General features: G+C 48.1%; 1 protein-coding gene across 1 annotated transcript; it reads right to left on the bottom strand.

The window, feature by feature from the left end:
* Positions 1-35,286: 35,286 nt before the first annotated feature.
* LOC144611950 (thiol S-methyltransferase TMT1A-like) lies at positions 35,287-62,250 on the bottom strand. Its single transcript, XM_078431304.1, has 2 exons — positions 61,702-62,250; positions 35,287-38,578 (listed from the first exon to the last, which is right to left on the bottom strand). Exons 1-2 carry the CDS (start codon positions 62,200-62,202, stop codon positions 38,342-38,344), a joined length of 738 nt encoding a protein of 245 aa, XP_078287430.1. The 5' UTR covers positions 62,203-62,250; the 3' UTR covers positions 35,287-38,341.
* Between the last annotated feature and the right edge of the window lie 9,839 nt (positions 62,251-72,089).

The raw sequence follows: 72,089 nt of genomic DNA, 5'->3' as shown, positions 1-72,089 counted from the left end.
CGGGTTCCATCCCGACTACGGTCGTTGTCTGTACGGAGTTTGCACGTTCTCCCCGTGACCTGCGTGGGTTTTCTCCAAGGACGTGCGGGTTTCCAGGTTAATTGGCTTCTGTAAATTGTTCCTGGTGTGTGCAGGATCCAACTAGTGTACGGCCGATCACTGGTCGGCATGGACTCAGCTTGTTTCCACGCCGTAGCTTTTAGGTTAGAGATACAGCATGGAAATAGGCCCTTCGGCCTACCGAGTCCACGCCAACCAGTTGTCTCTTTGACCCACTGAGTCTGCACCAACCAATATAACTAAACTAAACTAAGCTAAGCTCAACTAAGCTAAACTAAGCTAAGCTGAACTAAACGTTGCTCTTCCAACTGTGGGGCAGAGTTTCCATTGATTTATGATGTTATTCTGGTGGCATATGTAACGCCAGTTTCTGGGCCTGCTTTCACTTGCTAGGGTTGTTTGGATACATGCTTCCACTTCTCTGTCTTCATAGAGTCAAAGAGTGATTGAGCCATAAAGCAAGGAAACAGGCCCTTTGGCCCAATGCGTCCATGCCAACCAAGTGTCTACCTAAGGTTCTCACATTTGCTCACGTTTGGCCCATGCCTCTCAATAATGTTACCCATCCATATGCCTGTCCAAATGTCTTTCTCTGGAGAACATGGATAGGTCGAGACCCTTCATCAGACTCAAGGAATTCTGAGTGTGGCCATTGTTCACTGCATTTCCGCTCCATTTGCCTTTGTGTGTCACGCACCATTGACTCATTGAGCCTGAAGAAGGGTCCCGACACAAAACCCCTAACATGAAATTAGTTCAAATGTACAAACAAGGGCCCCAACCACGAAGAAGGTTCGTGACCCGAGCCGTCACCTATCCATGTTCTCCACAGATGCTGCCTGACCCGCTGAGTTACTCCAGCACTCTGTGAAACGTCACCTATCCATGTTCTCCACAGATGCTGCCTGACCCGCTGAGTTACTCCAGCACTCTGTGAAACGTCACCTATCCATGTTCTCCACAGATGCTGCCTGACCCGCTGAGTTACTCCAGCACTCTGTGAAACGTCACCTATCCATCTCTCTCTTTGCTAAACCAGCAGCTGCAGTTCCGTCGTAATAAATCCATCTTGTCACATATTGCCAAATAATACAAACTTGTCATTCTTAGCTTTTACCCAACAGTAGGTATTATCTTTTGTTTTTTTCCTTTTCCATGACTCTGCACGGCTTCAAATCTGTAACGTGTTGATTTTCTTACCTTTCTATTGAAATATCTTTGACCTGAAAAGTTAACTCAGTTCATGTCTCCACAGATGTTTCCTGACCCCTTGACCAAATGTTGAGTAATTGCTTGGTTATTCCAGCTTGCCGTTACTTTTACTGGTTCAATCAATGGATCAATGGTGTGGGGAGGAACTGCAGGCGCTGGTTTAAACCGAAGACAGACGCCAAAAGCTGGAGTAACTCAGCGGGTCAGGCAGCGTCTCTGGAGAGAAGGAATGGGTGACATTTCGGGTCGAGACCCTTCTTCAGACTGGTTAGGGGAAAGGGAAACGAGAGATATAGACGATGCCTTTCCCCTGACTAGTCTGAAGCAGGGTCTCGATCCGAAACATCATCCATTCCTTCTCTCCAGAGATGCTGCCTGTCCCGAATGGTTCAATGGCTCTTTATTATCACGTGTACCACAGTGACATTCTCATTTTGCAGACAGATCAGTAATATTATTGCCATACATAACTACAATCCCCGATTAAGTACGTAATGCACAGAAACGGCCCATTGAGTCCGTTTACAAGAGTCGCCATTTTGGGGCCATTTCCCAGTCCCAGCTACAGTTGGCCACAAAGGCCCATTGCTGCTGCCGTCACCTCCATTCCAGGCGTCCCGTGAACCGTCGTCCCTCTCCTCGCCCGGCCCTCTCCAGCCCTCGTTCCCCGGGAGAGGGGCGCCTCCTGCAGCCCACCTCGAGGGCGCGGAAGGTCAGGCCTCAGGTTAGAAACATAGACAATAGGTGCAGGAGGAGGCCATTCGGCCCTTCGATCCAGCACCGCCATTCAATGTGATCATGGCTGATCATTCTCAATCAGTACCCCGTTCCTACTTTCTCGCCATACCCCTTGATTCCGTTAGCCCCAAGAGCTAAACGTACCTCTCTCTTGAAAACATCCAGTGAATTGGCCTGGGGCAGAAAATTCCACAGATTCACAACTCTCTGGGTGAGGAGGTTTTTCCTCATCTCAGTCCTAAGTGGCCTTCACTGTTCTACTTCCCGGCACATTGTCCAGCGTCCGCTGTCATCGCCGACTCCCTCCACCCTCCACCCTCCTCTCCGCGTGCCGGTCCTCGGGGGGCCAGCAGAGGGCAGGCTCGGTTGCTTCCCTCCCGGTTCCACAGCGGGCAGGGCAGGCCAGGCCAGGCCAGGCCCGCGGTTTGGTTTGTGTTGGCGACTCGCCCGTCCATTCTGCCAACAACCTGCCCACTGATAGCCCGCTGGGTGGGACTGGAACACGATAAAGGGAAGGGTTACATTCTTCATCAGCTGTGGGGTTAATCAGATGTATCATTGTTTAAAGAAAAGCTCTCTAGAGTCTCAGATTAAATAAATTAAATTACCTTTTTTTGAAAATTGAAGTTAAATCTTGAATAACTTTGTGAACAGTTCTGTTAGACTCATAGAGTGATACAGCATGGAAACAGGCCCAACTCGCCCACACCGCCCAACACTAGTCCCACCTGCCTGCGTTTGCCCCATCTCCCTCCAAACCTGTCCTATCCATGTACCTGTCTGATTGTCCCTTAAACGTTGGGATAGTCCCAGCCTCAGCTACCTCCTCTGGCAGCTTGTTCCATACATCCACCACCCTTTATGTGGAAATGTTACCTCTCGGATTCCTATTAAATCTTTTCCCCTTCACCTTAAACCTGTGTCCTCTGGTCCTCAATTCTCCCACTCTGGGCAAGAGACACTGTGCATCTACCCGATCTATTCCTCTCAGGATTTTATACACCTCTATAAGAGTTCTGTTACAAAGCATTTTAAGGGCCGAATGGCCTACTCCTGCACCTATTTTTTCTATGTTTATTTGCCTTCAAGAGGAGCCCTGTCTGCAATAATGACGTTTCTTCAAACGGTTCAAAAAGTAAACAAGGAACGTATCTGTGATGAAATGACTATTTCACAATTTAACACAATTAACTTGTTTTTCGCCCAATTCCTGGCACCTGAGTCTATTTATCTCTGCATCTCGACTGACTGCTGTGATCTGTGAACTAAACGCCAACAAAAAGGCATCATTCATGAAACTGTTTGGTAGAGCCAAATACAAACACAACACTGAATGACTGAGAGATCTAGGCTGATGATACCGTCTCAAGCACAAAGCCGCTACTGTTAAAAATTGTCAAGGTTCAAGAGTCAAGAGTGGTTTATTGTCAAATGTCCCAAAGTGGAACCATGACATTTTTACTCGCAGCAGCACAACAGATGTGTAAACATAGTACACTGTAAAAAACGGCATAATAATCAACAGCAAAAGTTCGAAGGTATCACAAAATGCTGGAGTAACTCAGCAGGACAGGCAGCATCTAGGAGAGAGGGAATGGGTGACGTTTCGGGTCGAGACCCTTCTTCAGACTCTTTAGGCACGGAAGGAGAATTGTTGGGAAAAGCGGCAGAGAGACTGTCGGAGCCGGTAGTCCGGGTTGGGTCCGAACTGGGAGGTCGGGAACCGGAGCTGGAAACCCCGAGGCAGAAGATGGAGGCGCAGGCAAGTCCCGAGAAAGCAGACGTGGCTGTGGTAGCGAGTCTGGGTCAAAACGTGGTCGTAGAGCAGGAGGGCAGGAGAAATCACAGAGGGGGAGCAGCGAGAGAGGATGTTGCTAAACTCTCGTCGAAGAGAGGAGGAGATCTTCTTCAAAGTGGACATACCTTGAGGAGAAATCGCAGTGGAGCAACAGGTAGTGTAGGAAAATAACTGCAGATGCTGGTACAAATCGAAGGTGATACAAACCTTCGATTTGTACCAGCATCTGCAGTTATTTTCCTAAACAACAAAAGTTCAGTATATATATATATATATATATATATATATACAAGACCAAGTGGACCCGTTGGGCCCAAACCTCTCCTGTATTGGTGCAGCGCCCTCTCCCCCCTCCCTCCTCCCCCTCCCTCCTCCCCCCTCCCTCCCTCCTCCCCCCTCCCTCCTCCCCCCTCCCTCCCCCCCCCACCCCTCCCCCTCCTCCCTCCCTATCCCTCCCACCCCCTCCCCCCTTCCCCTCCCCCCCCACTCCATCCCCCTCAACCCATCTTATCCTCCCCCCCTCTCTCCCTAGGAGATAGATTTAAACTTTAAAATGTGAATAACTTTAAAAATATAACACTGATTTCAATGAAACTTCTTCCATTAGCACCAAAGGGACGACGGTGAGTAAGGTGGGCCTAAAATGGTCGCACTACCGTGTACCGTTTTGGCTGTAGTTCAGGAACAAACAAACAAACAAACAAGAGTTTTAGTATGTAGATGTATCATGAGGCTACTAAACGCTGCAACCTCCAAATAAGCTCCAAACAATATATAATAAACAAACAATAATAGTGCAAAGAAAAATAATGCCCCCAAGTCTATGTGGTTCGGAGTTTATTTGAGGTTGTGGTGTTTAACAGCCTGATGGCTGCAGGGAAGATGCCGTTCCTGAACCCGGACGTTACAGTTTTCAGGCTCCTGTACCTTCTTCCCGATGGCAGGGGTGAGATGAGAGCGTGGCCAGGGTGGTGTGGGTCTCTGATGATGCTGGCTGCCTTTCTGAGGCAGTGACTCCTGTAGATGCCTTCGATGGTGGGGAGGTCAGTACCCGTGATGTGATGGACCGGGCAGTGTTCACCACTCTCTGTCATCTCCTCCACACCTGGGCGTTTGAGTTGCTGAACCAGGCCGTGATGCAACGTCTTGAACTAAATAAGCGATTTTTTAAATCATACTGCGCGCTGCGGTGTGATGAAAGATCTTAAACTTGACAATACCGACTGCCTTGCCCTTTCTTCTGTTTGTGTTATTTTTAGTTTGTGTTGAAAGAATGTTTTAGTGTTCCTTGGTGTGTTTTATGTGGGGAGGGGGGGAGGGGGGGGGGAAACTTTTTTTCAATTTCTTACCTCGATGGAGATGTGATTTTTCTCCGTGTCGTATCTCCATCCGCACTGCGGCCTAACATCGAGGAGTTGGCGGCCTTTCCTGGAGCTTCATGCCGCGGGCACAGCGCGGACTTTAACATCACAGAGCTGTGATCCCTTTGCCGGGGATCGACTGTGGAGAGCTCCAACCGCGGGGCCTGTGGACTCTAACACCGTGAAGCCTGCGGTCTCTGGTGAGAAGAGGCCGACTCGGGAGCTCCACGCCGACTCGAGAGTTTCAACCGCCCCGACGCGGGAGTTTCGATCATCCCGACGCAAGGGCTCGGATATCGGACAGTCGGCAGCGGCGACTGTGGACGGTTCAACAGCCCCGACCGCGGGAGAACAAAGAGGAAGAGGATTGAACTTTATTACCTTCCATCACAGTGAGGAATGTGGAATCCACTGTGGTGGGTGTTCATGTTAAATTTTATTTTATGTGGCTGTGTGTCTTGTTGCTTTTCACTTAGTATGGCTGTATGGTCACTCAAATTTCACTGCACCTTAATTGGTACATGTGACAATAAACTGATCTTGAAACCCTTGAAACAGTTTAACAATACCTGCAGTTCTGGCCGCCCCCATTACAGGAGGGTGTGGAGGCTTTGGTGAGGGGGCATAGGAGGTTTACCAGAACGCTGCCTGGATTAGAGCGTATTAGCTGCAAAGTACAAACATATTTAGCAACATGTTCGGTCTTCATTGGGGAACTGAATGTATGTATGAGGATAAAGGATTAGTTGTCCAAATGGTACTACTTCCAAAAGCAGTCTTTTCGTTATAAGCGTTATCATTACCCATAACGAATCTACCTCACTGCAATGCTATCCATATGAAATATTTATTTCATGTCTTTTGAATGTTAGCTTTAATTTTTTTTTTAAGTTCTCAATCTGTCATGGTCACCTTGAAAGAGCATGGATGTATTTCAAAGCATTGTTACACAGTATTAAACAAAATAAGACGTCAAATTGAATGCGTGTCTTTCTTTAATTAGTCAGTGTGGGTCAAGGACCAGATGATGAGGAAAACTCCACATTTAGTATTGATCATCTTTATAGTATTGATCATCTTTCTTCAGAATGAAGAAGTCTTTCAGTCTGAATAAGGGTCTCGATCCGAAACGTCACCCATTCCTTCTATCCAGAGACGCTGCCTGTCCCGCTGAGTTACTTTTGTGACTTAACTTCGGTTTAAACCAGCATCTGCAGTTCCTTCCCACAACATCTGTATCTGCATCTCGTGCCGAAAACCAGTGAACTAGAGGGGATAGATTTAATAGGAACCTGAGGGGCAACCTTTTCCACTCAGAGGGCGGTGGGTATATGGAACGAGCTGTCAGAGGAGGTAGTTGAGGCTGGGTCTATAACAGTATTTAAAAGATCTTTGGACCGGGGAGTGGATGTGGAGAGGATGTTTCCACCAGTGGAGAGTCTCGGACCAGTGGCCATAGCCTCACAATAAAAGGTTGTTTAGAATGGAGATGGGGAGGAGTTTCTTTGGCCAGAGGGCGGTGAATCTGTGGGATTCATTGCCACAGATGGTTGTGGAGGCCAAGTCAGTGGGTATTTTTAAAGCGGAGATCAATAGGTTCTCGATTAGCAAGGGCGTCAAAAGTTACAGGGAGAAGGCAGGAGAATGAGGTTGGGAGGGGAAAATAGATCAGCCATTAGTGAATGGTGGAGTAGACTCAATGGGCCGAATGGCCTAATTATGCTCCCATGTCTTATGGTGAAATGGGACCAGCTTAGATGGGGCATCTTGGTCAGCACAGAAGAATTGGGCCGAAGGGCCTGTTTCCATGTCTATGGCACTAACTACCTCAGACTTCACATTTAACATTTGGCACAGCGGTAGAGTTGCTGCCTCACAGCGCCAGAGACCAGGGTTCGATCCTGACTACGGATGCTGTCTGTACGGAGTTTGTACGTTCTTCCCGTGACCTGCGTGGGTTTTTTCCGGGTGCTTCGGTTTCCTCTCACGGTCTAAAGACGTTCAGGTTTGTAGGTTAATTGGCTTGGTAAAATTGTATATTGTCCCTAGTGTGTGTAGGATAGTGTTAGTGTGCGGGGATCGCTGGTCGGCGCGGACTCGGTGGGCCGATGGGCCTGTTTCTCTAAACTAAACTAAAGTAAGGATTCAAGATCTTCTTTAATTTAGTTTAGTTTAGAGATACAATGCGGAAACAGGCCCTTCGGCCCACCGAGTCCGCATCAACCAGCGATCCCCGCACACTAACACTACCTTTGGTTTCCTCCCACACTCCAAAGGCGTACAGGTTTGTAGGTTAATTGGCTTGGCGTATGTGTAAATTGTCCCTAGTGTGTGTAGGATTGTGTTCTCTCCTTTCGTATGTCAACTACAACAGTCAAAAGTGGCGATTGGTGCTTCAGAGTACCGCAGTTGACGCCTTGCTGCAACTTTTGCCAGTTCCGTAGAACTACCCAGGATGGACGACAAGAACGTAAAGCAGCTCCCACCCCAGGATAGTGTTAGTGTGCGGGGATCGCTGGTCGGCGCGGACCCAGTGGGCCGAAGGGCCTGTTTCCGCACTGTATCTCTATACTAAACTAAACTAAGCTAAACATTCCTTGGCTTCAAATGAGGGCTGGGTCTCCAATCTCCAAATCAAAGTGGCCTTTTTACGGGTACAATGTTCAGGAAGCCCAAACACAAAATGTTCCCTCTGTGGCTTTCAAGGAATGGGACCTTTCCTCTTCTTCTTCTTCTTCTTCTTCACTGAAACAGGAACTCATGTTGCCTGAAGAACACTGCAAGAGAACCATAATCTTAAATTATATGTGGAATTATACAGAAATATGATAAAAAGGAATAAGCAGGTTGATGGACAGCCACTAGAGGGCGTAGCTTTAAGGCGAGAGGGGCAAAGTTTATTGGAGACTAGCACAAGTGTGCCCGTTGGGCCCGTCCTCGTAGGGTTTCCATTGTAACCGGGAGGGGAGTGGGGGGGAGGGAAGGGGGAGGGAGGGGGGATGGGGAGGGGGAAAGGGGGGGAGGGTGAGGGGAGGGAGGGGGTAGGGGGGAGGGGGAGGGAGGGGAGGGGGGAGGGGAGGGGAGGGGGGAGGGAGAGGGGAGCGAGGGGGGTGGGGGGGGGAAGGGGGATGGAGGGGGAAGGAGGGGGGAAGGGGGAGGGAGGGGGAAGGAGGGGGGAAGGGGGGAGGGAGGGGGACCTCCCCTTTTCCCAGTACCCCTCTTTCCCCGTTGGGCCCATCCTCGTAGGGTTTCCATTGTATCCGGGAGGAGGGGAGGGAGGGAGGAGGGAGGTGTGGAGGGAGGAGGGGAGGGGGAGGGGAGGGGGGAAGGGGGGGAGGGGGGAGGGAGAGGGAAGGGAGGGGGGTAGGGGGGAGGGAGGGGGGAGGGGAGGGGGGAAGGGGGAGGGAGGGGGGAAGGGGGAGGGAGGGGGACCTCCCCTTTTCCCAGTACCCCTCTTTCCCCATTGGGACCGTCCTCGTAGGGTTTCCATTGTAACCTGGAGGGGAGTGAGGGGAAGGGAACGGAGGAGGGAGGTGTGGAGGGGGGGAGGGTAGGGGGAGGGGGGGAGGGGAGGGGGGAAGGGGGGAGGGGGGAGGGGGGAGGGAGGGGGTAGGGGGGAGGGGGAGGGAGGGGGGAAGGGGGGGAGGGAGGGGGACCACCCGTTTTCCCAGTACCCCTCTTTCCCCGTTGGGCCCGTCCTCGTAGGGTTTCCATTGTAACCGGGAGGCGGGGAGGGCGGGGGGAGGGAGGGAGGAGGGAGGTGTGGAGGGAGGAGGGGAGGAAAGGGGGGGAGGGGAGGGGGGGAGGGGAGGGGGGAAGGGGGGGAGGTGGAGGGAGGGGGGGAGGGAGGGGGAAGGGGGAGGAAGGGGGACCTCCCCTTTTCCCAGTACCCCTCTTTCCCCGTTGGGCCCGTCCTCGTAGGGTTTCCATTGTAACCGGGAGGCGGGGATGGAGGGGGGAGGGAGGGGGGAAGGGGGGGAGGGAGGAGGACCTCCCCTTTTCCCAGTACCCCTCTTTCCCCGTTGGGCCCGTCCCCGAGGGGTGAGGGAGGTGGGGAGGGATGGGGAGGGAGTTGGGGAGTTGGGGAGGAGGGGGGGGAGGGAGTGGGGATGGAGTGGGGAGGAAGGGGTTGAGGGGGGAAGGGGGGAAGGGGGACCTCCCCTTTCTTTTTTCGTAACACTTGCCCCGGTGGCCCACGAGCATAGGGGCCCCATGCTGATCTGTGTATGTTAAGTGACTTGCAATAAAAAACATAACTTTAAAAAACAATCAGCTGCTTTTCGCAACAATGTAGCACCCATCTCACACAAGCATTGTGACGTCACAAGCTGAAGACCTTGGAAAAAAAGGTTAAAAATAAAAAGATGTAAATTTGTAAAGAGTAGACACCCAATAGCAGCTGCTTGTCCATTGTGACATCACAAGCTGAATACTGCGGGGGGGGGGGGGGGGGGGGGGGAAGGGGGGTCAGCTCGAGCTCATCTCACAGGGGCATTGTGACATCACATGCTGAAGAATCTGCACCACAGCGCCCCCCTTCAATAAATCCGCTTTAAACCTCTGTAACTTAAAAAATATGCAACCAAATTAAATGAAAATATCACGGCCGAGCGAGCGCGAGATTGTCGATTAAGGCGGTGCAAAAATTGTTGCGCGACGGTTCACCGTTTTGCCGTAATCACTGTTACGTATATAGAAACAGATTTATTCACAAGATCTGAGTTTTAGTAGTATACTAGAACAAGTGTGCCCGTTCAAAGCGGGCCCGTTGGGCCCGTCCCCACACCCCCCATTCTCTCCTCCCCCAGCCCCACTCTTACTCTCCAAGTGTGCCCGTTGGGCCCGTCCTCCTGATCTGTGTATGTCAAGTGACCACTATAACCTTCTTTTTTTTTTTTTCCTAATCAGATGTGCAGCACTTTGGTCAACATGGGTTGTTTTTAAATGTGCTATACAAATATAATTGACTTGACTTGACTTGACTTGACTTGCAATAACAAAACAATCAGTGCTTTTCTGGAAGCTTTTCGAAACAATGTAGCCGTCACAAGCTGAAAACTAAATCCTTTTCTGGAAACTTTTCGAAACAAATGTAGCCGTCACAAGCCACAAGCTGAAAACTAAATCTGCACCGCAGCGCCCCCCTGAAAAAGGGGGGGCAGCGCTTTAAAACCTCTGTAACTTAAAAAACACGCGACCAAATTAAATGAAAATATCACGGCCGAGCGAGCGCGAGATTGGCGATTGAGGCGGTGCGAAAACCGTCGTGCTACGGTCCGCCGTTTTGCTGCAATCGCTGTTACGTATAAATATACGATATGTTCAGGTCAAACCCAAAAAAAATATATATATATATTCACAAGATCTGAGTTTTAGTATTATACTAGAAAAGAGGGCCCGTTGGGCCCGTCCCCACACCCCCCATTCTCTCCTCCCCCAGCCCCACTCTTACTCTCCAAGTGTGCCCGTTGGGCCCGTCTTCCTGATCTGTGTATGTCAAGTGACCACTATAGCCTTCTTTTTTTTTTTTTTCCTAATCAGATGTGCAGCACTTTGGTCAACGTGGGTTGTTTTTAAATGTGCTATACAAATAAAACTGACTTGACTTGACGTGACTTGACTTGCAATAACAAAAAAGACTACTTGGAAGCTTTTCGAAACAATGTAGCCGTCACAATCTGAAAACTAAATCCTTTTCTGGAAACTTTCGAAACAAATGTAGCCGTCACAAGCCACAAGCTGAAAACTAAATCTGCACCGCAGCGCCCCCCTGAAAAAGGGGGGGGCAGCGCTTTAAAACCTCTGTAACTTAAAAAACACGCGACCAAATTAAATGAAAATATCACGGCCGAGCGAGCGCGAGATTGGCGATTGAGGCGGTGCGAAAACCGTCGTGCTACGGTCTGCCGTTTTGCTGCAATCGCTGTTACGTATAAATATACGGTATATTCAGGTCAAACCCAAAAAATATATATAAACAAGATCTGAGTTTTAATAGTAGATAGATAGATAGATAGATAGATAGATAGATAGATAGATAGATAGATAGATAGATAGATAGATAGATAGATAGATAGATAGATAGATAGATAGATAGATAGATAGATAGATAGATAGATAGATAGATAGATGTGTGGGGCAGGTTATTTACACAGAGTTGTGGTGGGGCCTGGAACGCACTGCCAGGGGTGGTGTTGGAGGCAGAAGATTTTTGATGTAGGGGGGGGAATGTCCATTTAGGGCTTTATACGTGAATAGGAGGAGCTTGAAGTTGATTCTGTACCGTACAGGGAGCCAGTGGAGAGAGGCCAGAATCGGGGTGATGTGGTCCCTTTTACGGGTACCCGTCAGGAGTCTCGCTGCGGCGTTTTGGACCAGTTGCAGGCGGGACAGAGATGATTGGCTGATCCCAGTGTATAGGGAGTTGCAGTAGTCTAGGCGGGAGGAAATGAAAGCGTGAATTATTTTTTCAGTGTCGTCGAATTGGAGGAAAGGTTTGATTTTAGCTATGGTACGAAGTTGGAAGAAGCTGGCTTTTACCACAGTGTTGACTTGCTTGTCAAACTTTAATGCAGAGTCAAATATCACGCCAAGGTTTTTGACATGCAGTTTGAATAGGGAGGATAGGCTTCCAAGACTGCCTGTTATCGATTTGATGGAGTCGGGGGGGGCCGAATAGGATGACCTCAGACTTGCTCTCGTTTAATTGGAGGAAGTTCTGTGCCATCCAACATTTTATGTCCTCAAGGCAGTGTAAGAGGCTGTTTAAATTTGACTGGTTGTTGGGTTTCAGGGGGAGGTAAAGTTGAGTGTCATCGGCATAGCAGTGGAAAGAAATGCCGTGCCTTTGAATGATTTGGCCAAGGGGGAGCATGTATAGAGAGAAGAGAATGGGGCCTAGGATGGAGCCTTGTAGAACTCCGCAGGAGAGTCTAGCTGGAGAAGAGGAATAACTGCCTATGTTGATGGCAAAACTCCTATCTTTGAGGTAGGAAACGAACCAGCTCAGGGCAGTGCCATCAATGCCAACCGCGTACCGGAGACGGTCAATAAGGATGGTGTGGTCCACTGTATCGAACGCTGCGCTGAGGTCGAGAAGGAGCAGGATTGCACAGTCGCCGGTGTCGATGGCGAGAAGCAGGTCGTTGTGTACCTTCAACAAGGCAGACTCTGTGCTGAGAGGGACAGAGTGGGCCCACGAGTTAAAATACAAAATTGGGGCAAGGCCGACTTTGAAGGTCTGAGACAGGAACTCGCTCAAGTTGATTGGAGCAGGTTGTTTGAAGGGAAAAGGAACGTCAGGAGAGTGGGTGTTTTTAAAAGCGTGCTAACAAGAGTTCACACCGCGCACGTCCCTGTTAGGGTGAAGGGCAAGGCAGGCAGATGTAAGGAAGCCTGGGTGAGGAGGGGAATTCAGGCTTTGGACAAGAGTAAGAAGGAGGAAAAACTTTTTCAGTCAGAGAGTTGTGAATCTGTGGAATTCTCTGCCTCAGAAGGCAGTGGAGGCCAATTCTCTGAATGCATTCAAGAGAGAGCTAGATAGAGCTCTTAAGGATAGCGGAGTCAGGGGGTATGGGGAGAAGGCAGGAACGGGGTACTGATTGAGAATGATCAGCCATGATCACATTGAACGGTGGTGCTGGCTCGAAGGGCCGAATGGCCTACTCCTGCACCTATTGTCTATTGTCTATTGTCTATTGTCTATTGAGGCATGCGACAGGTAGAGGCAGCTGGGACCAAGTGGAGGAGTTTCAGGAGCAAGCTAAAAAGGAACATCAGAAGTGCAAAAAGGGGATAGGAGGTAGTTCTGGCGTTAAGGACAACCGCGTGAGATTATATAAGTACATAAAGGGAAAAAAGGGTAACCATGAAGACAGTGGGACCCATCAGGATTCAAAGTGGTCAACTCTACGTGGAGCCACAGTAGATGGACAAGGTTCTCAATGAGTATTTGTTTTTACCGAGGAGAAAGGCAGTAGGATGGAGGAGTCACTGGAACTTGGGGCAGTCACTGGAAGTGCCTTGAGAGCAGTCAGGGTTACTGTCGAAGAAGTACTGAAGGTACTGTCGTGTATGAAGGCAGACAAATCTCCAGGGCCTGATCAGATATATCCGAGGACATCGTGGGAAACTAGAGAGGAAATTGCGGGAGCCCTGGTTGAGATTTACGCGTCGTCCTTAAATACAGGGGAGGTGCCGGAAGACTGGAGGGGGGCAAATGTTGTGCCTCTTTTCAAGAAGGACTGCAGGGAGAATGCTGGGAACTATAGGCCGGTGAGCTTAACATGTGTAGTTGGTAAGTTACGGGAGAGTATTCTGAGAGAGAGGATATACAGGCATTTGGATGGGCAAGGGCTGATTAGGGACGGTCAGCATGGGTTTGTACATGGGAGGTCGTGTCTCACAAATCTGATTGAGTTCTTTGAAGATGTGACCAAAAAGGTTGATGAGGGCAGAGCTGTAGATGTTTAGTACATGGACTTCAGTAAGGCATTCGACAAGGTTCCACATGGTAGGCTGCTCTGGAAGGTTAGATCGCATGGGATCCAAGGAGAGATAGTTGAATGGATAGCAAATTGGCACCATGGAAGGAAGCAGAGGGTGATGGTGGAAGGTTGCTTCTCAGACTGGAGGCCTGTGACTAGTGGTGTGCCTCAGGGTTTGGTGCTGGGCCCGTTACTGCTTGTCATCTACATCAATGGTTTGGAGAGAATGGTTAGCAAGTTTGCAGATGATACAAAAGTGGGTGGTATTGTTGTTGGGAGGTCATGTTGCAGTTGTATAAGACGTTGGTGGGGCCGTATTTAGAGTATTGTGCTCAGTTCTGGGCACCATGTTATAGGAAAAATATTGTGAAGCTGGAAAGGGTACAGAGAAGATTTACGAGGATGTTGCCAGGACTAGAGGGTGTGAGCTACAGGGAGAGGTTGAGCAGGTTGGGTCTCTATTCCTTGGAGCGCAGGAGGATGAGGAGTGATCTTATAGAGGTCCAAGCCGTAGCTATGAGCACTCGTATGGGCCTGCTTGTTTCTAGGGTACGTTGAACAATCCCTGTTCCAGGCATACACTGGCTCCATCCCCGAACTCTACCTCCGCTACATTGACCACTGCATCCTGCACCCATGCAGAACTCACTGATCTCATCAACTTCACCGCCAATTTTCATCGTGCACTCAATTTTGCTTGGACCATCTCCGATATCTCCCTGCCGTTTCTAGATCTCACCGTCTCCATCACAAGGGAATAGACTATTGACTGGCGTCTATTACAAGCCCACTGACTCCCACAACTATCTCAACTTTTCTTCTTCCCACCCTGCTTCCTGCAAAGGCTCTATCCCCTACTCCCAATTCCTCCGTCTACGCCGCATCTGCGCCCAGGATGAGGTGTTTCATACTAGGACATCCGAGATGTCCTCATTCTTTAGGGGTTTCCCATCTCCCATCAGAGACGAGGCCCTCACTCATGTCTCTTCAGTACCCCACACCTCCCCGAGTCGCAACAGAGACTGAGTCCCCCTAGTCCTCACCTTCCACCCCATCAGCCGGTGCGTACAACACATAATCCTCCGACATTTCCGCCACCTCCAACTGGATCCCACCACTGGCCTCATTTTCCCATCTCCACCCCTTCCGCAGAGACCATTCCCTCCGCAACTCCCTGGTTAACTCTTCCCATCCCACCCAAACCATCCCCTCCCCAGGTACCTTCCCCAGCAACCGCAGAAGATGCAACACCTGTCCCTGTACCTCCCCCCTCGACTCTGTCCAGGGACCCCATCAGCCCTTTCAGTTGAGGCAGAGGTTCATCTGCACCTCCTCCAACCCTATCTACTGTATCCGTTGTTCAAGCTGTGGACTCTTATACATCGGCGAGACCAAACACAGACTGGGCGATCGTTTCACTGAACACCTTCGCTCAGTCCGCCTGAACCTACCTGCTCTCCCGGTTGCCAAACACTTTGACTCCCCCTCCCATTCCCACACAGACCCTTCTGTCTTGGGCCTCCACCATTGTTAGAGTGAGGCTAAACGCAAATGGGAGGAACAGCATCTCATATTTCACTTGGGCAGCTCACACCCCAGCGGTATGAATATTGGTTTCTCTAACTCCAAGTAGCCCCGGCATTCCCTTTCTCTCCATCCCTCCCCCACCCAAGTCGCACCAGCTTCTCGTTCTCACCCAGCAAACAGCTAACAGTGGCCTGTTTCCTTTATCATCGTAACTTTTTGGCATATCTTTCATTCGTTGTTCTTTATCTCCCCACATCACCATCTATATCTCTCGTTTCCCGTATCCCTAACCAGTCTGAAGAAGGGTCTCGACCCGAAACGTCACCCATTCCTTTTTCTCCAGAGATGCTGCCTGACCCGCTGAGTTACTCCAGCACTCTGTGAAACGTCACCTATCCATGTTCTCCACAGATGCTGCCTGACCCGCTGAGTTACTCCAGCTCTTTGTATCTATCAACCAGCATCTGCCGATCCTTTTTATTACATTTTTTGGACAACCTGTTTGCTACATGACTAATATGATGACCAACACACATCAATTCGTTTTCTGCGGAATAATTATGATCAGTTATAATATAACTTCAATGGGTTGTGAAATGTCCCATTCACAAGTTTGACACAAAATGCTGGAGTAACTCAGCGGGACAGGCAGCATCTCTGGAGAGAAGGAATGGGTGACGTTTCCGGTCGAGACCCTTCTTCAGACTGATGTCAGAGGAGGGGGCGGGACAAAGATAGGATGTAGTCGGAGACAGGAACTATGGTGGGAGAATTGGGAATGGGGAGGGGATAGAGAGGGGAAGCAGGGACCAAAGATACTAGAGGAGCAAGATGGACCACTCCGTCGAAATCGCCTATACTGGTGTAGTACGCAAAGGGGCGGAACGTCCGCCATTTTAGTAAGCAAAACCCTCCGTTCGCTCTGCCTCTCGCAGTGTAATCAGTGTTGTGGGGGAACAGTATGTGTGATGATACCATTAAAATGCAGAATATATCTCATCTATCAATGCACAGATTGTTGTTATTTTTCTTTTTAAATGTTTCTGCAAGTTTCTGCCGACTAAAATGGCGCCGTGACGTACTACGGTTTTTAGGGTCGACTGGTCTATCTTGCTCTGCTCTCATCAGTTTTCATTTCGCGCCACTAGGTGGTGGCATTGTTAAGTTTTAAGGAGAGAACTTCAATCATGAGAGAAGTTGCTTTCAATATTCATGGCTGGCGAACCAAAGAAAAAATTGGGATTTTTCATTCCTAAGAGTTTTTCACACCAAAGAGTTAAATAATCCCTCGAAGCTAAAGTTTAAGAGTTAAAGTTGCAAAAAATGTGTTGTTGCAAACAGTTTGTAGTGTGGCCATTTTTGTTCACAAAACTGCAAAACAACATACAGGCAATGTCGTGGGAAGGATGGTCATGATACAGCATTTGAGGACTATGGTTAGGCCTGAGCTACAGGGGGAGGTTGAGCAGGCTGGGTCTCTATTCCTTGGAGCGCAGGAGGATGAGGTGTGATCTTATAGAGGTGTACAAAATCATGAGGGGAGTAGATCTTTTATCCCGAGTAAGGGAATCAAGAACCAGAGTACATAGGCTTAAGGTGAGGGGGGAAAGATTTAATTGGAACCTGAGGAGCAACCTTTTTACGCAAAGGGTGGTGGGTGTATGGAACCAGCTTCCAGAGGAGGCAGTTGAATAGGGTTGCCAACTGTCGCATATTAGCCGGGACATCCCGTATTTTGGGATAAATTGGCTTGCCCTTGTCCCGTATTAGGCCCGGGGAGCACTGTAGGCCCGGACGCTATAGGCCCCGACGCTGTAGGTCCAGACAGTGTAGGCCTGGGCGCTGTAGGCCCCGACACTATAGGTCCGGACAGTGTAGGCCCGGACAGTGTAGGCCCGGACAGTGTAGGCCCCGACACTGTAGGCCCCGACACTGTAGGCCCCGACACTGTAGGTCCGGATACTGTAGGTCCGGACAGTGTAGGCCGTGACACTGTAGGCCCCGACACTGTAGGCCCGGACACTGTAGGTCCGGACAGTGTAGGCCCCGACACTGTAGGCCCCGACACTGTAGGCCCGGACACTGTAGGCCCGGACACTGTAGGCCCTGACACTGTAGGCCCTGACACTGTAGGCCCCGACACTGTAGGTCCCGACACTGTAGGCCCCGACACTGTAAGTCTGGACACTGTAGGTCCGGACACTGCAGGCCCGGACTCTGTAGGTCAGCGGTCGTAGGACAGTTTAGGTCCCGACACTCTAGGTTTCTAACAGTCTAGGTCCGGAGGCCCGGGCGCCGCCTGACGGAGGTTGCGTAGCAACCCGCCTCCCGGCCCGGGCGGCCGCTATTGGTGGAGCGGGAGCATGTGGCCGCTGGCTGGGCGGGGTCACGTGGGGCGCGGGGCGGTGACGTCACCTTGTCCCGTATTTGGGAGTGAGATATTTGGCACCTCTACAGTTGAGGCAGGCACTATCTCAACGTTTAAGAAACATTTGGACAGGTACATTGTTAGGATAGGTTTGGAGGGATATGGGCCAAACGCGGGCAGGTGGGACTAGTGTAGATGGGACATGTTGGGTGGTGTGGGCAAGTTGGGCTGAAGGGCCTGATTCTATGCTGTATCACTGTGACTCCACAACTCTGTGTCACATTAGGCGTATTGTGTTTAGTTCTCATCTCCCCATTACAGGAAGGAGGTGTGGCATCATGTGTGGCCCAGACACTGTTCACCCAATCTATCTGCACATTGAAATCCCTCATATCCACAGTAACATCGCATTTCTTGCACGCCTTTTCTATCTCCTGATGTAATTTTGCCTTACTTCCTGGCAGCTTTTGGGCACCTAATATTCTCAGTAACTCCCATCAGGATCTTTTCACCCTTGCTGTTTCAGCTCCATCCACACGGTGGCGCAGCGGTAGAGTTGCTGCCTCACAGCGCCGGAGACCCGGGTTCCATCCCGACCACGGGTGCCGTCTGTACGGAGTTTGCACGTTCTCCCCGTGACCTGCGTGGGTTTTCTCCGGGTGCTCCGTATTCCTCTCACGCTCCAAAGGTGGACAGGTTTGTTGGCTTTGGTTTAATTGTAAATTGTCCCTGGTGTGTGTAGGATAGTGTTAGTGTGCGGGGATCGCTGGTCGGCGCGGACTCGGTGGGCCGAAGGGCCTGTTTCAGCACTGTATCTCTAAACTAAATTAAAGCAAGGATTCTACGTCTTCTTTAGTTTAGTTTAGTTTAGAGATACAGCGCGGAAACAGGCTCTTCTGGCCACCGAGTCCGCGCCGACCAGCGATCCCCGCACACTAACACTATCCTACACCCACCAGGGACAATTTACAAATACACCAAGCCAATTAACCTACAAACCTGCACGTCTTTGGAGTGTGGGAGGGAACCGAAGATCTTGGAGGAAACCCACGCAGGTCACGGGGAGAACGTGCAAACTCCGTACAGACAGCACCCGCAGTCGGGACTGAACCTGGGTCTCCGGCGCTGCAAGGCAGCAACTCTACCGCTGCGCCACCGTGATCCCCTCTGATCCCTTGTTGTTTTTTGCTTAGGGTTGGATATCATTCCTTATTAGCAGAGCCACCTTACCCCCTCTGCCCACCTGCCTGTCTTTGACATGTGTAAGGGGTTTCTGCGCCGAGCTTTCGCCCGACCTAAGGTCCCCGTGTCTTGCTCTGATCCCTTGACCAGGCCGTGCACACTGGTTCCCCGTGAGTGGTTCGACCCACTCACCCCTTACGGTTCTAGACACTGGGCTTAGATGCAGGAGCTCTTATAGTGCAGAAAATTCAACCAGACCAGATTTGAAGACCAGGGTTTAAATGAAAAGGCTTTTATTCAGCACTTGGGACTATTGTCCATGAATACTTATACAGTTCTATAATACATGTCTATAAAACACATACCAAATCACACGAATACTTATAACTATGAATCATAAAACACACACAGTTCTATAAGACATATACACGATTGTAAGATGGGGAACGTACGACACATCGCAAAATTGACCAACACATATTTTAATACACACCCAACGTTTATTCACAACCACCCTCCCCTCTACACTAAACTATGTCCAGGATATGTAGGAGAAGGCCCAGAGGAGGTTTACAAGAACGATCCCAGGAATGAGTGGGTTAACATATGATGAGCGTTTGTCAGCACTGGGCCTGTACTCGCTGGGGTTTAGAAGGATGAGGGGGGACCTCATTGAAACTTACCGAATGGTTAAAAAGCTTGGATATAGTGGATGTGGAGAGGATGTTTCAACTGGTGGGAGAGTCTAGGACCAGAGGGCACAGCCTCAGAATTAAAGGACGTTCCTTTAAGAAGGAGATGAGGAGGAATTTCTTCAGTCAGAGGGTGGTGAATCTGGGGAATTCTTTGCCACAGATGGCTGTGGAGGCCAAGTCAATGGATATTTTTAAGGCAGAGATAGATAGATTCTTGATTCGTACGGGTGTCAGGGGTTATGGGGAGAAGGCAGGAGAATGGGGTTAGGAGGGAGAAATAGATCAGCCATGATTGAATGGTGGAGTAGACTTGCTGGGCTTGTATTCACTGGAGTTTAGAAGGATGAGAGGGGATCTTATAGAAAGATATAAAATTATAAAAGGACTGGACAAGCTCGATGCAGGAAAAATGTTTCCAATGTTGGGGGAGTCCAGAACCAGGGGCCACAGTCTTAGAATAAAGGGGAGGCCATTTAAAACTGAGGTGAGAAGAAATTTTTTCACCCAGAGAGTTGTGAATTTGTGGAATTCTCTGCCACAGAGGGCAGTGGAGGCCAAATCACTGGATGGATTTAAGAGAGAGTTAGATAGAGCTCTAGGGGGCTAGTGGAATCAAGGGATATGGGGAGAAGGCAGGCACGGGGTACTGATTGTGGATGATCAGCCATGATCACAATGAATGGCGGTGCTGGCCTGAATGGCCCCCTCCTGCACCTATTTTCTATGTTTCTGTGAATGGCCTAATTCTGTTCCTATCACTTGTGACCTTATGACCTGCTGCCTTGCTTTGCTTTTCTACCAACTCACTCAAATTACTCTCGCTCTCTCGCCATTCTCCCTAAATGGGATACAATCTTACCACAATATTTTGTTGAGGTCCCAATACTTAAACCCGGACAATGTGAATTGGTGAGCAATGCAGCCGATGCAGCCCCATTTTGCGTTTGGGAGAGACAAGGTGGCGCAGCGGTAGAGCTGCTGCCTCACAGCGCCCGAGACCTGTGTTCAATCCTGACTACGGGTGCTGTCTGTGTGGAGTTTGTACGTTCTCACCGTGACCCCCGTGGGTTTTCTCTGGGTGCTCCGGTTTCCTCCCACACTCCAAAGACGTGCGGGTTTGTCGGAAAATTGGCATCTGTAAGTTGTCGCTAGAGTGTGGGACAGTGTTAGTGTACGGGTTTGTGTAGATTTTGTGGGCCAAAGGGCCTGTTTCCGTGCTGTATCTAAACTAAACTACACTGTCATATGTTGAAAGACTGGAGCGACTAGGTTTGTATACACTGGAATTTAGAAGGATGAGAGGGGATCTTATCGAAACGTATAAGATTATTAAGGGGTTGGACATGTTAGAGGCAGGAAATATGTTCCCAATGTTGGGGGAGTCCAGAACCAGGGGCCACAGTTTAAGAATAAGGGGTAGGCCATTTAGAACAGAGATGAGGAAAAACTTTTTTAGTCAGAGAGTTGTGAATCTGTGGAATTCTCTGCCTCAGAGGGCAGTGGAGGCCAATTCTCTGAATACATTCAAGAGAGAGCTAGATAGAGCTTAAATGCGCGTAGTATAAAAAATAAAGTGGATGAGCTTGAGGCTCAGTTAGTCATGGGCAAGTATGATGTTGTAGGGATCACTGAGACATGGCTACAAGAGGACCAGGGCTGGGAACTGAATATTCAGGGGTACACAACGTATAGAAAAGACAGACAGATGGGCAGAGGGGGTGGGATTGCTCTGCTGGTAAGGAATGATATTCATTCCCTTGCAAGGGGTGACATGGAATCAGGAGATGTTGAATCAGTATGGATAGAAATGAGGAATTGTAAGGGTAAAAAGACCCTAATGGGAGTTATCTATAGGCCCCCAAACAGTAGCCTCGACATAGGGTGCAAGTTGAATCAGGAGATAAAATTGGCGTGTCACAAATGTAATGCTACGGTGGTTATGGGAGATTTCAACATGCAGGTAGACTGGGAAAATCAGGTTGGAAATGGACCCCAGGAAAGAGAGTTTGTAGAGTGCCTTCGAGATGGATTCTTAGAACAGCTTGTACTGGAGCCTACCAGGGAGAAGGCAATTCTGGATTTAGTGTTGTGTAATGATCCTGATCTGATAAGGGGACTCGAGGTAAAAGAGCCATTAGGAGGCAGTGATCACAACATGATAAGTTTTACTCTGCAAATGGAAAGGCAGAAGGGAAAATCGGAAGTGTCAGTATTACAAGTCAAGTCAAGTCAAATTTATTTGTCACATACACATACAAGAATTACAGTTACAGCATATAAATAAAGTTAATAAGTTACTGTTAGTGTCGACAAAAATTTAGTCTCTGGGGTTATAAAAGTTGACAGTCCTGATGGCCTGTGGGAAGAAACTCCGTCTCATCCTCTCCGTTTTCACAGCGTGACAGCGGAGGCGTTTGCCTGATCGTAGCATCTGGAACAGTCCGTTGCTGGGGTGGCAGGGGTCCCTCATGATCTTGCTTGCTCTGGATCTGCACCTCCTGATGTATAGGTCCTGCAGGGGGACGAGTGTAGTTCCCATGGTGCGTTCTGCCGAACGCACTACTCTCTGCAGGGCCATCCTGTCCTGGGCAGAGCTGTTCCCAAACCAGACTATAATGTTGCCGGACAGGATGCTCTCTACAGCCCCAGAGTAGAAGCAATGAAGGATCCTCAGAGACACTCTGAATTTCCTCAGTTGTCTAAGGTGGTAAAGGCGCTGCTTTGCCTTACCCACCAGTGCGGCAATGTGCGTTGCCCACATCAGATCCTCTGCGATGCGGACTCCCAAGTATTTAAAACTGCTCACCCTATCCACAGTAGACCCATCTATCTCCAGTGGCGTGTACGTCCCTGGATGTTTAGCCCTTCTGAAGTCCACAATCAGCTCCTTTGTTTTAGTGACATTCAAGACGAGGCTATTGTCCTGACACCAGAGTGCCAGATCAGCCACCTCCTCCAGGTAGGCCTTCTCATCGTTGCTGGAGATCCGGCCCACCACCACAGTGTCATCAGCAAACTTGATGATGGAGTTTGAGCTGAACCTGGCCCCACAGTCATGTGTGTACAGGGAGTACAGTAGGGGGCTAAGGACGCAGTTCAGGGTGAGGGAGCTAGATGTGTGTTCCCCCATCCTGACCACTTGGGGCCTGGCGGTGAGAAAGTCCAGGACCCAGGCACACAGAGGGGTGCTAAGCCCCAGTTCCAGCAGCTTCTCAACCAGTCTGCTGGGGACTATTGTATTGAAAGCTGAACTAAAGTCAATGAACAGCATCCTCACATAGCCCCCCTGGCTGTCCAGATGAGAGAGAGCGGTGTGTAGAACCTGGGAGACCGCATCATCCGTGGACCTGTTCGGACGGTATGCGAACTGTAGTGGGTCCATGTTGCGAGGAAGGAGGGCACAGATGTGCTTCTTGACTAGCCTCTCAAAGCATTTCATGACAACCGAGGTGAGGGCCACCGGTCGGTAGTCATTTAAACACGCTGGAGAGGCATTCTTTGGCACCGGTACAATGATGGATCTTTTGAAGCATGCAGGGACCACGGACTTTGCCAAGGAGAGGTTGAATATTGTGGTGAGCACTGGAGCAAGCTGAGTAGCACAAGCACAGTATAGCAAAGGGGATTACAGAGGCATGAGGCAGGAGCTGGCCAAAATTGACTGGAAGGAGGCCCTAGCAGGGAAGACGGTAGATCAGCAATGGCAGGTATTCCTGGGAATAATGCAGAGGTTGCAGGATCAATTTATCCCAAAGAGGCAGAAAGACTCGAAGGGGAGTAAGAGACACCTGTGGCTGACGAGGGAAGTCAAGGACAGCATAAAAATTAAGGAGAGGAAGTATAACATAGCAAAGAAGAGTGGGAAGACAGAGGATTGGGACTCTTTTAAAGAGCAACAAAAGTTAACTAAAAAGGCAATACGGGGAGAAAAGATGAGGTACAAGGGTAAACTAGCCAATAATATAAAGGAGGATAGCAAAAGTTTTTTTAGGTACGTGAAGAGGAAAAAATAGTCAAGGCAAATGTGGGTTCCTTGAAGACAGAAGCAGGGGAATTTATTATGGGGAACAAATAAAAAGGCAGACGAGTTAAACCGTTACTTTGGATCTGTCTTCACTGAGGAAGATACACACAATCTCCCAAATGTTCTAGGGGCCGGAGAACCTAGGGTGATGGAGGAACTGAAGGAAATCCACATTAGGCAGGAAATGGTTTTGGGTAGACTGATGGGACTGAAGGCTGATAAATCCCCAGGGCCTGATGGTCTGCATCCCAGGGTACTGAAGGAGGTGGCTCTAGAAATAGTGGAAGCATTGGAGATCATTTTTCAATGTTCTATAGATTCAGGATCAGTTCCTGTGGATTGGAGGATAGCAAATGTTATCCCACTTTTTAAGAAAGGAGGGAGAGAGAAAAAGGGTAATTATAGACCAGTTAGTCTGACATCAGTGGTGGGGAAGATGCTGGAGTCAATTATAAAAGACGAAATTGCTGAGCATTTGGATAGCGGTAACAGGATCATTCCGAGTCAGCATGGATTTACGAAGGGGAAATCGTGCTTGACAAATCTACTGGAATTTTTTGAGGATGTAACTAGGAAAATTGACAGGGGAGAGTCAGTGGATGTGGTGTACCTCGACTTTCAGAAAGCCTTCGACAAGGTCCCACATAGGAGATTAGTGGGCAAAATTAGAGCACTTGGTATTGGGGGTAGGGTACTGACATGGATAGAAAATTGGTTGACAGACAGAAAGCAAAGAGTGGGGATAAATGGGTCCCTTTCGGAATGGCAGGCAGTGACCAGTGGGGTACCGCAAGGTTCGGTGCTGGGACCCCAGCTATTTACGATATACATTAATGACTTAGATGAAGGGATTAAAAGTACCATTAGCAAATTTGCAGATGATACTAAGCTGGGGGGTAGTGTGAATTGTGAGGAAGATGCAATAAGGCTGCAGGGTGACTTGGACAGGTTGTGTGAGTGGGCGGATACATGGCAGATGCAGTTTAATGTAAATAAGTGTGAGGTTATTCACTTTGGAAGTAAGAATAGAAAGGCAGATTATTATCTGAATGGTGTCAAGTTAGGAAGAGGGGATGTTCAACGAGATCTGGGTGTCCTAGTGCATCAGTCACTGAAAGGAAGCATGCAGGTACAGCAGGCAGTGAAGAAAGCCAATGGAATGTTGGCCTTCATAACAAGAGGAGTTGAGTATAGGAGCAAAGAGGTCCTTCTACAGTTGTACCGGGCCCTGGTGAGACCGCACCTGGAGTACTGTGTGCAGTTTTGGTCTCCAAATTTGAGGAAGGATATTCTTGCTATTGAGGGCGTGCAGCGTAGGTTCACTAGGTTAATTCCCGGAATGGCGGGACTGTCGTATGTTGAAAGGCTGGAGCAATTAGGCTTGTATACACTGGAATTTAGAAGGATGAGGGGGGATCTTATTGAAACATATAAGATAATTAGGGGATTGGACACATTAGAGGCAGGAAACATGTTCCCAATGTTGGGGGAGTCCAGAACAAGGGGCCACAGTTTAAGAATAAGGGGTTGGCCATTTAGAACGGAGATGAGGAAGAACTTTTTCAGTCAGAGAGTGGTGAAGGTGTGGAATTCTCTGCCTCAGAAGGCAGTGGAGGCCAGTTCGTTGGATGCTTTCAAGAGAGAGCTGGATAGAGCTCTTAAGGATAGCGGAGTGAGGGGGTATGGGGAGAAGGCAGGAACGGGGTACTGATTGAGAGTGATCAGCCATGATCGCATTGAATGGCGGTGCTGGCTCGAAGGGCTGAATGGCCTCCTCCTGCACCTATTGTCTATTGTCTATTGACTATTGTCATTTAAGGATAGCGGAGTCAGGGGGTATGGGGAGAAAGCAGGAACGGGGTACTGATTGAGAATGATCAGCCATGATCGCATTGAATGGCGGTGCTGGCTCGAAGGGCCGAATGGCCTCCTCCTGCACCTATTGTCTATTGTCTATTGTCTAAACTAGGGCATGAATTTCCAATGCCATTGCTTCTCTGAAGATTAGTCACCAGAGGGCTTTTAGTTTTGTTTAGTCTTAGAGATACAGCGTGGAAACAGGCCTTTCAGCAAAACGAGTCCGCACCGACTAATGTCCACACGTACACTAGTTCTATCCTACACACTCAGGACAATTTTTACAGAAGCCAAGTTAACCTGCAAACTTGCACGTCTTTGGAATGTGGGAGAAAACCCACGCAGGTCACGGGGGGAACGTACAAACTCCATACAGACAGCACCCGTAGTCAGGATGGAACCCGGGTCTCTGGCGCTGTGAGGCAGCAACTCTACCGCTGCACCATCTAAACTTCAATAAGCGTTTTTTTAATTGAAGCATCTGTCTCTTCTAGGATATCTGACATAGGTTTAAGATTCAATCGGAATCTGAGGGGTAACTTTTTCACACCGAGGATGTTGGGTGTATGGAACAACCTGCCGGAGGAGGTAGTTGAGGCTGGGATTATCCCAACATTTAAGAAACAGTTAGACAGGTACACGGATGGGACAGGTTTGGAGGGATACAGGCAGGTGGGACTAGTGTAGCTGGGACATGTTGGGCGGTGTGGGCAAGTTGGGCCGAGGGGCCTGTTTCCATACTGTATCGCACTATGACTCTATCTGGCAGAGGTGTTAAGTTTATGTTAGACGCTCCCTCTCAAGAAATAATGCAATGGAAATAATCGTCGTGCCTATCCCTCGCGGTCGAGGAAGATGGTCTACGTTCCGATGTCAGAATGAAGACACCTGTGCGTTTGTTTGTTTAACGTGTGCGTGATGTTGCACTCCAAGAAGCACACAGTGCCTGCCACGTGTGTGGGCTGGAAGAGTCTGTGTACCACGTGTACATGGAGTGTGTGATTCTGTGTACCACGTGTACATGGAGTGTGTGAGTCTGTGTACCACGTGTACATGGAGTGTGTGAGACTGTGTACCACGTGTACATGGAGTGTGTGAGTCTGTGTACATGGAGTGTGTGAGTCTGTGTACCACGTGTACATGGAGTGTGTGAGTCTGTGTACCACGTGTACATGGAGTGTGTGAGGTTGCAGGCCCTGTTCCAATATCTAAAGGGGCTGCTCGTTGCCTTCTGGCTGCACTTCACGCCCGCCACCCTCATCTCTGGACCCCCTGTGCGTAGGGGAGAGGGTGGGGGGGCTGAAGATGTCCTGGTTGGGTTGGGTTGCGTTGCTCCAGGGCCTGGCCAAGCTGGCCATCCACGAGTCACGGCGCCAGGGGGAAGAGGGCTCTGCCCGAGCCGGCTGCCTGCCCCATTTCCGGGGTTACGTCCGTCTGTGCCCGGGTGGTGTTGGAGAGGGACCACGCGCTGTCCAGGGGCACCCTGGGGGATTTGTGGGACCGCTGGGCACCGCGGGGGGTGGAATGTATCCTGGACAAGGATTGTAATATAGTTGTATAATAGTTTCATTTGGTATATTTGTTTGTATTGTATTCTGGGGGTGGGTTCTGTTTTGTTTTATTGCATTGTAAATATTGTTTTTAAATAATTGAATACATTTTTTGATAATAATCTTTTTAAAAGAAGCACATGGTCCTTCACAAATTAATCAACTCATTCCAATGGCACGGGAACCAAGGTGACTGGAGCTGAGAGACCAGTTGCAGCCTTCATCCGCCTTTACAGCCGTTGAGTTCACGATCGCTTGGTCCGCCGGGTCCGCCGTTGAGGTCTTGTACGTTGGAAATAATAGAAATAATGCAAAATGATTCTTGCAGAGAGAGTTAGATAGATTCACTGGGTGCTCCGGTTTACTCCCACACTCCAAAGATGTGCAGGTTTGTAGGCTAATTGGCTTCTGTAAATTGCAAATTGTCCCTCGTGTGTGTGTAGGATGGTGCTAGTGTGCGGGATGGTCGCTGGTCGGCGCGGACACGATGGGCAGAAGGGCCTGTTTCCGCGCTGTATCTCTAAAGTCAGATGTATATAGAGTGCCCAGAAGGGATGGCAGTGCAGAAGGAGGTAGCGGGATTGATGGTGCAAATAAGCAGGTATGTTTAAGTGGACGGGGAGGGAAATTTTAAAAAATGCACGATAATGTAACGTATTGTAAGATAACGAGGCAACCACAATCTCCCACTGTCGGCAAGCCATGGGCAGGGAATCTCACTCGATTCCCATCAATCACTCTTAGTGTGGCTGTCCGTTTAGTTTAGTTTATTATTGTCACATGTACCGAAGTACAAAGAAAAGCTTTTGTTTGTCAAAGAAGAGCGTTTAGATGCAATCAAGACGTCCGCAATGCACAGATAAAGGATAAAGGGCACAACATTTCGTGCAAAGATATACCATTGCAGTCCTATACAGTCCGAATCAGTTCGGATTGCCTCCACTGAGGTAGATGGGAGGTCAGGACCGCTCTCTAGTTGGTGAGAGGACGGTTCAGTTGCCTGATAACAGCCGGGAAGAAACTGTCCCTGAATCTGGAGGTGTGTGCTTTCACACTTCTGTACCTCTTGCCCGATGGGAGAGGGGAGAAGAGGGAGTGGCCGGGGTGAGACTGGTCCTTGATTATGCTGCTGGCCTTGCCGAGGCAGCGTGAGGTGTAGATGGAGTCGATGGAAGGGAGGTTGGTTTGTGTGATGGTCTGGGCTGCTGGCCTTGCCGAGGCAGCGTGAGGTGTAGATGGAGTCGATGGAAGGGAGGTTGGTTTGTGTGATGGTCTGGGCTGCTGGCCTTGCGGAGGCAGCGTGAGGTGTAGATGGAGTCGATGGAAGGGAGGTTTGTTTGTGTGATGGTCTGGGCTGCGTCCACAACTCTCTGCGAGTTCTTGTGATCCTGGATGGGGCTGTTCCCAATAGCTAGCAAGATGATCACGTTAAAGATAAATGATCTCCCTCCCCCGCCAGTTACATCGTCTATCCATTTCTCCCACAGATCCAATGCTTTGAAATGCTTTGCTTAGCATACAACCTGGTAAAATTGTCCAGCACACCTCACCCAGGCAGTATACGTGTCGCCACATTACTGGCACTGACAAAGTTACAATAGTTCACCAAACATTGCTATCTACCGACATGGTAGCAGGCAGACCCCCCCCCCCTGCCCCACCCTCTGGCTCCCCTTCGCTCCTTCGTTCGCACGGAGATATATTCTGCATTTTAATGGTATCATCACACATACTGTTCCCCCACAACACTGATTACACTGCGCCTATACACGGTGGGTCTTACTTACTAAAATGGCGGACGTTACGCTCCTTTGCGTACTACACTTCAGTATAGGCGACTTCAACGGAGTGGTCCATCTTGCTCCTCTAGTATCTTTGGTTAGGAGAGAGAGATAGATCAGCCCCCCTCTCTCTCCAATGGCCCCCCTCTCTCTTCCACGGCTCCCCTCTCTCTCTCCAACAGCCCCCCTCTCACTCCGACCCCCTCTCTCCAACCCCACTCTCTCTGACCCCCCCTCTCTCCGATGCCCCCCCTCTCTTTCCAACAGCCCCCATCTCCCTCCAACGCCCCCCTCCCCTCTCTCTAACGGACCCTCTCTCTCCGACCCCCCTCTCTCTCCAACAGCCCCCCTCTCTCTCCGACCCTTTCTCTCTCCCATGGCCCCCCTTTCTCTCCAACGGCCCTCCTCTCTCTCCAACAGCCCCCCTCTCTCTCCGACCCTTTCTCTCTAACGCCCCCCTCTTTCTCTGACCCCCCTCTCCAACCCCACTCTCTCTGACCCCCCCTCTCTCTCCGACGCCTCCCCTCTCTCTCCGACAGCACCCCCCCCCCCTCTCTCCAATGGCCCTCCTCGCTCTCGCTCTCGCTCTCGCTCGCCCTGCGTGGGTCCCGTCGATGTCCGCGGTGGGCGAGCCGGTCTACTGGAGGGCTTGGCCACTCTCACCGGGAACACTCACTGCCTGTTAACAGTGCTCGGTACTTGTTCAATCTGAACTGTGCCCTCTGGTCCTAGACTCTCCCACTAGTGGAAACATCCTCTCCACATCCACTCTATCCAGGCCTTTCACTATTCTGTAAGTTTCAATGAGGTCCCCCCTCATCCTTCTAAACTCCAGTGAGTACAGGCCCAGTGCCGACAAACGCTCATCATATGTTAACCCACTCATTCCTGGGATCGTTCTTGTAAACCTCCTCTGGACCCTCTCCAGAGCCAGCACATCCTTCCTCAGATATGGGGCCCAAATCTGCTCACAGTGCTCCAAATGCGGCCTGACCAGCGCCTTATAGAGCCTCAGCATTACATCCCAGCTTTTATATTCTAGTCCTCTCAAAATGAATGCTGGCATTCAGTTTGCTTTCTTTACTACCGATTCGACCTGCAAATTAACCCTTTGGGAATCCTGCACCAGCACTCCCAAGTCCCTTTGCACCTCCGATTTCTGAATCCCCTCCCCATCTAGAAAATAGTCTACGCCTTTATTCCTACTTCCAAGGTTCACTTCGATACGTTGTATTCCATCTACATCTTTGGCTTTGCTGTGTTCAATCTCTGATAGACTTGCTGCTGTTAGGGTAACAATGTTTAATTATCATCGGGAACAGTTATTGTGAGCTTGCACCTAAAAGCTAAATCTGAAAGGGCAGGAGAGAAGAAGATGCAGATGCTGGATTTTGGGCAAAACACAGTTGGAGCTCATTAGGTCAGGCAGCATCTGTGGCAGGTGATGTACTGGGTCAGGACCCTTCTTCAGGCTGATAATGAGGGGGGGGGGGGGGGAGAGCCAGCTGGAAAAGAGAGGTGGAGGTGGGGCAAAGACTGGCAAGTGATAGGTGGATAAAGGTGAGCGGGGTGTGACAATCACTTTGGGTCTGATAGAAGGTAAACAAGGAAGTTGACAGACCAGTCTGAAGAAGGGTCTTGACCCGAAAATTCACCCATTCCTTCTCTCCAGGGATGCTGCCTGTCCCGCTGAGTTGCTCCAGCTTTTAGCGTCTATCTTAAGTTGACAATGTAGTTGGATGAAAGAATCAATTGGTGTGCTTGCAGTAGTTTTGCGGGTGTGTCATAAGGTCATGTTCATAAGTGATAGGAGCAGAATTAGGCCATTTGGTCCATCAAGTCTACTCCACCATTCAATCATGGCTGATCTATCTCTCTCTCCTAACCAAAGATACTAGAGGAGCAAGATGGACCACTCCGTTGAAGTCGCCTATACTGAAGTGTAGTACACAAAGGAGCGTAACGTCCGCCATGAGGGGGCGGGCTGCGTTCTGCAGCTGTGGCTCACCGGCAGTCTCTCTGTCTTTTTTATGTTTTTGTCTCTGTTATCGTTTAAATGTTTATTTTGATCTATTTTTAACTCTGTATATGTGGGGGGTGGGGGAAACCTTTTTTTTCCAATCTCCTCCTCAACGGAGATGCGACCTTTACCGTGTTGTGTCTCCGTTCGCGCTACGGCCTAACATCGTGGAGTCGGCGGCCTCCAGCTGGGATCGACCTTGAAGACTCCGGACGCAGGGCCTGGACTTACCATCTCGGAGGCTTCGGCCGTGGGCCCTGCAGACCGCAACATCGGGAGCTCGCAGGTCCCTGGCTGGCGACCGGCTTTCGGGAGCTCCAGCCGTAGCAGCTTCGACCGCCCCGGAGCGCGAGGTTTGATTGACCCGCTCGCAGGCCCCTCATCGCCCTGCGTGGCCTGGCCGCGGCACTTTCCATCGCCCGGTGGGGGCTCAGGACCTTCATCGGCCTGCTCGGCTCGGCCCTGGGACTTTCCATCGCCCGGTGGGGGCTTCAAAAGTTGGGAGCCTCGATCGCCTCGTGGCACCACGGGAGAAGAATGAGGAGGAGATAAGACTTTTCTTTGCCTTCCATCACAGTGAGGGTGTGCCTGGAGCAATCACTGTGATGGCTGTTTGTGTTAAAAACTGTAATTGTGTGTCTTGTGTTCTTTATTGTCTACTGCCGGACCCTGACGTGAGAGGACGCTGGCGCTATTTGTTCGCCGCTTCTCCGTCAGGATAGTTTGTCTGTTTGTTTTTATGTCTTGACTGTTTTTGTAAAGCGTCTTTGAGCATCTGGAAAAGCGCTATAAAAAATAAATGTTTATTATTATTATTATTATTATTTTAGTAAGCAAGACCCACCGTTCACTCTGCCTCTCGCAGTGTAATCAGTGTTTTGGGGGAACAATATGTGTGATGATACCATAAAAATGCAGAATATATCTTATCTATTAACTCAGATTGTTGTTATTTTTCTTTTAAAATGTTTCTGCAAGTTTCTGCCGACTAAAATGGCGCCGTGACATACTACGGTTTTTAGGGTCGAGTGGTCTATCTTGCTCCTCTAGTATCTTTGCTCCTAACCCCATTCTCCTGCCTTCTCCCCATAACCCCTGACACCCGTACTCACCAAATGTTTCTCAAAGATGAAAGTTCTAGGAGCTCGGTGGACCAGGCAGCATCTGTGGAAGGAAATGGACAGACGACGTTTCGGGTCGGACCTCTTCCTCATCTGATTCCAGCCTTGTATGTCTCCTTGGGATATCATTTGATGGATTGAGCTAATAGACAATAGACAATAGACAATAGACAATAGGTGCAGGAGTAGGCCATTCAGCCCTTCGAGCCAGCACCGCCATTCAATGCGATCATGGCTGATCACTCTCAATCAGTACCCCGTTCCTGCCTTCTCCCCATACCCCCTCACTCCGCTATCCTTAAGAGCTCTATCCAGCTCTCTCTTGAAAGCATCCAACGAACTGACCTCCACTGCCTTCTGAGGCAGAGAATTCCACACCTTCACCACTCTCTGACTGAAAAAGTTCTTCCTCATCTCCGTTCTAAATGGCCTACCCCTTATTCTTAAACTGTGGCCCCTTGTTCTGGACTCCCCCAACATTGGGAACATGTTTCCTGCCTCTAATGTGTCCAATCCCCTAATTATCTTATATGTTTCAATAAGATCCCCCCTCATCCTTCTAAATTCCAGTGTATACAAGCCTAATTGCTCCAGCCTTTCAACATACGACAGTCCCGCCATTCCGGGAATTAACCTAGTGAACCTACGCTGCACGCCCTCCATAGCAAGAATATCCTTCCTCAAATTTGGAGACCAAAACTGCACACAGTACTCCAGGTGCGGTCTCACCAGGGCCCGGTACAACTGTAGAAGGACCTCTTTGCTCCTATACTCAACTCCTCTTGTTATGAAGGCCAACATTCCATTGGCTTTCTTCACTGCCTGCTGTACCTGCATGCTTCCTTTCAGTGACTGATGCACTAGGACACCCAGATCTCGTTGAACATCCCCTCTTCCTAACTTGACACCATTCAGATAATAATCTGCCTTTCTATTCTTACTTCCAAAGTGAATAACCTCACACTTATCTACATTAAACTGCATCTGCCATGTATCCACCCACTCACACAACCTGTCCAAGTCACCCTGCAGCCTTATTGCATCTTCCTCACAATTCACACTACCCCCCAGCTTAGTATCATCTGCAAATTTGCTAATGGTACTTTTAATCCCTTCATCTAAGTCATAATCATTTGGAGTTAACACCAAAGCTATGACATCCGTCCAACCCAATCTTACTGTCAGCTGAATGAGTTCAGTTCCTGTTGGACAATTCAAAATGCAATCAATGCTACTTCCCCAGTGTGGTCAGTTTTGATGCCTCTTACCGAAAATGCACGCCAGTGTTTTTTTCCCCTGTTTTCGTAACTACCCAGAAGTTTGCAAAGAACAGAACTGAGACGAGTGATGTGCTGAGCACTTGTGTTATCTCCAATTTAGGTCAACATTTAGACACAAAATGCTGGAGTAACTCAGCGGGACAGACAGCATCTCCGGAGAGAAGGAATGGGTGACACTTCGGGTCGACACCCTTCTTCAGACTGACCCCTTCTTCAGTCTGAAGAAGGGTCTCGACCCGAAACATCACCCATTCCCTCTCTCCAGAGATGCTGCCTGACCCGCTGAGTTACTCCAGCACTCTGTGTCTATCTTTGGTTTAAACCAGCATCTGTAGTTCCTGCCTACACACCATCCACATTTAGTTCTTTTGGCGTGTAACTGTACGCGTTTCAATCAAAGCACATGGGATCTACCTCAGTGCTATGAATTCTTCCTGAAATATGGTCGGCATCTTTGGAAGGTGGGATTTTATCCACCGGGTGGCGCCGTCAGCGATGGCAGCCTCGCCAAAGGTCTGTCTGTCTTTTCGTCTTTTTTGTTATTTTTTGTGTTTGTGTTCATGTTCTCTGGTTTGTTTTATGTGGGAGGTGGGGGAAACTTTTTTTCAATCTCTTACCTTGCCGGAGATGTGATTGTTTTCCGTATCTTTGGTCGCTCTGTGGCCTAACATCGTGGAGCTAGCGGCCTTGCTGAAGACTGACTTTGAGCCCCACCACGGGGCCGTGGACTTACCATCGGAGCCTGCGATCCCTTGCCTGGGATCGACGCTCCAACCGTGGCCTGTGGACTCCAACATCGAGGAGCTCGTAGTCTTGGGTGGAGACTGATGTCGGGAAGCTCCAAGCCGCAGGAGGTTTGACCAGCCCCAACCAGGGAGTCCGACCGCCCGGCACGGGGGAGCTGGGATTTCCCCCCGATGCGGGAGCCAAGTTTGCCCCGACAACGGAAGGCTCGAAGCCCCCGACCGCGGGAGAACAAAGAAGGGAAGAGGATTGAACTTTTTTTGCCTTTCACCAGTGTGGAATGTGGGGGAGTCTCTGTGGTGACCCAAAATTTATTTGTGTCTTGTTTCTCTTTATTGATATGACTGTATGGCAAATCAAATTCCTCGTATGTTGCAAAACATACGTGGCTAATAAAGTACTATTATGATTATGATTATTATGATTTGGTCGATTATGTAATTACTTTTTGTTGGCAGGTTTATGGCTGATTAATATTGAATGGCTTCCTTTGTATTTTTTCATGAATAATTGAATTTTATGCTTAATCCAGGAATCAGTGACCTAATGATCATGCAAATCGGGTGGTTTTTAACCCTGTATTTATCACCAGGTGTATTTCTACCATTTGGAGAGGTGACATTGGGTCAGATTTTGGTGTTACTCATGTCTCATGTAATCATTTTTCTCAGTAGAGGGAAAGGTGGACAATACGTGCCCACTGTGTTACCTGGGTTGTTTTCTCATGGATCAATTGTGAAAGTGGTACCAGGAATAAAAGAACATTAAACCCAAGCTCTTTCCCATTAGCTTCTATTAACATGCTACACAGCAGATAAAAGCAACACACTTCATCCGCCCTTCTACCAGGTCCTTCAGAATGTTGAATTCAAAGATACTACCCTTTCTGATTTGAGTCGAGGTGGTGCAGCGGTAGAGTTGCTGCCTCACAGCGCCAGAGACCCGGGTTCCATCCTGACCCGCGGGTGCTGTCTGTACGGAGTTTGCACGTTCTCCCCTTGACCTGCATGGGTTTTCTCCGGGTGCTCCGGTTTCCTCCCACACTCCAAAGACGTGCAGGTTTGTTGGTTAATTGGCTTGGTGTATGTGCAAATTGTCCCTCGTGTGTGTCGGATAGTGTTAATCTGCGGGGATCGCTGGTCGGTGTGGACTCGGTGGGCCGAAGGGCCTGTTTCCGCGCTGTATCTCTAAACTAAAAGAGTCTTGACCCAAAACGTCACCCATTCTTTCTCTCCAGAGATGCTGCCTGGCTCGTTGAGTTACTCCAGCACTTTGTGTCCATCTTCGGGGTAAACCAGCATCTGCAGTTCCTTCCTACACATTTGATCTGATCCGTTGGCCTGTCTATTAAGTATAATAATTTATGCTGGAAGCATGAGGGATTTGAGGTGAGTTAATTGGTGAAACCGGCTGCTGCAATACATAAATTCAAATCAAAGAGTAATATTTTGTGAATAGGCAAAATAATCTGGTCCACATAGGTTTGGAGGATATTGTGGTAAGCATTTATTAACATAATCAAATATAAAATCCAACACAGTTTTTATATGTATCAAGATTCATGTTACTGAACTTCAGTTTCGGATTAGTTTATTGTCACGTCTACCGAGGTACAGTGAAAAGCTTTTGTTGCGTGCTAACCAGTCAGCAGAAAGACAACACATGATTGCAATCGATCCATTTACAGTGTACAGATACATGATAAGGGAATAATGTTTAGTGCAAGGTAAAGCCAGCAAAGTCTGATTAAAGATAGTCCGAGGGTCACCAAAGAGGTAGATAGTAGTTCAGCACTGCTCTCTGGTTGTGGTTTATGACATTGCGTTTCAGATTACAGATTCACTACATTGCATTGCACTGCCTTTCAGAAAATAAGTGTTTATACCCAATGTGTTATCCTGTGACTAGTGGTGTGCCTCAGGGTTCAGTGCTGGGCCCGTTACTGTTTGTCATCTACATCAATGATTTGGATGAGAACATACAGGGCAAGATTAGCAAGTTTGCTGATGATACAAAAGTGAGTGGTTTTACAGATAGTGAAGATGGTTGTGAATTGCAGCAGCATCTGGATCGATTGGCCAGGTGGGCGGAAGAATGGTTGATGGAATTTAATACAGAGAAGTGTGAGGTGTTGCATTTTGGGATGTCGAACAAGGGCAGGACCTACACAGTGAATGGTAGGCCTCTGGGTAACATTGTAGAGAAGAGGGATCTAGGAGTACAGGTGCATGGTTCCTTGAAGGTCGAGTCGCAGGTAGATAAGGTGGTCAAAAAGGCTTTTGGCACTTTGGCCTTCATCAGTCAGAGTATTGAGTATAGAAGTTGGGAGGTCATGTTGCAGTTGTATAAGACATTGGTGAGACCGCATTTAGAGTATTGTGTTCAGTTCTAGGAAAGATATTGTCAAGCTTGAAAGAGTTTAGAAAAGATTTACGAGGATGTTGCCAGGACTGGATGGTGTGAGCTACATGGAGAGGTTGAGTAGGCTGGGTCTCTATTCCATGGAGCGCAGGAGGATGAGGGGTGATCTTATAGAGGTGTATAAAATCATGAGAGGAATAAATCAGGTGGATGCACCGAATCTCTTCCCCAGAGTAGGGGAATTGAGGACCAGAGGACATAGGTTCAAGGTGAAGGGAAAAAGATTTAATAGGAATCTGAGGGGTAACCTTTTCATACAAAGGGTGGTGGGTGTATGGAACAAGCTGCCGGAGGAGGTAGTTGAGGCTGGGACTATCCCATCGTTGAAGAAACAGTTAGACAGGTACATGGATAGGACAGGTTTGGAAGGATATGGGCCAAATGCAGGCAGGTGGGACTAGTGTAGTTGGAACATGTTGGTGGAGAATGCTGGTGAAGAGAGGTGGGGGGGGGGGGGGGACAAAGCCTGGCAAGTGATAGGTGGATACAGGTGAGGGGGTGGATTGTCAAACGGGTGGGGGAAGTAACAAAGGCTGGAGGTGGAATGGAGAGAAAAGGGTGTCAGATAAGTGGATGAGAGGAGGAATGAAATGTAAAGCCAGAGGGAGCAAAATAGGTGGAAGGGGACAGGGGGAGAGGAAAGAGGGGGGATAAAATGAAAACGAAGGACTCAGGGATGGGAGATAAATGTACAATGGAGGGAAATGAATAGGGTGACTCAGGGGGGGGGGGATAGTGAAGTAGGAAAGCGAGATGGGGTGGGGTGGGGAAGGGTGGTCTTACGTAAAATTGGAGAATTTAATGACCAATGTAAGTTATGTGTAGGAAGGAACTGCAGATGCTGGTTTAAACTGCAGATAGACCCAAAATGCCGGAGTAACTCAGCGGGACAGGCAGCATCTCTGAGGAGAAGGAATGGGTGACATTTTGTGAATGGGTGACTTGAAACATCACCCATTCCTTCTCTCCAGAGATGCTGCCTGTTCCGCTGAGTTACTCCAGCATTTTGTGTCCATTTCCAACGTGAGTTACCCATGGAATAGTGAAAGACTTGGACAGAGTGGATGTGGAGAAGATGTTTCCACTAGTGGGAGAATCTCGGACCAGAGGGCACAGCCTCAGGGTAAAAGGATGTCCCTTTAAGGAAGGAGATGAGGGGGAATTACTTTCACCAGAGGGTGGTGAATCTGTGGGACCTGCGGAGTAAGTGACAAAGACTGGAGGTGAAAAGGAGACAATAGGGCACTGGATGAGGAGAGTTGAGGAGTAATGCAGGAGGGAAGCCCTGTACAAGAAGGGACAGAGCCGGCTGTACTTTTTGAGAAGGCTCCGCTCCTTCAACGTCTGCAGTGAGATGCTGCAGATGTTCTACCAGTCGGTGGTGGCCAGCGCCATCTTCTTCGCTGCCGTGTGTCGGGGCAGCAGGGCGAAGGCCGCGGGCACCAACAGGACCAACAAACCCATCGGGAAGGCCGGCTCCGTCCTGGGGGCTGGAGTTGGAGTTGGATTCACGGGAGGTGGTCTTGGAGGGGAGGATGCTCCTCAAACTGTGGAGCCTCCTGGACAATACAGCTCACCCCCTCCCTCCGTGACACACTGGTCAACCTGAGGGGAACCTTCAACAACAGACTGGTCCCACCGAGATGCAGCACAGAACACAACAGGAGATCCTTCTTCCCTGTGGCTCTCAAACTGTACAACCCCTCCCCCTTCTGTCATGGGGTAGACTGGGACTGAGATTATCCCCCCCTCCCCAATCTTTGACATCCCCAACCCTTTCCACTCGTCAGTTTAATTTAATGTTTCATATATCTCGTGTTTTTATGACTGTTGGCAGATCAATTTCCCTGCTGGGATACATAAAGTTCAACCGTGTCGTATAGTATCGTTAGGATATTGATGGAAGGGGATCGGGATGGGGTGGGGAGAGAAGGGGAAAAAAGAGAAATATAGGATTCAGGAAAGACAAAAATCTCACTACATAACACACCGACTTAAAAGGACTGAATTAAAAATAGTCTGAGCAACTCTCACAATTAACTGATGAACGATAAGTTCAGCAAGAATTGACTTTACGCAATCAACCTTCGGTACGGTAGACACGTTGCCCAGTTTCTCATTTGACTCCATACCCAACAACATGGTCATTGATCAGCTTGAAGGCCATCGGCTCCGTGAAGTACTTCAAATTCAGCTTGGAGAACTTGGCTTTCTCGAGGTTGGCCTCAGTGTCGCAGGTCAGGCGGCACCCGTCGCCAAAGTAACGCCACGCGGGCTGAAACACGTGCTGAAAGAAGTGCAGCCACTTGGTCTTCGCCGCAGCCACGTGCTCGATGAAGAAAAATGCGCCCCCCTGCGGAACGGAACGGAAAACTGCACCATGAACTGTCAAGAGACACAAATCAGATTAAACATGGCACCAATGCACAGATAGAAACGTAAACAGGAGCAGGAGGAGGCCATTCAGCCCTTCGACCCAGCACCTCCATTCAATATGATCATGGCTGATCATCCACAATCAGTAACCCGTGCCTGCCCTCTCCCCATATCCCTTGATTCCGTTAGCCCCAAGAGCTAAATCTCACTCTCTCTTGAAAGCATCCAGAGAATTGGCCTCCACTGCCTTCTGTGGCAGAGAATTCCACAGATTCACAACTCTCTGGGTGAAAACGTTTTTCTTCATCTCGGTCCTAAATGGCCTCCCCTTTATTCTTAAACTGTGGCCCCTGGTTCTGGACTCCCTCAACATCGGGAACATGTTTCCTGCATCTAGCCTGTCCAATCCCTTAAGAATTTTATACGTTTCTCTAGGATCCCCTCTCATCCATCTAAATTCCAGTGAATACAAGCCCAGTCGACCCATACTTTCATCATGTGTCAGTCTCGCCATCCCGGGAATTAACCTGGTGAACCTACGCTGCACGCCCTCAATAGCAAGAATGTCCTTCCTCAAAATTGCACACAATACTCCAGGTGCGGTCTCACCAGGGCCCTGTGCAAATGCAGTAGGACCTCCTTGCTCCTCTACTATGAAGGCCAACCAGATGCCACAAGACGAGACGTCAATGATAGATAGACTCGTTGATTTTAATTATTAAGTAGATTCCCACCCATGGCAACATTCACTACATTGGAAGACAGGAGGGCTTGCATCAGTAAATTATTCTGCCAAACTCCTGTGTACCTTTTAAGCAAACAAAGGTGAAGAGAGATTAGGTGACGTCATTTCTTCATTTTTTTGGTTCAGCAGTTAGAGTCACAGAGTGATACAGTGTGGAAACAGGCCCTTCATAGAGTCACAGAGTGATACAGTGTGGAAACAGGCCCTTCATAGAGTCACAGAGTGATACAGTGTGGAAACAGGCCCTTCATAGAGTCACAGAGTGATACAGTGTGGAAACAGGCCCTTCATAGAGTCACAGAGTGATACAGTGTGGAAACAGGCCCTTCATAGAGTCACAGAGTGATACAGTGTGGAAACAGGCCCTTCATAGAGTCACAGAGTGATACAGTGTGGAAACAGGCCCTTCATAGAGTCACAGAGTGATACAGTGTGGAAACAGGCCCTTCATAGAGTCACAGAGTGATACAGTGTGGAAACAGGCCCTTCATAGAGTCACAGAGTGGGACGGTGTGGGTAAGTTGGGCCGAAGGGTCTGTTTCCACACTGTATCACTCTGTGACTCTATGAAGGGCCTGTTTCCACACTGTATCACTCTGTGACTCTATGAAGGGCCTGTTTCCACACTGTATCACTCTGTGACTCTATGAAGGGCCTGTTTCCACGCTGTATCACTCTGTGACTCTATGAAGGGCCTGTTTCCACACTGTATCACTCTGTGACTCTATGAAGGGCCTGTTTCCACACTGTATCACTCTGTGACTCTATGAAGGGCCTGTTTCCACGCTGTATCACTCTGTGACTCTATGAAGGGCCTGTTTCCACACTGTATCACTCTGTGACTCTATGAAGGGCCTGTTTCCACACTGTATCACTCTGTGACTCTAACTGCTGAACCAAAAAAATGAAGAAATGACGTCACCTAATCTCTCTTCACCTTTGTTTGCTTAAAAGGTACACAGGAGTTTGGCAGAATAATTTACTGATGCAAGCCCTCCTGTCTTCCAATGTAGTGAACAATGTCCCAGCTACACGAGTCCCACCTGCCCACGCTTGGTCCATATCCCTCCAAACCTGTCCTATCCATGTACCTGTCTAACTGTTTCTTAAACAATGTGATAGTCCCAGCCTCAACGACCTCCTCTGGCAGCTCGTTCCATACACCCACCACCCTCTGTGTGAATCCCCTTCGCTGGCACATTATGATTTGTCATTTTCATGCTGCAACTGATAACATTCCCGGCATTTTTGGACATCTTCTGCTGAAACAAGGAGTGACTTCCGCATTGTCTCTGACATGGTTAGAGAGTCATAGAAGATTACAGCACAGGAACAGACCCTTCGGCCCACAATGCTTGTGCCGAACATGATGCCAACTGATCTCCTCTGCCTGTACATGATCCATATCCATCCATTCCCTGCATATCCACGTGCCTATCTAACAGCCTTTTAAACACCACTTTCGTATCTTCCTCCACCACCACCAACCCAGGCAGTGTGTTCCAGACCCCCACCCCACTCTGTGTATAAAAACACATCTCCTTTAAACACACATCTCCTTTAAACCTTGCCCCTCTCACCTTATTGCTCCACCCTGGGGAAAAGCTTCTGACTGTCTCTCATCCATCTATATACTAAAACTCTCAATTGTTTGTTTGTTTGTTCCTGAACTACAGCCAAAACGGTACACGATAGCGACAATTTTTAGGCCCACCTTACTCACCGTCGTCCCTTTGGTGCTAATGGAAGAAGTTTCACTGAAATCGGTGTTATATTTTTAAAGTTATTCACATTTTAAAGTTTAAATCTATCTCCTAGGGAGGGAGGGGGGTGGAGGGAGGGAGGATAAGGGAGGTTGAGGGGGATGGAGTGGGGGGAGGGGAGCGGATGGGGGTGGAGGGTATCGAGGGAGAGTAGAGAGGGAGGGGGGGAGGAGAGGATGGAGGGGGAAGGGAGGAGGGAGGGGGAGGAGGGGAGGGGGAGGGGAGAGCGGGGAGAAGGGGGGGAGAGGGGAGAGGGGAGGGGGAGGGGGGGGAGGAGATGGTGCTGAACCACTGCAGGAGAGGTTTGGCCCCAACGGGTCCACTTGGTCTATAGTTTTATAAACTTCTATCAAGCCTCCCCTCAACCTCCAACATTCCAGAGAAAACAACCCAAGTCTTTCCAACCTCCTGTGCAGGAAAGAACTGCAGATGCTGGTTTAAATCGAAGGTGGACACAAAATGCTGGAGTAACTCAGCGGGACAGGCAGCATCTCAGGAGAGAAGGGATGGGTGACGTTTCAGTTCTAGAGCCTTCTTCCAACTTCCCCCTTTAGCTGAAACTCTCTCATCCAGACAACATTCTGGCAGCGTTCTAGTAAACCTCTTCTGCACACCCTCCAAAGCCTCCACGCCCTTCCTGTAAGGGGGGGCGACCAGAACTGCACACAATACTCCAAATTACACATTAGAGGCAGATAACATGTTCCCAATGTTGGGGGAGTCCAGAACAAGGGGCCACAGTTTAAGAATAAGGGGTAGGCCATTTAGAACGGAGATGAGGAAGAACTTTTTCAGTCAGAGGGTGGTGAAGGTGTGGAATTCTCTGCCTCAGAAGGCAGTGGAGGCCAGTTCGTTGGATGCTTTCAAGAGAGAGCTGGATAGAGCTCTTAAGGATAGCGGAGTGAGGGGGTATGGGGAGAAGGCAGGAACGGGGTACTGATTGAGAGTGATCAGCCATGATCGCATTGAATGGCGGTGCTGGCTCGAAGGGCTGAATGGCCTACTCCTGCACCTATTGTCTATTGTCTATTAAATGTGACCGAACCAGTCCTACAGAGCTGCATCATGACATCCTGCCTCATATACTTAATGCCCCGAGCCATGAAGGCAAGCATACCATACACCTTCTGAACCACCCTAACTACGTGCTGCCACCATCAGTGAGCTATGAACTTCCCTTCTGCCCAATTCATCCATGCCGACAAAGATGCCCCATCCAAGATACTCATTTGGCCCATATCCCTGTAAACCTTTCTTATCCATGTACCTGTCCAACTGTGTTTCTACCCGTGTTAAATACCTCCTCTGGTAGCTCGTTCAATACAACTACTTCTTTCTGAGTGGGAAAAAAAGCCCCTCAGGTTCCCATAATATCTTGCCCCTCTCCCCTTAAATATATGTCCTCTGGTTCTTGATTCTCCTACCTTGTGTAAAATACACCCTATCAATTACACCTCCATAAGATCACCCCTCAGCCTCCTGCGCTCCAAGGAATAAAGTCCCAGCATAGTTCTGCGCCTATACATAGCTGTTTAGACACCAAGTACTGGAGTAACTCAGCGGGTCAGGCAGCATTTGTGGAGAACATGGATAGGTGACGTTTCACAGAGTGCTGGAGTAACTCAGCGGGTCAGGCAGCATCTGTGGAGAACATGGATAGGTGACGTTTCACAGAGTGCTGGAGTAACTCAGCGGGTCGGGCAGTATCTGTGGGGAACATGGATAGGTGACGTTTCACAGAGTGCTGGAGTAACTCAGCGGGTCGGGCAGTATCTGTGGAGAACATGGAGAGGTGAAGGTTCGGGTCGGGCCATTTCTTCAGAATGCTGTTCGGTACATCGCTGGAGGATATTCATTCTTGTTCAGGGGAAGCAAAGTGAAGATGTGCCACAGAGTAAGCTATCTATTAACCCTGCTGCTACAATGAAGGTTCACATCTTTGAGCCTGCAATCCCTAAATGGTTTCTATTCTTGAAATCAATATGATGGTCAATTAAAGGAAGACTGATTTTATGAGTTGGCAGGGAAGAGGTGGACAAATTGAATGCCGAGCTGGTCCGTTGAACAGAATTGCCACTGCTCGCCCAGCCTTTGCCTAGGCCTACACTGTAGATGCATCCCTCTGCAACATCTATTTCATTGACACCAGTCTGGCTCCGCACTTTTTTTGTGAGGTTTTACTAAACTGCCGACTGATTATGCTAACAGTTAGCTTCCAGCGTTAACTGTGTAATTTAAAACAAGAAAATAGCTGTTTTACGGTACATTATTAACAACACCTCTAGTCCGCCACCTTGCTGAATAATGAAGTCTACATTAAGGCTGGACAAAGTCAGTCCTCACTTTTCAGCAAGGCCTGAAAAAACACTTACTAGGGTGAACGTAAGGGAAAAGGGAGAAAACCCGCACAGGTCACGGGGAGAACGTACAAACTCTGTGCAGACAGCACCCGTGGTCAGGATTGAACCCGGGTCTCCGGCGCTGTGAGGCAGCAACTCTACCGCTGCGCCACCTTTACCTGCATCAATTGAGCAACTGTGGATGTGAACTGTATCAGATACTATTGATGATTCTTATATTTACTGTTACTGACAGCCTCCACTAGCGATGAGTTATGAAGACTATCAGTTGTGCTTACTTTAATAGGGCAAATTGTTTTCTTGTTACTAATTTCCTTAGAACTATCTTTGCAATCATTGATCAGAATTGGTGTAGTCAATTTCCAATATGAGCAATTGGATCTAATTATTTCATATAATTATTTGGGAATTAGTTTAGTTTAGAGATATAGAGTGGAAACAGCCCTTCGGCCCACTGAGTCCGTGCCGACCAACAATCCCCGCACACTAACCCTATCCTGCACTCAAGAGCCAATTTACAATTTTACTGAAGCCAATTAACCTACAAACCTGTGTGTTTTCTAACATGTCTAACATGGGCAGGACCAACACAGTGAATGGTAGGCCCCGGGGGAGTGTTGTGGAGCAGAGGGATCAAGGAGTACAGGTGCATGGTTCCATGAAGGTAGAGTCGCAGGTAGATAAGGTGGTCAAAAAGGCTTTTGGCACTTTGGCCTTCATCAGTCAGAGTATTTAGTGTCGAAATAGGGAGATCATGTTGCAGTTGTACAAGACGTTGGTGAGGCCACATTCAGAATAGTGTGTGTGTTCAGTTCTGGGCACCATGTTACAGGAAAGATATTGTCAAACTGGAAAGGGTACAGAGAAGATCTACGAGGATGTTGCCAGGACTAGAGGGTGTGAGCTACAGGGAGAGGTTGAGCAGGCTGGGTCTCTATTCCTTGGAGCGCAGGAGGATGAGGGGTGCCCAGAGTAGGTGAATCGAGAATCATAGGTTTAAGGTGAAGGGGAAAAGATTTATTTTGAGGGGTAACTTTTTCAAACAAAGAGCGGTGGGTATATGGATCGAGCTGCCAGAGGAAGTAGTTGAGGCTGGGACTATCCCAACATGTAAGAAACAGTTAGGCAGGTAGAGTGCATTCAGAAAGTATTCAGACCCCTTCACTTTTTCCACATTTTGTTAAGTTACAGCCTTAGTTTAAAATGGATTAAATTCTTTTTTTTCGACACACAATACCCCATAATAAAAAAGCGAAAACAGGTGTTTAGAAATGTTTGCAAAAGTAATTAAAAAGAAATAATCACATTTACATAAGTATTCAGACCCTTTACTCAGTACTTGTGTTGACTCAGTGTTGAGTATGTTTACTCAGTGTTGAGGCACCTTTGGCAGCGATTACAGCCTCAAGTCTTCTTGGGTATGACGCTACAAGCTTGGCACACCTGTATTTGGGTCATTTCTCCCATTCTTCTCTGCAGATCCTCTCAAGCTCTGTCAGGTTGGATGGGGAGCGTCGATGCACAGCTATTTTCAGGTCCCGCCAGAGATGTTCGATCGGGTTCAAGTCCGGGCTCTGGCTGGGCCACTCAAGGACATTCGCAGACTTGTCACGAAGCCACTCCTGCGTTGCCTTGGCTGTGTGCTTAGGGTCGTTGTCCTGTTGGAAGGTGAACCTCCGCCCCAGTCTGAGGTCCAGAACGCTCTGGGGCAGGTTTTCATCAAGGATCTCTCTGTACTTTGCTCCGTTCATCTTTCCCTCGATCCTGACTAGTCTCCCAGTTCCTGCCACTAAAAAACATCCCCACAGCATGATGCTGCCACCACCATGCTTCACCGTAGGTATGGTATTGGCCAGGTGATGAGCAGTGCCGTTTGGCATTGAGGCCAAAGAGTTCAATCTTGGTTTCATCAGACCAGAGAATCTTGTTTCTCATGGTCTGAGTCCTTTAGGTGCCTTTTGGCAAACTCCAAGGCATGTGCCTTTTACTGAGGAGTGGCTTCCGTCTGGCCACTCTACCATAAAGGCCTGATTGGTGGAGTGCTGCAGATATAGTTGTCCTTCTGGAAGGTTCTCCCATCTTCACAGAGGAACTCTGGAGCTCTGTCAGAGTGACCATCAGGTTCTTGGTCATCTCCCTGACCAAGGCCCTTCTCCCCTGATTGCTCAGTTTGGCCGGGCTGCCAGCTCTATGAAGAGTCTTGGTGGTTCCAAAGTTCTTCCATTTAAGAATGACGGAGGCCACTGTGCTATTCGGGACCTGCAATTCTGCAGAAATTGTTTTATACCCTTCCCCAGATCTGTGTCTCGACACAATCCTGTCTCGGAGGTCTACGGACAATTCTTTCGTCTGCATGGCTTGGTTTTTGCTCTGACATACACTGTCAACTGTGGGACCTTATATAGACTAGTGTAGATGGGGCATGTTGGCTGGTGTGGACAAGTTGGGCCGAAGGGCCTGTTTCCACTGTGTATCACTGTGACCTCGGGTGCTGTCTGTGTGGAGTTTGCACGTTCTCCCTGTGACCGCGTGGGTTTCCTTGCTCCGGTTTCCTCCCACATCCCAAAGACGTGCGGGTTTGTAGGATAATTGTCCCTCTGTAAATTGTCCCTAGTTTGTGTAGGGAGTGGACGTGAAAGTGGGACAACATAGAACTAGTGCAAACGGGTCGGTTAGGACAGGCTGAAGGGCTTGCTTCTGTGCTGTATCTTTCAATCAAATCAAAATTTGTAGAAACATTTCATGTTCCTTCTACTTTCATTTTTTTTGGAGGGAGAGGACGGAGTTGGGGGAAGAGTTTGACTTTACTTTATTGTCACGTGTACCGAGGTACAGTGAAAAGCTTTTGTTGCGTGGCAAACAGTCAGCAGAAAGACAATACATGATTACAATCGAGCCATTTACAATGTACAGATACATGATAAGGGAATAACGTTTAGTGCAAGGTAAAGTCTGATCAAAAATAGTCCGAGGGTCCCCGATGAGGTTGATAGTAGTTCAGAACCACTCTCTGGTTGTGGTTGGATGGTTCAGTTGCCTGATAATAGCTGGAAGTAACTGTCCCTGAATCTGGAGGTGTGTGTTTCCACACTTCTGTAAAAGTTGGTGAGGGTTGTTCGGCTTTCTTAGGAAGAGCTAGTTTTCTTTGGTGGATATTTAGGTCAATTTTCTATTAGAGTGGCAAGATTCTGAGCTAGAGGTTCTTGCATGCTGACACTGGCTATTCTTAATTGCAAGAAATTTTCTCGTTTTGTCGCATGCACACAAGATCGAGGTGTTTGTAATACAGTTAAATATAAAATATTCATGTTTTTTTTTCTTTCCCCGATGGTTGGTATCTGTGCTTAAATTTCGAAGCCACAAGCATCCGAATTTCCTCTCTCTTGCCTCTTTATCTCTCCCTAGTTTAGTTTAGAGATACAGAGCGGAAACTTCGGCCGACCGAGTCCGCTCCGACCAGCGATCCCCGCACGCTAACACTATCCTACACAAGCCAATTTACCTGCATACCCGTACGTCTTTGAGAGGTGGGAGGAAACCGAAGGTCTCGGAGAAAACCCACGCGGTCACAGGAAGCACGTACAAACTCCGTACAGACAGCGCCTGTAGTCGGTGATCGAACCTGGGTCTCTGGTGCTGCAAGCGCTACGAGCACATGGTATTGGGGTAGGGTGTTGACATGGATAGAGAATTGGTTGGCAGACAGGAAGCAAAGAGTAGGAGTAAACGGGTCCTTTTCAGAATGGCAGGCAGTGGCGAGTGGAGTGCCACAAGGATCGGTGTTGGGGCCGCAACTGTTTACTATATATATTAATGATTTGGATGAGGGAATTAGAAGCAGCACTAGCATGTTTGCGGATGACATAAACCTGGGTGGCAGTGTGAACTGTGAAGAGGATGTCAGGAGGTTGCAGGGTGACCTGGACTGGTTCAGTGAATGGGCAGATGCGTGGCAGATGCAGTATAATATAGATAAATGTGAAGTTATCCACTTTGGCGGCAAAAACAAGGAGGCAGATTATTATCTCGATGGTGTTAGGTTAGGTAAGGGGGAAGTGCAGCGAGACCTGGGTGTCCTTGTACACCAGTCACTGAAAGTTGGCGTGCAGGTACAGCAGGGGGTGAAGAAAGCTAATGGAATGTTGGCCTTCATAACGAGAGGATTTCAGTATAGGAGTAAAGAGGTTCTTCTGCAGTTGTATAGGGAGGGCCCTGGTAAGACCACATCTGGAGTATTGTGTACAGTTTTGGTCTCCTAATTTGAGGAAGGACATCCTTGTAATTGAGGCAGTGCAGCGTAGGTTCACGAGATTGATCCCTGGGATGGCGGGACTGTCATATGAGGAAAGATTGAAAAGACTAGGCTTGTATTCATTGGAGTTTAGAAGAATGAGAGGGGATCTTATAGAGACATAAAATTTAAAAGGACTGGACAAGCTAGATGCAGGGAAAATGTTCCCAATGTTGGGGGAGTCCAGAACCTGGGGCCACAGTCTTAGAATAAAGGGGAGGCCATTTAAAACTGAGGTGAGAAGGAACTTTTTCAGAGAGTTGTGAATTTGTGGAATTCTCTGCCACAGAGGGCAGTGGAGACCAAATCACTGGATGGATTTAAGAGAGAGTTAGATGGAGCTCTCGGGGCTAGTGGAATCAAGGGATATGGGGAGAAGGCAGGCACAGGTTACTGATTGTGGATGATCAGCCATGATCACAATGAATGGCGGTGCTGGCTCGATGGGCCGAATGGCCTCCTCCTGCACCTATTTTCTATGTTTCTAAGGCAGCAACTCTACCGCTGTGCCATCGCGCTGTCCTTCAGCTGAGTCATAACCTGAAACATGTCCTGACCTGAAACATGTTGCTGCCTGACCTGCTGAGGTACTTAGGGATACCAGCACATGGTATTTTCTTGTGACTCAGAACGAGGCCATTTGGCCCATCAAGGTTATACTACCCTCTGAGCAACCCTGTTTGCCCACTTGCCCTGTGCCCACTCACCCATTCCTCTGCCACTTGTCAACACCTGAGTTACTCGGTTAACCTGTGGCTCGCGTGGTTCTGGGATGTGGAAGGAAACAAGAGGGGGTGGTGGGGAGGAGGAGGGGTCACCGTGGAGAGTCTTAGAATCATATCGCACGCAAACAGGCCCTTCGGCCCAACCTACCCATGCCGACTAAGATGCCCCACCTAAGCTAGTCCCAACTGCCTGCGTTTGGCCCATATCCCTCTAAATGGTTAGGCAAGGATTAGTTTTTGTGGGTCAAGCTCTAGGGGCTAACGGAATCAAGGGATATGGGGAGAAGGGATTGGAGGCCAGCCATCACCATCAAGCAGATATTACTAGGAATTCAAGAACTTGGGTTACTGATTGTAGATGATCAGCCATGATCACAATGAATGGCGGTGCTGGCTCGAAGGGCCAAATGGCCTCTTCCTGCACCTATTTTCTATGTTTCTCAGTGAACAGATGGGGCTAAGAGGGGGCATCTGGTTAGCATGGGCGAGCTGAGCCGAAGGGCCTGTTTCCATGCTGTATTGCCATTTCCATTGGGAAAACCACTAGAACATAGTAAATAAATCAGAACAAAACAGAACAGCACAGGAACAGGCCCTTTGGCCCATAATGTCTGTGCCGAACATGACGTCCCTCCATTATATCCCCTCCATTCCCTGCACCAATCTAAAAGCCTCTTCCACACCACTATGGCATCTGCCTCCACTACCACTCCTGGCAGCACATTCCAGGCACCCACCACCCTGTGTAAAAAAACTCGCCCAACACATCGCCATTAAACCACCCCCTCTCACCATATAACTGTGCCTCGTAGTGTTGTATATTTCCACTGTGGGGGGGAAATGGTTCTGACTGCCTACCCTATCTTTGCCTCTCATAATTTTAAATGCCTCATTTATCAGATTTATAATTGATCAGATCTCCCCTCAACCTCCACCACCATTACCCCAGGCAATACCACAACCAGAGAGCAGTGCTGAACTACTATCAACCTCATTGGTGACCCTCGGACTATCCTTGACTGGACTTTGCTGGCTTTACCTTGCACTAAACGTTATTCCATTATCAGGTATCCATACACTGTAAATGGATCGATTGTAATCATGTATTGTCTTTCTGCTGACTGGTTAGCACGCAACAAGAGCTTGTCACTGCACCTTGGTACACGATCTGTACATTTCCTGTATACATGATATTCCACCGGGTGGCGCCATCAGCAATTGCAGCCTCGACAACTGCCGCGGTCTGTCTGCCGTTTCGTCTTTTTTTGTGATTTTAGTGTATTTTCAAAATTTGTGCAAATGTTCTCTGGTTTGTTTTATGTGGGGATTGGGGGGGGGTGGGGGTCGGGGGAAACTTTTTTCAATCTCGTATCTTGCCGGAGATGTGATTGTTTTCTGGATCGTATCTCCGGTCGCTCTGCGGCCTAACATCATGGAGCTGGAGGCCTTGCTCGAGACTGACCTTGAGCCCCACCGGGGGGCCGTGGACTTACCATCGGAGTCTGCGATCCCTTGCCTGGGATCGACGCTCCAACCGCGGCCTTCGGATTCCAACATCGAGACTGATGTTGGGAAGCTCCAAAGCCGCAGGAGGTTCTACCAGCCCTGACCCGGGGTCCGATCGCCTGGCACGCAGGAGTTGAGATCCCCCCTGATGCAGGAGCGTGATCGCCACGACGCGGAGGGCCCGACCGCCGGCTACAGAAGTAAAGATCGTCCCGACAACGGAAGGCTCGAGGCCCCCGACCGCGGGAGGACAAAGAAGGGAAGAGGATTGAACATTTTTTCTTTTCGCCTTCCATCAGTGAGGAATGTGGAGGAGTCACTGTGTTGGATGTTCGTGTTAAAATGGATTTTGTATGTCTTGTTGCTTTTTATTGGTATGACTGTATGGCAAATGAAATTCCTCGTATGTTGTAAAACATACTTGGCTAATAAAGTATGATTGTGATTCTGATGATATTTAGAGCCAGGGTGTTTAGGCGCTAAAAATCTCTGAAATAGGCAGCCAAATAGGCAAGATAAAATTACAAAAAAGGCACAAAAAAGCCATTTATTGAAAAAAAAGCATAAAAAGGCATGTATTTCCACCACCAAAATATGGTTAAAAATGATAATATAAAGGAATACTGCATTAAATGGCCAAAGTTGCCTGGTTGCACATAATTACTAGCATTTTTTTCAAATTATCTGGTGTTAAACTATGCCGTCTGTCAGACAGAATATGCTTCAGTTGTGAAAAACTTATTTCTACCCCAGCTGAGGTCACTGGTGCAGACCCGAAACAAGCAACAGACTCTATATTCATGTCAATATCTTGTGCATAACAACTACCTTGGAGAACTTTAGCTATGTTTTGTATTTCTTCAAGACCTTTGTTACCTAAAATCACTCTCTCACATTTTCCTTGTATGTCTTTACCTACATCGCCAGGAACTTTACAAATATCGTCAGTTACTTTGTTGAAAACCTGCAAGTAATTCACTAATATGTTGCCACGTTTCTCAAGGGAAGTGATGGCTCGTGGGAAATTTGCAAAATTGGAAGCAATAAACACAAGATCCCAGTGGAGGGACTTTTTCTGCATGATTTCACTGACGATCCTGACTGCAGCAGATTCTTCTTCAAAACAGTTGACGATTTATTTTATCTTTTCAAAATTTGCAGATAGTAGAGTACAGCAGAGAGCCATGTCCCCCACCTAGTCAAAACGGGCTGAGGAGGTAGCGGAATCTCGGCTGCTATTTCCTTGAACTACTGCACATGTAACGGTGCTTTGAGCAAAATTTTCTTGACATTGGAAACTAGGCGATTAACATTTGGAAACAAGTTACCTATGTGCTCCGCAATTCTATGGAGTCCGTGAGCTAAGCATGTCAAATGCAACATTTTGGGGAATGAAACTTTAAGAGTACGAGCAGCTTTTTTCATGTATGGAGCTGCATGAGTCACAAACAGAAGAACATTCTCGTGTTTTATACCTTCTGGCCAAAGTACAGCAAGTGAAGATATAAACAACTGAGTAATAGTTGAGCTGTTTGACTTCTCCAATACTTCCGATGTCAACAAAAACTCCTTTGATGGTTGACCTGCCTCCAGTGTACCGATGACCACATTGACTACATATCTCCCCACAGCATCGGTTGTCTCATCTATTGAGATCTATATTTTGTTGCATACAACTTAATCTCTAATTTTCTGCACAACAATGTTGAAGTTGCTGTCAACATAATGTTTCCGTAATGATGACTCGCTCAGTATATGTTCCTCTGTGTATTTCTCTAAAAAACCTCGGAGAGATTTGTTTTCCAATTTCCACAGTGGAATTCTAGCATCAATGAATGCCTTGCACAGATCACTCAAAAACTCAGATTTGTGACTGGAGCCAGCAGTAACTGTAGTGAGGAGACAAGCTTGCGTATTTCCCGCCTTCAGTTTCTCTGCCGCCGACTTGTGTTTAGCTGTCTGTACATGCTGGGAGACAAAATATTTCTTCTCATGATTCACTGCTTTCTCACATGCTTTGCAAAACAGCACACAGTTGTCTGTAGAGAATATATCACTCCCGTACACTCTCACCAAATCGTTCAGTTTTTTACAAGGCATGGACTTGACTTGAGGCATTTTGTCGCTTGCAGGGGTAGATCCTACAGGAGCAGGGATGCAGACCTCTACAGGCAGGCCAAGTACAAGCTGAGAACAGGAATCAGAGTTGCCAAGGAGCAAGTTCACAGCTAATGACTCCTCTTCAGTTTGGAAGGGCTTGCAAGAAATCACAAGCTACAAGAGGAAAAAGCTACAAGTTCCTTGGACAATTGTCAGCCAACCAACGACCTGAATGAGTTCTACTGCAGGTTCGAGAAACAGAAACTTAACCCTGGTACCCCCTCCCGCCCTCCCCAACCAACACTTCACACCCACTCACAGCCTGACTCCAGTTTGAAAAGACTGGACCCTTCCCCACCCACCCCTCTCCAATCACCACTTAACCCCCACTTACAGCCTGACTGCAAAAGACTGGGGCCTCATCCACTGCCCACGAATGAACGACCGACAATGGTGCCCTGGGATTCGCCCCAGCGGTGGAAATGTTCTTGTAAGTTATGTTAACACGGCAAAAAAAGGCTGATTTAGGCACTCGATCATGAAAAGGGCATTATCTTGCTGAAATCATCAAAAAGACATGAAAGGGCACTTATGGCAAGATCTAATGATAATAAACTGAACTGAACAATGCATTCCAGTAACGCAACTGCTATTTGCTGCTGCAAAGTACAATCAGTGGCAGCTCTGGGTGTTCTGCGAGTGCTTGCTTCTGAGCAGGTGGAAAACATACCCTGCATATATTTAGCAACAGCGACTCGGAACAAGAAGTGGACCGTTCATTCCTCATGTGAGACCCTATTGACTTGCAGTGGCGCAGCAGTAACAAAAATAAACTTAAAGCCATTAAAAAGACTTTGGAAAATATAGCAGGTGGAAGAACTTTGTTATTACAAGTCGGAAACTCTCTTGCCACAACCCCCTTTCCCAATTGACGCACTTGTTTTTATAACACGATTTTCAATGACATGAGGTTTCTTCGATATGTGAATTTTGCATTAGAGCAGAACTACCTGTATCTGCCAAACATCCCTGTGCCCAAAGACAAGGATCACTGGTCTTAATGACTACAGGCCTGCCGCACTGACCTCTAGTCATGAAGAACTTTGAAAGACTTGTGCTGGCCCAGCTGAAAAACATCACAAACCCCCTGCTGGACCCCCTGCAGTTTGCACACAGGGCCAATAGATCGGTGGACGACGCAGTCAACCTAGGCCTGCACTTCATCCTCCAGCACCTAGAGCACAAGGGGACCTATGCCAGGATTCTGTTTGTGGACTTTAGCTCTGCATTTAACACCATTGTGCTAGAGCTACTACACTCCAAACTCTCCCAGCTGACTGTGCCTGAACCCCTCTGTCAGTGGATCATCAACTTCCTGACGGACAGGAAGCAGCATGTGAAGCTGGGAAAGTACATCTCAGACCCGCAGACCCTCAGCATAGGAGCACGGCAAGGCTGTGTACTCTCCCCTCTCCTTTACTCTCTCTACACCAACGACTGCACCTCCACAGACTCCTCTGTCAAGCTCCTCAAGTTTGCGGATGACACGACCCTGATTGGACTGATCCAGGATGGGGAGGAATCTGCCTACAAATGGGAAGTGACAGCGCTGCAGCCAGAGAGAGCCGTGCACCCAAAGGCTCTCCCGTACTGGTCTAGCACCCTCACCCCCCCCCCCACTCAATCCCCCTTATCCCCCCTCCTCCCCCCACTGACCCACTCCATCCCCCATACCCCCCTTACCCCTACTCCCACCCTCCCACTACCCCCACTGCCTCCTCCCCCCATACCCACTCCTCCCTCCCCCATCCCCTTCCCCACACTCTCCCCTCCCCCAGACTCCCACCCCCTTCCCCCCACCCACACTCCCAGCGGCTGTGGGACTACACCTCCCGGGGGCAGCGCGGCTGTGGGACTACACCTCCCGGGGGCAGCGCGGCGGCGGGAGGCGCGCACAAGATGGCGGAGTGGGAGGGGGAGGAGGAAAAGAAGGAGAGCGGCCGCCATTTTTGTGGAGCCGTCGACGAGGCCGTCGGTTGAAGCAGCCGTCGTCAACGACGCCGTCAGTTGAAGCGTCCGCTGGAGGAGGAGGTGAAGAAGCTGCCCGCTGGGGTTTGTATTCCCGGGCAGGAGCGGGGACTCAACAACGTCGTCGGTTGAAGCGTCTGCTGGAGGAGACGGAAGGGAAGGATCAGTCGACGGGGTGGACGACCATCTCCCTCCTGCTCAGAGTCTCCCCCGGGGCCTGGTGCGGGCGAGGGGGGAGAGGAAAGTGGAGAGGGAGCCACTGACCCCGGGCGCCCCTGCTGCCAGCGGCCATCTTGTTTGGGGGAGTGGGGAGGGAAGCGCAATTAAAGTCATACGTGTCCCATTGTGACCTTTAAGACGTCGGATTGAAAGGGGATTTTTAAACTTTAAAATCTCACTAACTTTAAAAATATAAGACCAATTTAAATACAACTTTTCATTAACAGTCGCCAGGACAATGGTGATTAAGGTGGTGCTGAAATTGGGGCGCTATCATTTACCGTTTACTGTTTTGGCTGTAGGTCGACATGTCCAGAAACAAATCTCAGAAATACATATATACATATATATATATACACACACATATATATATATATATATATATATACATACATACACACACATATATATATATATATATATATACATACATACATATATACACACACACATACATGATCTGAGTTTAAGTAATATAATATATATATACATACACATACACACACATATATATATCTCTAGTTTCTTTCTTGCGATTTCCTCCAATTATTTGATTAGCAACCTTTTTCCTTCAATCTCTTTCTCTTTCTATCTCTCTCTCTCTCTCTCTATATATATATATATATACTAGAACAAGTGTGCCCGTTCAAAGCGGGCCCGTTGGGCCCGTCCCCACACCCCCCATTCTCTCCTCCCCCAGCCCCACTCTTACTCTCCAAGTGTGCCCGTTGGGCCCGTCCTCCTGATCTGTGTATGTCAAGTGACCACTATAACCTTCTTTTTTTTTTTTTTCCTAATCAGATGTACAGCACTTTGGTCAACATGGGTTGTTTTTAAATGTGCTATACAAATATAATTGACTTGACTTGACTTGACTTGCAATAACAAAACAATCAGTGCTTTTCTGGAAACTTTTCGAAACAATGTAGCCGGCACAAGCTGATCCTTTTCTGGAAACTTTTCGAAACAATGTAGCCGTCACAAGCCACAAGCTGAAAACTAAATCCGCACCACAGCGCCCCCTATAATTTAGGGGGGGGGGGAAGCGCTTTAATACCTCTGTAACTTAAAAAACATGCGACCGAATTAAATAAAAAACAATTTTCCAGCAGATAACCGCGTGGTGATTAAGGCGGTGCAAAAATCGTGGCGCTACGGTTCACCGTTTTGACGAAATCAGAGAAACCGCTGTTACGCGCATACATATATATATAAGACAAGATCTGAGTTTTAGTAGTATACTAGAACAAGTGTGCCCGTTCAAAGCGGGCCCGTTGGGCCCGTCCCCACACCCCCCATTTTCTCCTCCCCCAGCCCCACTCTTACTCTCCCCACACCCTCCCCTTGGGCGGGGAGGGAGTGGTGGAGGGAGGGAGGTGTTGAGGATGGAGGGGGGGAGGGTGATGAGAGATGGGGCGGTATTTGTGGAGGGGGGAGAGAGTGAGGGGAGAGGGGGAGGGGAGGAGGGAGGGATGGGGGAGAGGGGAGGGATATGGACCTCCCCTTTTCCCAGTACCCCTCTTTCCCCCACCACCAATTCCCCTCCGCACTACCCCTGTTGTCCCATTCCCCATTCTCAGACCCCCCCCCCCCCCATCTTCTCTCCCCCAGACACACTCTTAGCATCAGTTAAAGGCCCGGTGGGGGGGGGGGGGGGGGAAGTCCGGGGGGGGGGGGGTGCAGGAGATCGCATCATTCAAAGGCCGGGGGGGGGGGGGGGGGGGGATAGCGGGGGGGGGGGGGGGGAGCGCATCAGTGAAAGGTCGGGGGGGGGAGCGCATTAGTGAAAGGTCCGGGGGGGGGGGGGGGGGGGGGGGGAGAGAGCATCAGTGAAAGATCCGGGGGGGGGCGGGATAGCGGGGAGAGGATCTCCCGGGTGTGGGAGAGAGGAGAGAAGCAAGGGGAGAGAGGGGCACAGACGCACAGCAGCGCCACGCTGAAAGCCTTCAATAAATCAGTAGGAGGGGGGTGCATGGGCATTTTGACGTCACACGCTGAAGGCCATGGAAAAGACGGCTGGAATTTAAAAAAAAAAACTAAAACCTCTGTAACTTAAAAAATATACGACCGAATCAAATAAAAATATCATTTTCCAGCAGCGTTCAGCGTGGTGATTAAGGCGGTGCAAACATCGTGGCGCTACGGTTCACCGTTTTTGCCGAAAATCAGCCGAAAAAATGAGAGATTTAAAAAAAGACTTTTAAACCTCTGTAACTTAAACAATATACGACCAAATTAAATAACAATATCATTTTCGGCAAGCGTCCAGCGGTGTGATTAAGGCGGTGCAAAAATTGTGGCGCTACGCCTCACCGTTTTGCAGAAATCAGCCGAAATCACTGTTACAGATATACATACAAGTCAGAGTTTTAGTAAGATTAGATAGATAGATAGATATATATATATATATATCATCAGTCATGCACGCACTTCTCAGCACATGTTTCTCCCCATCATGATCACTGTTCTCACATACATTTCATTCGGGCCTACCCATACAAATTCGCAATCAGTGACATCAAACCTATTTCCAGAAATCCTAATATTGTGAATAAAATAACTGTGAACACATGTCAAGATATTTTTTCATTCTATATTAGTGTAATAAAATGTAATGCATACATACCTACACTGATAAGGAAGTGCCAGCTTTAGACATGAATAATGTACATTGCTACCATAGTTTAGTTTTGAATTTAACATGTAATTGAGGGGTTCGGTGCAATATAGTGCTAACCCTCACTTTTGTGAAAAATTAGTTACATGCATTAACATGATCCTTACCCAATACCTGTAAAAATTTCATATTTAAATTCAACCGATAAGTTGGTCAAATAACATAGGCACCTTCTTGTTTTTTGTTGTGATTTATGGATTTTTCAAATGTGAATATTTCATAACGACACATTTGTGGGTTAGCAGTATATTGCACCAACCCCTTCAATTTTACATCATTCAAAACTGAACTTCATAAACAAGGATAACACTTTTTATTTCTGTCATTCATGGTAAGATTTACTTCATTTTGTGTGCGAGATATACAGGGTTGCACTGTTTCGCATATCAGCTAACCAATGAAAAGATCAGGTCCTGATTTATACCAGCTCCTCACCTTCCCCCCCCCCCCCCCCCTTGTCTGAAGAAGGGTCCTAACCTGAAACATCACCCATCCTTTTTCTCCAGAGTTGCTACCTGACCCAGTGATTTACTCCAACACGGTTTCTATTTGAATTGGATTCATGCTTCAGTCTGAAAAAGGGTCTCGACCCGAAACGTCACCCATTCCCTCGCTCCTAGATGCAGCCTGACCTGCTGAGTTACTCCAGCATTTTGTGATACCTTCGATTTGTACCAGCATCTGCAGTTATTTTCCTATGCTTCTGTACCATGTCAGGCAGCATTGGTCATTTTAGTGGCTGTCAAGGGTTTTTAACTAATTAGAAGTCAATTCACTGGATGAATTTAAGAGAGAGTTAGATAGAGCTCTAGGGGCTAGTGGAATCAAGCGATATGGGGAGAAGGCAGGCACGGGTTATTGATTGGGGCCGATCAGCCATGATCACAATGAATGGCGGTGCTGGCTCGAAGGGCCGAATGGCCTCCTCCTGCACCTATTTTCTATGTTTCTAAGTACATTTTTATGGCTCTAAGTATAAAGTTAAATGTCTTTTCAATTATATTGTGGATTCAGTAGAGTTCTATTGTTTGCAAATGCCTAATCTCTGCTTCCATGACTTTTTAAAATAAAACAAAAAGAGATTCAGCTTGTGGAGGTGAAATTAAAATTAACAGAGAAAGCAAAGAAGAACAGTTCATTAAATATGATCAATTGGCCTGATACAGAGCGGACCTCTAGTGCAAATATTCAAATCAAGTCAATTTTATTTGTATAGCACATTTAAACACAACCCACGTTGACCAAAGTGCTGTACATCAGTGCCCGTACTAAAAACGAACATACAATAGCAGACACACCTAACAACACAGACATAAACAGTTCACAGCGCCCCCTCAGAGGACCTCAAACGCTAGGGAGTAGAAGTAGGTTTTGAGCCTGGACTTAAAGGAGTCGATGGAGGGGGCAGTTCTGATGGGGAGAGGGATGCTGTTCCACAGTCTAGGAGCTGCAACCGCAAAAGCGCGGGCACCCCTGAGCTTAAGCCTAGACCTCGGGATAGTGAGTAGCCCCAAGTCGGCCGACCTGAGAGACCTGGAGATTGAGTGGTGGGTTAGAAATTGTTTGCAAACATTTTATATCCGAAGAAATCGCAGAATTGTGAACACTGCCCAGTCTAGCACACAGTCTGCTTACTAAAATGGCACTGAAATTTACCCATGACCTACTACGGTTTTTAGAGCCTAGTGGTCTATCTTGCTCCTCTAGTATCTTTGCTTTTTAGAGTCGAGTGGTCTATCTTGCTCCTCTAGTATCTTTGGTTGTTAGGGTCGAGTGGTCTATCTTGCTCCTCTAGTACCTTTGGTTGTTAGAGTCGAGTGGTCTATCTTGCTCCTCTAGTATCTTTGGTTGTTAGAGTCGAGTGGTCTATCTTGCTCCTCTAGTATCTTTGGTTGTTAGAGTCCAGTGGTCTATCTTGCTCCTCTAGTATCTTTGGTTGCTTACTAAAATGGCGCTGAGATGTACCCATGCCCTGCTAGGGTCGAGTGGTCTATCTCAGTGATGGAAATGGGGGAAGTGCGTAGGGGACGGCGTTCCCCTAGTTTTCAATTTCCAGCTGGGGTTTAATAAGTACTGCAGAAAGTTTGAGTCGTTTATCACTTTATTCAACTCAGACAAAAACGATTTGTTAACTGCCACTGTTAGCGCTTGTTAACAGTCAGTAGTTAACAGGTAGTAGTTATACAATGTGTCATCAATACATCGATCCACATTCCTCAGTAAATGTAATTGTGTTTTGAACCATGTATTAATGACACCGCGTTCCTTTGAATAAAATTCAAGGGAGAATTTCTTAAACTCACTGTCAGGGCTACCGCGAGCACGGGCTCAGGTAAAGTCACGTTATTTTATTATTCCGTTATTTTATTTGCCGCTCTGCCTCTCTGCCGCTGTGCCTCAGTTGTTTCAGTTAAATTAGAATGGATGGGGAGAAAATTAAATAAGTAGGACCAATAGTTTTTTCCAGCCTAAATCGTGAGTGGTGAATGTTTTATTGTGGGTGGTTTTATTTAGCAAAACAATAGTGCAAGCAGAAATATTTTATTACATATCACTATCAAATTTTATTATATATCACTATCAAATATCTATAAATTACAGATTTGTGTACCACTGTGAAAATGAGCATACTGGGATACTTTGAAAGACAAGCGTCTTCAGATCGATGAAGAAATAAATGATAATGAAAACACTCAGCCAGAAAAGAAGGCAAAATTACTTGAAAATGATAATGTAACTGATGCAGCTGTTTCGCCTGATGCTGCATGTGAAGACATTGCAAAAGATATTGAAAAATGTAATCTTCCAGACTGTTGGACACAAGAAATGTACTTAAACAAAAAGAAAGGATATCCCTGGCTAATTGTTAAAAACAGAAAACTAGGATGTAGTGTATGCAGCAAGTGTCATCTTGGACTTGAACGAACACAAGGAATTCATTTGTCTCGTGAGTGGTGCAGAGTTAATGTAGTAGGAGTGAGTGATGACAAAGCAAAAGAGTTAATGAGTTTAAGAAAAAAGATTTTTAAGCACAAAAATAGTGAAGCTCATATCAGATGCCAAAAAATCAACGAAACAGCTGAGAAAAAAGCAATCGAAAATGTAGCGTATATGTCACTGAAAAAGGACGAAGCAAAAACAGGTCGAGTTTTTAGAACTGTATATAATATTGTACACAAAGGTAGGCCCTACACAGATATGTCTTCTGATATTGAACTGCAAGAAAGAAACGGCATCTGATATTGAACTGCAAGAAAGAAACGGCATCTGATATTGAACTGCAAGAAAGAAACGGCATCTACACTCTCGTAAGACATGTGCAGATGTTTCTCACCACATAGGGAACAGATGCGAAAGACAGTGGTGGAAAATATAATTTCAAAACAATCTCAAATGTCTATTATGATTGATGAATCTACTACTATTAATGGGAAAACTGTTCTAGTAGTCTGCTTGAGAACAGCAGTTGGTGAATCTTCCCAACCTATATCATTCTATTTTGACTTGGAACATATGAAACTTGGTGCAAATGCAAAATCTATATATGATGGGCTTCTAAGTTGCTTACAAAGAGGTGGTTTTTCAATACAGTACCTAAAAGAAAATGTGATATCACTTGTAACTGATGGTGCATCAGTAATGTTAGGACGAAATGCAGGGGTTGCAAAACTATTTCTTGATGATTTCCCTAATGCAACCGTTTGGCACTGTGCCAGTCACAGGCTTGAACTCAGTGTAGGTGATGCTATAAATGAAGTTGCAGGTTTGAATCATTTTCAGATATTTTGTGATAAATTGTATTCCTTATATCATAGGTCTCCTAAGAACCAGGATGAGTTAACTGCATGTGCTGAGGCTCTTCACTGTCAACTGTTGAAAATGGGTCGTGTTTTCAGTGTGAGATGGGTTGCTTCGTCTTACCGAACTGTAAAGGCAATGTGGCAGTCTTATAAAGCTATTTGGAAGCATTTTGGAAAAGCACGCTGTGATGCTTCAAGATCTAGTGCAGAGAGAGAAAAGTACGAGGGGCTGAAAAAAGTATTAGAGTCATCAGCTTTCGTAAATAATTTGGGCTTGTTGATGGACAGTTTGCTTGAGTTGTCTGAACTGTCACTTGAACTGCAGAACTAAAATTGTACACCTAGTAAAGCACATGAGGAAATTAAACGAACTATCAAGGTACTTGAATGTCAAATAGAGAAGACAGGAAAATTTTATACTCAAGTGGAGAAAGCAACAAGCCAGATGATATTTAATGGTATAAATTTGAGAGCTGAGAGAGAGAAAGAAAGAAAGAGAGAAAGAAAGAAAGAGAGAGAAAGAAAGAGAGAGAGAGGGAAAGAGAGAGAGAAAGAGAGAGGGAAAGAGTGAGAGCGAGAAAGAAAGAGATAAAGAGAGAGAGAAAGAAAGAGATGCCAGAAAGAAAGAAAGAGAGAAAGAAAGAGAGAGAGAAAGAACATTATGACACATAATACACAATAAACAAGTTATGCATCTTGTACTCTTACATGGGTATGACCCTTCCTTCCCAACCTCAGCCTCACGGACTTTGGAGTACCCCAAGTTGCCATCACTGGTGTATGTCGGTCAGCGTTGTTGTCGTTGGTAGTGGGGGGGGGGGGGGGGGTGCTGTGCTGTGTTATGTTATGTGTGGGTAACACTGTCTTGCTGGCTTGCATTTCTTACCGGTCTGAGCACACGGAGGGTCTCGCTCAGCACCAGGTCGGTGCGGTGGACGCTGCACAGCACCAGCGTGCAGACCACGGCGTCCATGGAGCCGCTCGCCACCTGGCGCAGATCCTCGGCGCTGCCCACCACGAAGCTGTCCAGCTCGACGTGGCCGCTGTCCGCCACGCTGCGGCGCAGGAAGGCCTCGAAGTTGGGGTTGGAGTCGAGGCAGGTGACCCTGCAGCCCCGCGGGTAGAAGGGGAAGTTGGCGCCGGTGCCGCAGCCCACCTCCAGCACCCTGAGCGCCGCCGCCGGCGAGGCCGCGAAGGCCGCCAGCTCGTCGAACAGCTCCCGCTTCACCCTCGCCATCCTGCGGTTGATGTCGGCCACGAAGTGGCACATGAGGTGCGGGAAGAAGCGCTTGTACAGCGGGTCCCACAGCCCCGCGAGGCGCAGCACGGTGACCGGCAGCACCAGCAGCTCCACCAGCCCCTGTAGCAGCAGCCTGAGCCACGCCATCTCTCCCGCTCACTTGCCCCTGTCCCGCGCCCTGCCAGCAGCTGTCAGTAACCCCCTCCCCCCGCTGCTCAGCGGCACAGCGCCACCACAGCCGGCTCCGGGTCTGCCTGGTTACTGCACAAACACCACACCACTGGGCCAGAGGTCGCGCTCAGTGACCACAGTGCTGATTACACTTTCAAGTGAGCCTTTGTCACCAAGTTGAGGAGATCTATTCAGGATTCAGGATATCTTTATTTGTCATCCAAAAAAACAGGTCTTTTGGACGAGATTCCGTCATCCACAGGCCAACAATAAGAGCAATAAAAATAAGCATTAACACACACAATCACAAACCAACACCAAATAAACACAAACATCCATCACAGTGAGTCTCCTCCAGTCCCCTCCTCACTGTGATGGAAGGCCACAATGTCCTTTCTCTTCCCCTGCCGACTTCTCCCGCGGTCAGGCTGTTGGAGTTGCCACGTTCCAGGCCACGCCGGACGGTGAAAGGTCCACAGCGGGTCGAACCAAGCCCCGCGATCCGAGGAGGGCGAACACGCTGCCGCTGCACGTCAGGGCGGTCATGGCTCCGCATGGTCATGGCAGTCATCTAGTTGCTCAATCCCCTCTTTAAATGACAACATTGGGAGTATTTATTCACAAATTGCTGGAGTAACTCAGCGGGTCAGGCAGCATCTCAGGAGAGAAGGAATGGGTGATGTTTCGGATGCAGTTTAATGTGTGAGGTTATCCACTTTGGTGGTAGGAATAGGAAGGCAGAGTATTATCTGAATGGTATAAGAAAATAACTGCAGATGCTGGTACAAATCGAAGGTATTTATTTCACAAAATGCTGGAGTAACTCAGCAGGTCAGGGTGTCAAGTTAGGAAAAGGGAACGTACAACGAGATCTGGGTGTCCTAGTGCACCAGTCACTGAAAGGAAGCATGCAGGTACAGCAGGCAGCGAAGAAAGCCAATAGACAATAGGTGCAGGAGGAGGCCATTCAGCCCTTCGAGCCAGCACCGCCATTCAATGTGATCATGGCTGATCATCCACAATCAGTACCCCGTTCCTGCCTTCTCCCCATACCCCTGACTCCGCTATCATTAAGAGCTCTATCTTGCTCTCTCTTGAATGCATTCAGAGAATTGGCCTCCACTGCCTTCTGAGGCAGAGAATTCCACAGATTCACAACTCTCTGACTGAAAAAGTTTTTCCTCATCTCAGTTCTGAATGGCCTCCCCCTTATTCTTAAACTGTGGCCCCTGGTTCTGGACTTCCCCAACATTGGGAACATGTTTCCTGCCTCTAATGTGTCCAACCCCTTAATAAACTTATATGTTTCGATAAGATCCCCTCTCATCCTAAATTCCAATGTATACAAGCCTAGTCGCTCCAGTCTTTCAACATAACATCTGGAAAGCTTAAAATCGTGAGCAGCATGTGTCTGTTGGGTGGTAACATGTGCAGGAAAATAACTCCAAATGCTGGTTCAAATCGAAGATAGACACAAAATGCTGGAGTAACTCAGCGGGTCAGGCAGCATCTCTGGAGAACATGGATAGGTGACGTTTCACAGAGTGCTGGAGTAACTCAGTGGGTCAGGCAGCATCTGTGGAGAACATGGATAGGTGACGTTGCACAGAGTGCTGGAGTAACTCAGCGGGTCAGGCAGCATCTCTGGAGAGAAGGAATAGGTGATGTTTAGGGTTGAGACCCTTCTGCAGACTCATTAGACCATAAAGCGGTCTAAAGTGGGTAGAAGGCCGACCGGGGGAGTCCACGAGGAGGGGGACTGGTGGGGACGGGAGAAGGGGTCATCACTGGGTGGTGAGGACTTCTACCCATAGAAAAAGGATGGAAGAAGAGCTCCACGTCATGGCGGACCCAGAACTCGTTAAGGTGGGGGCGGAGGGGAACAATGGTGAGGCCCCTGCTGAGGACAGACCGTTCTGTATCAGACAGGGGGAGGTCAGAGGGGACGGGGAACACCTGGTAAATGTGGGGGTTGGGATCAGAGGGGGGCTGGGGAGTGGATGGAGGTTGAGGCGAGGTCCTGCCATGGTGGGGTTCAAAGAGAAGGGGGAGGGGGGTCATGAGGATTAGTGTATAGGTGGGGGGGTAGTCCGGGTAACCTGGTAGAACCTGGTCATCTCTGAAATATCAGAGATCGGAAATGTGTGAAATAGTCACTTCCCAGTAAAGCCAATGACTCAAATCTAGATGTTGAACTGAAACAATTAGGGGTGGCACGGTGGCGCAGCGGTAGAGTTGCTGCCTTACAGCAAATGCAGCGCCGGTGACCCGGGTTCCATCCCGATTACGGGTGCTGCCTGTACGGAGTTTGCACGTTTTCCCCGTGACCTGCATGGGTTTTCTCCGGGTGCTCCGGTTTCATCCCACACTCCAAAGACGTACAGGTTTGTCGGTTAATTGGCTTGGTAAATGTAAAAATTGTCCCTAGTGGGTGTAGGATAGTGTTAGTGTGCGGGGATCACTGGTTGGCGCGGACCCGGTGGGCCGAAAGGGCCTGTTTCCGCGCTGTATCTCTAAACTAAACTAAAATCTTTCTTCTTCCCCATATCCACTCCCCTGTGTTGAATGGGCTCCATGTTCCTGAGTTGGTTCTCAGAGCTGTACCTGCTGGGAATTCACTGTCCATACTCCATCATCAAACTCAATGAGGAGTCCAAATGTAACGCAGTAAGTATCTCCGTCCCTCTCCCACCCTCGTCATTGTACGAGTTCCCCTGTCGACCTGCTGACTTTCTCTTTTTGTATCCACTCATTATCATCTTCCCCACAGCCAACAATGGACCAGTGTGGGCTCCACCTTTCCTTGATAATCATTGCTGGCTTTGATTTGTTCTTTTGCATACCTATCGTTCATTTACTCTTTAGTTTAGAAAGAGAAAACAGGCCCTTCGGCCCACCGAGTCCGTGCCGACCAGCGATCCCTGCACACTAACACTATCCTACACACACTAGGTGAGAATTTACACTTATACCAAGTTTTCAAACCGGAACCAATTAACCTGCACGTCTTTGGAGTGTGGGAGGAAACCGGAGCGCCCGGAGAAAACCCACGCAGGTCACAGGGAGAACGTACAAACTCTGTACAGACAGCACCCGTAGTCGGAATCGAACCCGGGTCTCCGGCGCTGTAAGCGCTGTAACTCTACCGCTGCGCCACCGTGCCACCGAGCTCCATGTACTTTTTCATATCTCTCGGTTCTCTCTCCCTGGACTCTCAGTCTGAAGAAGGGTCTCCACCCAAAAGGTCACCTATTCCTTTTCTCCAGAGATGCTGCCTGACCCGCTGAGTTACTCCAGCACTTTGTGTCCATCTTTGGTAAAAACTGGCATCTGCAGTTCCTTCCTACACATTCCTCCAGCGGTTTTCTTTTTTTCTCAGGATTCAGCAACTGCATTCTCTTGTCTCCCCTAAACAAGGAGCTTTTATTACATGAACTCCAGTTACTCCAGGTTTTTTGTGTCTATCTTCACAGTATAATCCCAGTTCAGCGTTTCTGTTCAGGAGGGAGGTCTGCACTGATGTGGTATGTCTGAACTTCTTGACATAGCGCCAAAGACCAGCACCTCTGTGCCAAGCTGCTGGGATTGCCTGTTGTCAAGCTGGAAAGAATGCAGAGAAGATCTACGAGGATGTTGCCAGGACCCGGGGGCCTGAGCTACAGGGAGAGGTTGGGGCAGGCTGGGACTCTATTCCTTGGAGCTTAGGAGGATGAGGGGCGATCTGATAGAAGTGCATAAGATCATGAGGGGAATGGATAGGGTGAATGCACAGAGTCTTTTATGCAGGGTAGGGGAATCGAGAACCAGGGGACATAGGTTTAAGGTGAGAGGGGAAGGATTTATTAGGAACCTGAGGGTAACCTTTTCACACAGAGGGTGGTGGGTGTATGGAACGATCTGCCAGAGGAGGTAGTTGAAGCAGGGACTATCCCAAAGTTTAAAATATATTTGGATACAATGGGTATATACATGGACAGGGAAGGTTTAGAGGGATATGGGTCAAATGCAGGCAGGTGGGGCAAGTGTAGATTGGGCATCTTGGTCGGCCTGGGCAAGTTGGGCCGAGGTGCCTGTTTCTGAGCTGTATGAATCTATTTCTCAGCAAGTCTGGCCCAATATAGTTTCTGTGTGTGTGCTATGTTGATTGTGGTCTGAGCAACAGAACTGGTTTAGTTTAGTTTAGAGATACAGCATGGAAACAGGCCCTCTATGGCGACCAGCGATCCCCGCACACTAACATCATCCTACACACACGAGGGAAATTTTAACATTTATACCAAGCCAATTAACCTACAAACCTGCACGTCTTTGGGGTGTGAGAGGAAACCGAAGACTTCGGAGAAAACCCACGCAGGTCACGGGGAGAACGTACATGGAAGCAGGCCCTTCAGCCCACACCAACCATCGACCACCAGTTCACACTAGTTCTATGTTATCCCACTTTCTCATCCACTCCCGACCGCAACTGATTAACCGACCAACCCACACATCTTGTGGGAGCACCCGGAGAAAACCCATGCGGTCACGAGGAGAACGTGCACACTCCACACAGACAGCACTACCCGCTGCGCCACTGTGCCGTCCTGTAGTGTTGGGGCAGCATGCCTCTGATTAAACTTGGCAATGTTGTGGATACTTGGTGTTTGATTAGGATGTGTGGAAAGAGGAACAGAGGTCACATTTCAGCTTTAAGGCTTCGCATTCGGACATCGATCAGTCTAACTGAACCTTGAGCGTTTTTTGCCTTGCCTGTAGTGGAATGGAAGATAGCAAAACCATAAAACTATCAGCTGTTACCTAGCTTGTAACAAATTAAACCTCTTGCTCCTGGACTCTGCACTGTTCAAAGAATTCCTGACCAGCAGATCTGTTTTTTTTTAGCAACAATGGAAGCAGTAGCCATTTTGAAAAACCAAAATGAAATGAAATAAAATGTCGAACATTTGTGCTCCAACAAAAGAAAAATCATCTTCTTATAGATTTAAGGAATATTTTTTACGACAGCAAACACAAGTTTAGTTTAGTTTAGTTTAGAGATACAACGCGGGAACAGGCCCTTCGGCCCACCGAGTCCATGTCGACTTGCGATCCCCGAACACTAACACTATCCTACACGCACTAGGGACAATTTTTTCCACTTATACCAAGCCAATTAACCTACAAACCTGCACGCCTTTGGAGCGTGGAAGGAAACCGGAGCACCTGGAGAAAACCCACGCAGGTCTCAGGGAGAACGTACAAACTCCGTACAGACAGCACCCGTAGTCGGGATGGAACCCAGGTCTCTGGCGCTGTGAGGCAGCAACTCTACCGCTGCGCCACCGTGCCGGCCCCCCGTAAGTAGCAGCATAGTTTGTTTTAAATTTAATTTCATTCATGTGTAAAAATGGGTATACAAAGTTGCCTAGAAACTCTGATGCACCCGTTTCAGATCACTCTTGCAGAGGATAATTAAAGAACAACAATGATAAGAAAACAAAAAAGCAAAATGTACATTGAATTGGTGCCAAGGCAAGAACAAAAAGACTTTTGTGTTAAATTCATTGGTATGAATTCATTGCAATTAATAGTTGCATGTTGTAAATGCTTTCCTCACAAGTCACCAATTGTGACTGGCCTCCCATTAATTTCCAGTATCTGGAATATTTCCCTTATGTTTTTGAATTACTTATTTTATAACTTTTGCCCAGAGGCAGGCACAATGATCAAATTGCTGTCACGGTTTTTCTTTCTGCTGTGAGTTAACATTTAGTTTAGATTTAGAGATACAGTGCGGAAACAGGCCCTTCGGCCCACCGAGTCCGCGCCGACCAGCGATCCCCGCACACGAACACTATCCCACACACACACATATACTAGGGGACAATTTACAATCTTTACCGAAGCCAATCAACTTACAAACTCGCACGTCTTTGGAGTGTGGGAGGAAACCGGAGCACCCGGAGAAAACCCACGCAGGTCAAGGGGAGAACGTGCAAACTCCGTACAGACAGCGCCCGTGGTCGGGATGGAACCCGGGTCTCTGGCGCTGTGAGGCATCAACTCTACCACTGCACCATTGTTAAATGTTTCAATGCACTTCACTAATGAATGTATTAACTGTTAGTATAAGAAAATAACTGCAGATGCTGGTACAAATCGAAGGTGTTTATTCACAAAATGCTGGAGTAACTGTTATCTATCTATCTATCTATCTATCTATCTATCTATCTATCTATCTATCTATCTATCTATCTATCTATCTATCTATCTATCTATCTATCTATCTATCTATCTATCTATCTATCTATCTATCTATCTATCTATCTATCTATCTATCTATCTATCTATCTATCTATCTATCTATCTATCTATCTATCTATCTATCTATCTATCTATCTATCTATCTATCTATCTATCTATCTATCTATCTATCTATCTATCTATCTATCTATCTATCTATCTATCTATCTATCTATCTATCTATCTATCTATCTATCTATCTATCTATCTATCTATCTATCTATCTATCTATCTATCTATCTATCTATCTATCTATCTATCTATCTATCTATCTATCTATCTATCTATCTATCTATCTATCTATCTATCTATCTATCTATCTATCTATCTATCTATCTATCTATCTATCTATCTATCTATCTATCTATCTATCTATCTATCTATCTATCTATCTATCTATCTATCTATCTATCTATCTATCTATCTATCTATCTATCTATCTATCTATCTATCTATCTATCTATCTATCTATCTATCATATGACGTGACTTGTATTAAACTTTAACCAAATAGATGGCTCCTATAAATATCATATATATTATGATATTATATATAAATATATATATTATGATGTGACTGACTGGCAGCTGCACGTCAATCTGGGCAAACAGCTGAACTTTCCGCAGCACATCACAACAACATCACTCCAGACAGACATGATCATCACCTCCCAAGTGACAAAACAGCTGATCATTCTGGAGCTGACAGTGCCTTGGGAAGAGCGTATGGAAGAAGCAAATGAGAGGAAACGCACAAAGTACCAGGAGCTGGTGGAGATGTGCCGGGACAGAGGCTGGAAGACACGTTATGAACCCATAGAGGTGGGCTGCAGAGGCTTTGCAGGTCGCTCACTCTGCAAAGTCCTCAACCAATTGGGCATTATGGGGCTGGCCAAGAAGAGGGCCATTCAATCCACAGAGAAAGCCACTTGATGGCTTTGGATTAAGAGGGCTGATCCGTGGGCGGTTGCTGCTGGGATGCAAGTCGGGGCCTGATCAACCCCGGCTGGATCGCCTGGGCGAGGGTGTCTGACGTTGTGAGACCCGAAACACCCGTTGACTCCAGGTCACATCACTGAGGATGCATCCCAGTGCATCCGGAAGATGTATCCTGCACATTGATGTGACTTGTATTAAACTTTAACCAAATAGATGGCTCCTATATGTATATATATATATATCAATCAAATACTTGAGATTTACTTGCATGAGTCAGGACACAATGTACAGGATTAAGACTTTGTCAACTGGCAACAAATTTGCAGATTTGTAAATACACACTGAAATAACTGTTATCTCACGAATTGCTACTGACCTTGTTACATTCTTGCAAAATAGAATCACAGCAACACAAACTATTCTTCCACATCGCTCAGTACTGCTGCATACCACTTCATTTACATTGTGTTACTCTGATGAAGGGCATTCAGTGCTCTTGCACGGGATTGTCTGCTATCTGTACAACAAAGTCAGAACCCTAGGAAAAAAGCTGCAGATGCTGGTTTAAATTGAAGGTCGATACAAAATGCTGGAGTAACTCAGCGGGTCAGGCAGAATCTGTGGAGAACATGGATAGATGACGTTTCACAGAGTGCTGGAGTAACTCAGCGGGTCAGGCAGCATCTCTGGAGAACATGGATAGGTGACGTTTCACAGAGTGCCGGAGTAACTCAGCGGGTCAGGCAGCATCTGTGGAGAACATGGATAGGTGACGTTTCACAGAGTGCTGGAGTAACTCAGCAGGTCAGGCAGCGTCTCGGGAGAGAAGGAATGGGTGATGTTTCGGGTCTGAAGAAGGGACTTGACCCGAAACATCACCCATTCCTTCTCTCCCAAGATGCTGCCCGACCCGCTGAGTTACTCCAGCACTCTGTGAAACGTCACCTATCCATGTTCTCCACAGAGCTGCCTGACCCGCTGAGTTACTCCAGCTTTTTGTGTCTAAAATCAGAACCCTATTCCCCAGGATGGATACATCAAATACTAGAGGGCACAGCTTGAAGGTGAGGGAGACAAAGATTAAAGGAGGTGTATGGTGTGCTGCCAGGGGTGGTGGTGGAGACAGGTGCAACAGTGGCATTTAAGAGACCTTTAGATAGGCACATGGATATGCAGGGAATGGAGGGATGTGGATTATGTGCAGGCAGATAAGAGTTGGTCTTAGAGTCATAGAGTGATACAGTGTGGAAACAGGCCCTTCGTCCCAACTTGCCCACACCGCCAACATGTCCCATCTACACTAGTCCCACCTGCCCGCACTTGGCCCATATCCCTCCAAACCTGTCCTATCCATGTACCTGTCTAACTGTTTCTTAAACGTTGGGATAGTCCCAGCCTCAACTACCTCCTCTGGCAGCTCGTTCCATTCACCCACCACCCTCTGTGTGAAAAAGTTACCCCTCAGATTCCTATTAAATCTTTTCCCCTACACCTTAAACCTATTTTTCCCCCTTCACCTTAAACCTATAACTCTTGGTCATGGTCGTGGGATCGTGTTCGGCACAGACATTGTGGGCCGAAGGGTGTGTGCTGTAGTTGCACGTTCTAAAATGTCGCAATGGCAATGGGTGAAGTTGTTCATTAATTTGGAGGATATGGATAAGGCAGAGGAGGGGCACTAGGTATGTCAACAAGACAATTCGTCAGTAACTTAAATCGCATGACAGCCCAGGTTATCTGCTGAAACCCAAGAATGGAACATGAAGTTACGAACCGGATTGAAGCAGGAACACTGCCTGCATCAGAGGGCTTCAGCTACAGGGAGAGGGTGGACAGACTGGGATTGTCTTCTCTGGAACGTCAGAGGTTGAGGGGAGACCTGATAGAAGTGTGTAAAAGGATGAGAGGCGGGACTGTCGTATGTTGAAAGGCTGGAGCGATTGGGCTTGTATACACTGGAATTTAGAAGGATGAGGGGGGATCTTATTGAAACATATAAGATAATTAGGGGATTGGACACATTAGAGGCAGGAAACATGTTCCCAATGTTGGGGGAGTCCAGAACAAGGGGCCACAGTGTAAGAATAAGGGGTAGGCCATTTAGAACGGAGATGAGGAAGAACTTTTTCAGTCAGAGAGTGGTGAAGGTGTGGAATTCTCTGCCTCAGAAGGCAGTGGAGGCCAGTTCGTTGGATGCTTTCAAGAGAGAGCTGGATAGAGCTCTTAAGGATAGCGGAGTGAGGGGGTATGGGGAGAAGGCAGGAACGGGGTACTGATTGAGAGTGATCAGCCATGATCGCATTGAATGGCGGTGCTGGCTCAAAGGGCTGAATGGCCTACTCCTGCACCTATTGTCTATTGTCTATTGATAGGGTAGACAGTCAGAACCTTCATCCCCAGGGTGGAGATGTCCAACACTAGAGGGCGTAGCTATAAGGTGAGAGGGACAAAGTTTAATGGAGATGTGTGGGGCAGGTTGTTTACACAGAGGGGGGTGGGGGCCTGGAACGTGCTGCCAGGGGTGGTGGTGGAGGCAGATACCATAGTGGTGTTTAAGAGGCTTTTAGAAAAGCACAAGGAAAGGCAGGGAATAGTGGGATATGGATCACGTGCAGGAAGAGGAGATCTGTTTAACTTTTGTAA

The sequence above is a fragment of the Rhinoraja longicauda genome, chromosome 42 (genome assembly GCF_053455715.1).
Source record: "Rhinoraja longicauda isolate Sanriku21f chromosome 42, sRhiLon1.1, whole genome shotgun sequence".
In the NCBI taxonomy this organism is placed as follows: Eukaryota; Metazoa; Chordata; class Chondrichthyes; order Rajiformes; family Arhynchobatidae; genus Rhinoraja; species Rhinoraja longicauda.
Note: the sequence above shows the minus strand (reverse complement) of the source record. Positions and strands in the feature narration are given on the sequence as shown.

Excerpts from the sequence above, each read along its gene's own strand:
- LOC144611950 (XM_078431304.1), bottom strand. The coding sequence starts at position 62,202 with ATGGCGTGGCTCAGGCTGCTGCTACAGGGGCTGGTGGAGCTGCTGGTG. Across the intron at positions 38,579-61,701 it reads CCCTCCGTGTGCTCAGACCG|GGGGGCGCATTTTTCTTCAT; the intron begins GTAAGAAATGCA and ends TCCGTTCCGCAG.